Genomic DNA, 72,089 nt, shown 5'->3' on the forward strand with positions numbered 1-72,089 from the left:
ACACACACACACACACACACACACACACACACACACACACACACACACACACACACACACACACACACACACACACACACACACACACACACACACACACACACACACACACACACACACACACACACACACACACACTTCAGAAACAAACATAGTATCAATGAGAGCATCAATAATACACCTGAGTGATGTCTAGTAAAAAAAAAAAAAAAAAAAAAAAAAAACTTTTTTTTGGGCCCCCCCCCCCAGTGCTGGGCCCTTGGAATCATCCTAAGCTACCCCCCCCCCCCCCAGCTACGCCCCTGGAGCACGGGGAGAACATGCAAACTCCACACAGAAAGACCCAGGAGATACCCCACCTGGGTACCTGGCAACCCGGCAATCTGGTCCCCAAGTGGAAATTGAACCCAGAACCTTCTAGCTGTCAGGCGACAGTGTTAACCACTGGCCAGAAATCGCAAAAACCGTCACTACACCATTGTGCCAGGCAAGCGGTTTTTGCGGTTTCTGGCCAAATACAGTTGTGGTCCTCAGGGATGAATCCATAGGGGAAATGTTTAGATCCAGAGACTGAAGACGCTGTACAACATACAGTCTGTTTAGGTCTGACTGTAGACGTGTGCGGTTATGAATGGTGCATAGACTTGAAAATGAATACGTTCACTTTTATTGTCGCTCGTCTCTGAGGAACCACTGTGGAATGCAGTTACTTGTCAACACGACACACAGGTGCATTGATTATTCATGTATTGTGACACAACTTCTGTGTTTGAAGATATACTGATTAGAGGTTGACACTAGATACAAGTGTGTGCGACTTCTTCGTTTAAAAGAGCAAGAGCACCATGCTAGAAACAATCAACACACCTTTGTCATATTGACATGGAGCTGTAGTGTAGTCTTACTTAATATGCTGGGAATAAAAGTGAGCAAGTTGCATGTTGAGAAGTTGCCCGGCTATATTCATAACCTCAGACATCTGGAGAGCATGACAGATCGTATGTACAGTACGTTGCATGGTGTGGCTTAATTTGATTAATTGCAGACTGTATTCAACCAGGGACTGAAAACTTGTAACATATAGTATTTGTATGTATATTGTTTAGTTTCAGCAGCACGAGGTCCGTGCTCCAGGCACCGTGGTTTTAATGACTTGACCCTTGACCCGCTGGATCAACACCCTCATAAGGACGAGGAAATAGCGCAAAACACAAAAGTTGACTAAGCAAAGATCTGAAAGGAAACAAAGTAATGAAATCAATGAGGAATTGATATCCAATGCAATCAATGGATAGTAAGCTACTCCAAGTATCCGACGATGCAGAGTGTAGCTTTAGTGAACAGCAGAAATGCACTACACCTGAGCTTTGGCAGGGATACTTAATGTGAACGCAAATCTTTTGATCTACAAAGAGCATCAGATGATCCCGATGACTGTTTCTTTAATTAACGTATAATTATATTATTATAAATATTGCAGATAATAGGATAGCTTGCTGATTCTTGATGCAGCTGTCAAACTACACATTTGCAAATGATAAAAAGGCTTTGCTTTGCAAGACCACAATGTTGTGAATTATAATACTAAAACTACAGTTTTCAGCGTCCCTATATAAAACTATGCCTATGTGATAAGTGAACAGGACATGCATCTTGCTACATTTTCCCTCAACTAAAGTTGACGTGTTGTTCTTGTGGTCCACTATTATACACAAATATGCTATTATTATTATTATTATTATTATTATTATTATTATTATTATTATTATTATTATTATTATTATTATTATTATTATTATTATTATTATTATTATTATTATTATTATTATTATTATTATTATTATTATTATTATTATTATTATTATTATCATTATCATTATCATTATCATTATCATTATCATTATCATTATCATTATTATTATTATTATTATTATTATTATTATTATTATTATTATTATTATTATTATTATTATTATTATTATTATTATTATTATTATTATTATTATTATTATTATTATTATTATTATTATTATTATTATTATTATTATTATTATTATTATTATTATTATTATTATTATTATTATTATTATTATTAATATTATTATTATTATTATTACTGCAGCTCAGCAGGCAACGACAATCACGCCCTGTGTGTTTCAACAATGGGGAGTCAGTCAGTCAGTCAGTAAGGGACACTTGCTCTTGTAGGTCGGCCCTCCGGGTCTGGCAAAAAAAGAAGGCAGCAAAACAAGTGGCAATTAAAGTGAAGTGATTGGCTAATTGAGATCTTAAACAATCACCAATACACACGCAAACACACTGCACAAACACACACACAGGAAAGAAACGGGAGCCAGTGGAAGTGAGAGACACATACATGTGCACCAGCACACACGCCTGAGTACACATGCACGTGTGACACCCACACACACACACACACTATCCCCCTCCTCTATCTATTGGAACGAGGTCACCTCCAGCCCTGTCAAGCTTTGCAGGTGGGTCAGAGATCTGGATTTGATAACTGGAGGGGGTTTAAAGAGCAGCTACTTGACAAGCATGACAATGCTCTGACAGCCCTCATTGGGCCATGATTAATGACTGACAACCTCCGTCGCCCGCCTCATACGGAAATGCAAATGCAGCGCGGCCATGGAAATTACCCTAATAAAGCTGGTAATGGATGCGAGGAGTATCATTCAAACAGAGCTGGGGTACGACGAGGCTGGTTCGCTGCTGAAGCAAGGTACAGTCGTAGTAAGACACCTTCAGAGATGATGAGAAACGACTCCCAGCAGACTTATTTCATTGTGTACGGATGCTTTGACATTTAGAGAAGAACAGTCCAGGCATGAATTGAGTCTATATCGGTTTATATGCCATGCTGTATCTGACTTGTTGAGAAGCTAGGCCTCATGTAGTCTTCCTCTCACACCCTGCAATCATAATTTATTATTCTGCTGCGTGATTCATGGCGTCAACTTTCACCACTACTGAAGTAAATCGATAATATTTAATAAAAAGTTAAGCAGAAACTGTATAACGTGTCCCGCAACCATTTTTATTCCGCTGGCGTATGGTGTATAGCGTCTTATTTGGCATAAAACAAAGCAAAGTGCTGGATCTTCTCTTTGAGGTTCAACATTGAGCAGGTGCTGGTTTCAAACAGCTGGCGTCAGCTTATGATGAATATTCATTACAGGTACCATGTAGTGCATTCGTTTGTCATTGGAATCTCTTGACTGTGTTTCACCGCAAGTTGACTTTTGCCTGTCTTCTCAAGGACGTTTGAGTTCGATGCTCCTTTACCATGCAATGGATTTTTATTTGATCTTATTTTAATTGATACTTTATTTGATCACATTGAGATTTCCATCTCTTTTTCAAGTGGGCCCCGGTGGCCAAGAAGGCAGCATGCGGATCGTTTTGCATATAGAACATTAGAAACAAATACAAAAAACAAGATAGTGAAAGCACAGAAATAATTAGAAAGTAGAGAAAATGTCTTCGCATTTCAATGGAAAAGACTGAATTAAAAACATCAGCGCTCCATGGCAAGCAGCATTTTTTTCTTGAAAATGATCAATTCTAATGAGGGAATCTGCTTCAAAATGTTTTTGTACTTTGTACGTACGCACTGTGCACCTTAACTCTTTACATATACTAACCTGATGTTTACATGGTGTTACAAATATGGCAATAATGATAATGAACAACCCACGTACGTGACAGCGCCAAAAACGAGTATTCTCGTGTTTCAAATCCAACCGTTCAGCGCCAAAAACGATTTTTCTCGTTTTTAGATCCTTTGATATTTTTTCCGATTTCCCCATTCTAAACACCTGCCTGTGTCTCCCTGGCACTGCTGCCTATGTTAAAATTGCAATGACGATCGAATCCCACCAGGTGGATGAATGAATGAATGAATGAATGAATGAATGAATGAATGAATGAATGAATGAATGAATGAATGAATGAATGAATGAATGAATGAATGAATGAATGCATGAATGAATGAATGAATGAATGAATGAATGAATGAATGAATGAATGAATGAATGAATGAATGAATGAATAAATGAAAACCTTATTTAACAGATTGCAGAATGGGTACAATACAGTACGGCTCAATACACACAATCGTTAAGGGGATGCAGACCAGAGAAAGACGTTTGTCTTGTCTACATCAGGGTCCCCCATTTTCAATTAATAGTGACATTTATGACATACACAACATAAGATAAGATAAGATATTCCTTTATTAATCCCCTTGGGGAAATTCATGACACACACATACAGCTCAACGTCTCATAAATGATATTAACAACAACACAATCATTACATTTTTACAGTAACAATGGCACAGCATAAATTCAACAGACATGTACATTTGTTGACACATGTCAGCATTACAGGAGGCCTGAGACACTGTATGCGATAGTCGGCAGCCTACGTATGGCTGTGGCATACAGGTATATAGTACTGTTCCATTTGTGACATATATACGATATGCAAATATATAGAAAATATACAGAAAATATACCCATACGGTGGGGAGGAGACTGTTCTCAGGAGGGGGTGGGCGGGTGGGCGGGGTTTGGACATGTACGGTGGCCAGTTTTGAATTGCAGCCTCCCGTAGGTGCTTTTTGAGAGCGGTTTTGAATGTGGGTACTAGGTATTCACATTTTCTTACGGCTGTGGGTAGGGTGTTCCACATTGTTGTGGCATAATAGACCTATCTCAAACCCTGCCCTCTTTTCTTGATCCTCCAATCACAACGGTCTCTTGCCTCGGACAAGGATCAAGAAAAGAGGGCAGGGTTTGAGATAGGTCCATTGCGAAACGTGTTTAGTCCCTTTCCCTTGTTTGTGCCGAATCTGGGTTGCATATGATTTGTGGAACTCCCTCTGATGTTGTGGGCGTGGTATTCACTGACCTTTGGGAAGTATTTCGACATGTACATGGGTACCTGAGTGGTGTAGTGTATCTTGTAGACCAGGCCCATTGCAAGTTGCTGTACTCTGTCGTCTACTCTCAGCCAGTAGGTCTAACTTCAAGTCTAGGGGGGGACGTGCTTTTGCGGTCGCAGCCCCTGACCTCTGGAACAGCATCCCCATGTCCATTAAATCTGCCCCCTCCATCGAGTCTTTTAAATCAAAACTCAAAACCCACCTATATCGCCTGGCCTTCCCTGACTCACTTTGACTCTTGCCGTACTTGTTGACGTGTTGTTCTGTTTTTCCTTTGTCTATCCGTTGATTTTATTCTATTTTTCTGTTTATTTTATACTTTTCTTTGTTCTTTGTCATGTTTAAATGTGCTATATAAATAAATTTGATTGATTGAGCCATCCTAGGTAGTCAAAGTGGGCAGGGGTGAGGTGGGTTTTAGGAGTAAGGTCAAGCAGTAGTCTGACCAGTTTGTTTTGTGATGTTTGTAATCTTGTTTTTAGCACCTTTGAGGTGCTTTGGTACCATGAGGTGCATGCATAGTCGTAGGACCCTTGAATGAGTGCTCCTGCCAGAGTCTTCAGGGTATTCTTGTTTACCAGAGAGGAGATCCGGTACAAGAATCTAGTTCGTTGATTGACTTTTTTGATTACATTGGATGCCATTTTGTCACAAAAAAGATTTGCCTCTAGGATGGAACCCAGGTATGTAATTTCATCTAATAATAATAATAATTAATTTAATTTATATAGCGCTTCTCAATAACCCGAAGTCGCTGACAGTAGTCGGGAGCAGGAGTACAAACAAAGAAACGAAAGCAAAGAAACAAAAACAAAAACAACAAAGAAACAAAAACAAAAGGATCATGAGACCATGGGGGGAACAGGGGAGACAGCCGGATAGCACAAAAAAAGACTGGAGACAGACATCAATCAGGTTGGAGGGGAGGGGGGGGTTTAGGGGTGGGGGGGATTGAAGGCAAGGGAGAACAGGTGGGTTTTGAGGCGAGCTTTGAAGGTGGAGAGTGTAGGGGAGTCTCTGATGGACTGGGGGAGTCCTTGTGACAATATTGTCACCCACTGTAACTGAGAAGCCGTCGGTCTTGCCGAGTTTGTTATTTGATCCGAAGAGAATGGACTCTGTTTTACCCAGGTGTAATGATAGTTTGTTATCAGCAAGCCAGGTGCAGATTCTGCCGAGTTCCGAGCTGAGGGTTTTTTCAACCTGTAACTTGTTCTTGTCAGAGACCAGCAGGGCTGAGTCGTCCGTGAACAAGAACAAGCTGACGACATGTCATTTGCATAAATTAGGAACAGTAACGGTCCTAGTATGCTTCCTTGTGGAACACCACAGCTCACTGGGAGGGGGGGGGGGGGGGGTAGAGTACCATTTACCTCCACCATCTGCATCCAGCTCACTGATAGACTATCAAAACCAATTGCTTTTAGCTTGTCAATCAGAATGGAGTGATTAACAGTGTTGAATACCTTTTGTAGGTCCAGCATGACCATGCAGTATCAATCAATCAATCAATCAATCAATCAATCAATCAATCAATCAATCAATCAATCAATCAATCAATCAATCAATCAATCAATCAATCAAATGTATAGCACATTTAGACATGACACTTGTCAACCAAAGTGCTTCACAGTAAGTCGCATAGCTAAAAACAAAGAAAAGTGCTAAAGTATATAATAAACAGACAGACAAAGAAACAAAACAACACGTCAACTACGGCTGAACCCTATTAATCGATTAGTCGACTAATCGGTCGAAAGGAGCCGTAGTCGACTGGCCAACCTCTTAGTCGAATATAATTTAATTTTTTTTAAATATATATATATTTTTTTATCATTCTTTCCAAAAGAAAAGAGGCATAGAAGCGTGGCTAACGCGAATGGCACACATACCAGAGGCTAACTGCCTACGAAAACAGGCACAAAGGCACTGAAAGAGGATTTCACCCATCTAATGAACACACTAGACTAGACAAATATCAAGATGTATCCATCAGTGGACCAATTGCATGCTTTTGCAGAGGACAAGAAGCCTTCAGTCGACTCCTTCAGACATTAAGCACCCCCCACAGCCCAAATGGAATGATACAAAAAAAAAGTTTAAAAATATTATACTTTTTTTTTTTTTTTTTTTTTTTAAGTCGACCAATAGTCAACTAACGGCAAATTTTGGCCAATCCTAGTCGACCATCCAAATCCTTAGTCGGGGACAGCCCTAACGTCAACAAGCAAGGCAAGAGTCAGAGTGAGTCAGGGAAGGCCAGGGAGTATAGATGGGTTTTGAGTTTAGATTTAAAAGACTCGATGGAGGGGGCAGATTTGATGGACATGGGGATGCTGTTCCAGAGGTCAGGGACTGCGAAATTTGCGAAACTTGAAATTTTACCTAAGGATAGTTAGGAGATCCTTTTCAGCCGATCTGAGGGCCCTGACGTTGGTATAGGGGGTGAGGAGGTCTGCTAGGTAAACAGGGGCCTTACCATTTAGGGCTTTATAAACTAATAGGAGAACCTTGAATTCTATTCTGTAGCACACCAGGAGCCAGTGAAGGGAGGCAAGAACAGGGGTGATGTGAGCTCTCTTCTGGGTACTTGTGAGCAGTCTAGCAGCAGCGTTTTGGGGTAGTTGTAGGCGGGCTATGGTTGACTTATTAAGCACCAGGTACAGGGAGTTACAATAATCTAATCGTGAGGATATGAATGACTCTTTCAAATTGTCTCATTCAATCTCATTCAAATTGTTAATACAATTTTAAATCAATCAATCAACATTAAAATACCAATGATGTAACCCTGATGAAGGCATGTTGCTAAAACGCGTTGGTTTTATTAATTGTATGCATGAATACAGATCATTATTTTTAAGAACACCCATCGGCCTCCAAAGAGTTGCTAAACCATCTAGCCATGACATAGTTTGATATAGCCATGAATACAACTTGTATCTATCATGTCAACGCAGTCGGGGGTTGTGACCACTGACCAATGTACAGTTTCTACGTCAAATGTATATACTCTCTTTTCTGGACTCTTTTTGTATCACAACCAGTACTGTATTTGCAAATCTGGTATGTCATAAATGTATAGATGTAGCAGTACTGTATGTCGTGTGTCTTATATGTTATGATGAATTGAAAATGGGGACCCTGATGTAAACAAGACGAAAGTCTTTCTCTGGTCTGCATCCCCTTAACAATTGTATGTATTGAGCTGTACTGTACCCATTCTGCAATCTGTTAATAAAGTTTTCAATCAATCAATTCAATCAATTCAATCAATCAATCAAAGTCTGAGGGGGAGAGAATGGCCTTGATCCTAGCTATGGACCGGAGCTGGAAGAAACACCCCTTCACCACGAGTTTACCTGCCTATTGAAAGTAAACTCGGGCTCAAAGAGCACGCCCAAAGGGCTGGACTAGGGCAGACAGGTTACCCAGGCTGCTGGCGATGACACTGGTTTAGTTTGGGGGGCCGAAAAGGAGGATTTCACATTTTGACTGGTTAAGCTGTAGGAAAGTGTGTGCCATCCAGCATTTTATGTCATCTAGACAGGATCGGAGACTCTCAAGATTGGTTTTAGTGTTAGGTTCCATGGGGAGATAGACCTGAGTGTCATCTGCATAAAAATGGAAAGAGATATTGTGTTTTTAATGATCAGACCAAGGGGCAGCATATATAGGGAAAATAGAATAGGGCCAAGAATGGACCCTTGTGGAACCCCGCAGGAGAGAGAGGCAGAGGGGGAGGAGCAGTTTCCGATGTTAACAGAGAAGCTTCTATCACTGAGGTAGGAGGTTATTTATTTAACCAGGATAGGGCTGTGCCACTGACACCAATTGCCTGGTGGAGACGATCAATGAGGATAACATGGTCTATTGTGTCGAAAGCTGCACTAAGGTATAAAAGCATAAGGACAGCACAGTCGCGGTTGTCGGTGGTGAGAAGCAGGTCATTGGTGACCTTAAGCAGGCCAGATTCTGTGCTGTGACTGGCTCTGAAACCTGACTGAAATGTGTCCAAGATGTTGTTCAAGTGCAGGTAGGGAGACAGCTGGGAGAGAATAGCCTTTTCAAGGACCTTTGATAGAAATGGGAGCTTGGAGATTGGCCTGTAGTTATTGAGCTGGGTGGAGTCTACTGGGTGGTGGTTTTTTCAGAAGGGGCTGGACCACTGCATGTTTGAAGCAGGTTTGAACAGTACCAGTGACTAGGGAGGTGTAGAGAGGATGCTAGGGCCAGTTGTGTGAAATACTTCTTTGAGAAGAACAGAGGGAACTATGTCAAGAGGGGAGATGGTTGGTTTCATGGCTGAGACTATATCTGTGAGAGTAGAGAGGGTGACCGACGGCTTCTCAGTTACAGTGGGTGACAATATTGTCACAAGGAAAGACGAAATTACCTACCTGGGTTCCATCCTAGAGGCAAATCTTTCCTGTGACAAAATGGCATCCAATGTAATAAAAAAAGTCAACCAACGAACTAGATTCTTGTACCAGATCTCCTCTCTGGTAAACAAGAATACCCTGAAGACTCTGGCAGGAGCACTCATTCAAGGGTACTACGACTATGCGTGCACCTCATGGTACCAAAGCACCTCAAAGGCGCTTAAAACAAAATTACAAACATCACAAAACAAACTGGTCAGACTACTACTTGACCTGAACCCCAGAACCCACCTCACCCCTGCCCACTTTGACAACCTAGGATGGCTTAGAGTAGACGACAGAGTACAGCAACTTGCAATGGGCCTGGTCTACAAGATACACTATACGACTAAGGTACCCATGTACATGTCAAAATACTTCCCAAAGGTCATTGAATACCACAACCACGACACCAGAGGAAGCTCAACAAATCATGTTAAAACCCAGATTTGGCTCAAACAAGGGACTAAACATGTTTCGCAATTATGCCACATCAATGTGGAACGCCCTACCCAAAGCTGTAAAGGAATGTGAATCCCTACCCACATTCAAAACCGCTCTTAAAGAGCACCTACGGGAGGCTGCAATTCGAAACTGGCCACCGTAAATGCCCAAAACCCCCACCACCTCCTAATAGACAGTCTCCTCCCCACCGCATGTATATATTCCCTCCCGCCGTATCTATATTTCTCTCCGACCCACCCACCCCCTCCTAATGTACAGTCCCCTCCCCATCATATGTATATACTCTGTCAGGATCTAGGGGTAACAGTACTGTATATGTGAATACCATTTATGTCACAAATGAATCAGTACCAGTGTTGGGCAAGTTACTTTTAAAAAGTCACTAGTTACAGTTACTAGTTACTTCTTCCAAAAAGTAACTAAATTACTTACTCAGTTACAAATTATAAAAGTAACTAGTTACTTCAGAAAGTAACTATTGCGTTACTTTCAATATATATATTTCTTTACATAAACAACATACACAAATCTAAACTATTTTAATGTTGCTGTGGGACAAAGTGAGACTAGCCTCCAATCAAATGCCATGTATGTAGATATTATAATTACTATGTTTATATATTAGTGGATCATACAAATACAATAGATGTTTTGGAACTTTTGATATGTATTGCCCCTCAACAGGCCACAACTGGGCAACATTAAATTATGCTTGTTAAGCACTATACCAAAAATAAATAACAAATATATACTGATTGATTGAACATTTTAATTAACAGATTGCAAAATGGGTACAGCACTACGGCTCAATACACATAATTGTTAAGGGGATGCAGATCAGAGAAAGACTTTCGTCTTGTTTACATCAGGGTCCCCCATTTTCAATTCATGACATACACAACTAACACATAACATATGTAGTAAATTCCCACAGACTTCCTACAATAATTTGAGGTTATTGTAGTACAATACAATGAGATTGATTATCTGGAAGGAGGAGGAAAGATTCATACTTGATAGAATGGTTGGTCTCCTCATCTGGCTTAATGCAGATGAAGAATAAAACGTGTACGCCAGACAAACCAGAATTGTAGTTCAACTCAGCTGATTTATTTGATCAGAGCCAGGAGTCCAAGGTGAATAGAAGGTTGACTTCTACATACAACAGATGATCAGAGAATATTTAACAGCTGTCTGTTGTACAGAAATATCACAATCAGGTTTGCATCTCAAACCTAAATACTGCACATCAAACAGTCACTTGGTTAACATAATTTGAACATACATGGTTTACTGTACACATTATACATGAGTAAATCTGGTTTACAGATCAGGGATCTGTACAACATTACTCTAATCTATAAACAACCATTTGGTGTTTCCCATGATTTTACTCACGTAAAATGCAATCAGCTCACAGTTGTTTCTGGGTGGTTTCGAAGCGGTGGGGGAGCCCCCAGACCCCCTTTTGGTGGTTCCGGCCTGAGAGCTCCTGAATAACCCTATGTAGGGCCTTATATCCTATCATTTCTAGCCAATAATACATATGGCTGGTCCAATCCTAGCGTCTTCTTGTGGGGGTTGATCTCTTGTGGGGGGTGTCCTTGTGGGCGCTGGCAGCCCCCCCCCCTTGGGGTTGTGGGGACGTGATGGGACAGACAGAAGGGGCCCATCGGTGGCCCACGTCCGTGTGATCTTTTGCTGAGATGAAGGGACCTGGCTTGTCTCACAAGGGGGGGTGTGACATGATCGCTTTAACCCTTTGGTATGGCTATAGATGTCTAATATCATCCAAGTACAGTCAGTGCTTTCTAAGACTGATACCAGACATCATATGAGACCTTTTGATACTAAACAGTTGATTAATAGATTACTTTGTCTGTGAGTTAGTGTCCATGCTTCAACAAGTCTAAACTGGTCTGCCCTGTGGTCAACCCAGCTCTCTCTGATCAGCATTTACATACAGTCAGTTCGAGAAGGTGTCGTTTGTTCTCTAATTTAGTCATTGCTTGAGTGGGGGTTGAAATAACTGTTGCAGCTGTTATCTGATGCAGCTGTCTCAACTGACAGTTGAGACTGTTTAGCCACTGAGTCCACTCTGCTATTGAAAGGTACATCTGGCTTTATATTTATGGTTCTCCAATTTATTCACACATATTAATTATGAAATTCCAAGGCAATATTACCACATTTCCCCACTTTGACAATTCTCATTGTCACATACTGTATATTGACTTGATTTTCTATACATACTAACCATACAATATAATAATAAAAATCATTTTTTTTTCAAATTTCTCAATTTTTTCTTTTTTCTCACATTTCTTTTTCCATTATTCTTTGGTACATATCATCAATGAGTTTTTTCTTGTCTTCTTCTTTTCTCCCCCACATTCCCCTGACTATGGCCCCCTCCCGGGGAATCCTGGTGACCCATTCATCCAGCTCCCCAATTAACATATTCTGCCTTAATGAAACAGTGTTTACCACCTACTATCATCAGGCTTTGTTCCTCTGGGCTCACAGCCAGAGGCTTATTTGTTGAAAACAATTAAAACAATGTAATCTAAACATTACACATTAAAGTAAAACACAATTTTTTTTAATTATGGTATCCGTTGACATGATCTGTGGAGACACAGAGATTATTCTTCATTCTTTCATACATTTTGCTTCTCCTCTCCTGTTAATTCTTTTTCCAAGTCAGCCCAATCACATTTTGCACAATCAACTCAGTTGGTCTTCTCACCTCTCCCCCCTTTTATGAACATCCCTATGGACATAAACCTTACCACCTCCGCGCACAGACGGACAGGGAGGGAGGAGCATCACGCAAGGGAAAAAAAATTTCACCATATCGGCCATAACCTACACCTTACTTTTTACTCTACCTATGTGTATGTGTTTAGTTTAGTACTCTTGCGTTGTGTCATAATCTATACCAGTTGTTACCGTTCAGTCACTTCCCGTCCAACACACCAATCAATCACACAGAGGCCCTTGTTCAACGCTTTGGTTGCACAGTCTCCGACCGTTTTCGCCCCCCCCCTCCACCCCATGTCGGCCAGCCTCAGCTGAAGCCACTGTTTTTAGGCCTGGACCTCGTCATATTCTGTCCCATGACTGTATTTCCATGGATCTACAGACGAACGACTCCGTCAGTCTGGAGGTATGTCTCAACCTCCGGCCTTTGTATTCGGGGCTTATATTGAAGGAGGGGTAGAGTCCCAAGCGACCTCTCTTCATAATCCAACAATCTCCCACAGGAACTGACTGAACGGGTCACACCATCGTGTCATAATCTAATGAAATGTATTCCTACACATTTTCCCCATGATCCCCCCACTTGTGATGGTCCATCCTCCCTCTCCGACTGAACTGCAAGGGAACAAAAACACAGAACAAATTTTCCTTATACAATATGTCAAATATTTCTCAAGAGACGCCAAATGGTTAATCATTATGCAAAACGTAATGGGACCACTTAACTGCCATTGATCTGATCCAATGTATCTCACGCTCCAACCGTCCTCTCCCCAGATCATAGAGAAACAACAAACAAAACGCAAATAATCAAAAAAACACTCCAACAGATGTCACATGTAGACCACCTCAATGGTTATTAAAAAAGAAAAGAAAAGAAATTTAAAACCTTTCAAGCCAGCACAGTCACCCTCTACAGGCTCCATTCACACCCATTCAGGCCACACAATCATAGATAAAAATAGAAAAGAAATCCAAAAATTTAAATTCAATACCTCATCCCTACAAAACATTCAACAGAAATCAAATCAAATGCAGTAAAACAAATGATATGAAACAAATGATAATGGTATAACCCAAGTGGTTCGATACACTCCTTACCTAAGCACATTTTGTTATTTTTAAGACTAGTCTCACCTTAAGTGAAAGCTAAGTTGCGTGTGTGCATGCATGTGTGACCAAATTGTGTGAATGTGTGTCTGTGTGTGTCTGTGTGTGTGTGTGTGTGTCTGTGTGTGTGCGTGTGTGTGTGTGTGTGTGCGTGTCTGTGTGTGTGTGTGTGTGTGTGTGTGTGAATGTGAATGGGTGTGTGTGTGTGTGCCTGTGTGTGAATGGGTAGACAAAGCCTCCTTGCCCCCATCCCCCGCTCAATCATTCACTAAAGGACATCTCAATCTCACACATACATACAAAAATTAAATTTAAATAAAAAATACCATCTGTACCAGCTCAACCAAAATTACGAGCTCCAGTAATCATTCATATTATAAACATATATCTCTCTCATACACTCGTTAATCAACCACAGACCGACAATGGGTTAGTTCCCCTGCGCTCATCTCTTCTACTCTCTCATCCGGCTACACTCATCCCTGGCTAATACAATTCACACTTAATTTCTACACTCCTACCTACTGCCAGAGAGAGTCTAGGAACTCTCCCTCAACGACAGAACCTCAAAGCAGTCCTAGTACCCTGAGAGTCTACCGCTATTCCCCCTAACCAAAAAGCTAGCCCTCCAAAAGTCATAATCCCATTGAACGACTACCTCCCTGATTGTCTCACTCACTCACCCAGCTGTGTTCTGTATTAGCGCTCTTCCTGTCTCAACATTTCCCTCGTCATAAAAATAACTGCCAACTGTTCTCTCACTCTACAACTGTCTCCTTCATCTTCACCTCTGACCCTCTCCTGCTGCATCTAATCTCACTCCATCCTGTCATAAAAGAACTAACAGCCATTGTAAACAACCGCTGTATGCACGACCCCCCTCGGGCCCTCCTGTAAACACCAAAAAGGGTAACACTCACACATTTCATTCCCCAGGGGCAGCTGTCCCCTAGAGTCTAAACGTAGTACACCATCATACAGTCATCAAAATAGCATATAAACCAAACGTAGTTACCATACAATATACAATACTGTGCAGTGTACTAATATACAATACTATATAGTGCAAGGCATAACAAGCATCAGTAAATTATCCTGCTCCACAACCGGGCTTGTATCAAATTTCACTATAAAACATTTAGCAACTAATATAAACATTATCCTATTTAAATCAATGGTGTCATCAAAGCTATATCAAGTATTAACATCTGACATTTCAACATCCATGCATTCTATACAAGCATCTTAATTCAAGCTACATAAAACACAACATTATTATCCTCAAGCTTTCCATTGTACACGTTACACAAATTAAAAAACTGGAAATACGCTATCAACTACAGAACATTTTACATGTAAGCATGTTTCATCTCAGCATAACATTTATAGTGGTTAGTCCTAAACTGATTTTACTGCAAGCAACATGTAACTCTAGTGTAGAGCCATTTTCCAAATTCAGCCCATAGCCACTCTCAATTTTAACACGGGTGACTGAATTTGCAAATCTGGTATGTAGTTGTAGCAGTACTGACTGACTATCTGATGAATTGAAACTGGGGGACCCTGATGTAAACAAGACAAAAGTCTTCCTCTGGTCTGCATCCCCTCAACAATTGTGTGTATTGAGCTGTACATATTTCTAATCAATCCCTATACATGTTACCGCTTCCCCTGCTTACACAAAAATACAATGCACAATATACAAACACCGCCATATTACAAAATGCAGAATACCCTCTTACCCGTTTCTATCCCCTGAGCGAACTATTCCGAATGCACGAGACCCCATCCACGTTGTACCGCGCATGCGCAGTGGCAACCGAAGCGGCTGTTAACGTTGCTATGACAACCAAGGTCTGCCACGACAACATAATAACATGCCCCGATATTCATAATCTGCCACGACATTTATCACGTTTCTTTACCCCTTCCCCAACATATTTCTCAAAACTCGAAACGTAACATATGCCGCCCCCCAAACGCCACAAAACAACGGCATGCAAGCTAACTAGCCTTAGCCAGCTCTAATGCGACGTTCAAGGCCCTCACGGGAGCCGCGCCTTTCAAGATCCGTTCATCCACGCAATTCGCTCAGTACCATCCAAAGCATAAACAACTCACACAAGCCTAAAACAGCCAACCACTCTAACAGAAAATAATTTTTAAAACATTTACACCAACCAACGCCGCACACATAGTTCAACACGAACCCTTTCTCCTACCTTCTCCGCCTCACTCCATAGCACCGCGAACGTTACATACTCTCCACAACACCATGACGTCACCAAGCAGCGAATCCTTAATATCATTTACCACGTTACCGCATTAATAATACCCCTCAAAACGGCCACAATTTTGCCACCCTGCGTCTCAACCGCCTCTTACTTGTAATCGCCGCCACAGTGTTTAATCAATTCTCTCATAACGCCATCGTAACGTCCCCAGCTTCACAGCGGACTTTTCCACAGAGCTAGCCAGCTAGCCCCAACCAACAGCAGGGACTCGCCTCAAACATAATATGTCCGTTGGTCATTAAAATATCATAACAAAACCATTAAGTACTTATCAGTCAGTTCGACCGAATCGTTTTTGTATCACAGCGAACGTAATTAATCAACAGGCCGGTTTCGCTCAAGCTTAAAAAGGATACTATGCCTAAGGACGGCAAATATATCTACATTTAATTTGTGCTATAATCCTACCATAGAACGTACTACGCACCCTGAACACGCCGGCACCCTACATTTCCATCAACTACTACGTTTTAATCCTGCAATCGCACAGACCCCTGCGCTGATCATGCCAGGGCCTAACAATCTTTCACCATACTTGACTTTACATGTTCTGAAATAGTAACAGAACCCTTAGCCCGATGCATTTATGCCCATACTGACCCACTCACGGTCCCCGTCCCGCCTAGTCTGTGGCTACAAGCAGGGACACAATGCACCTTGGACCCAGCTCCCCTTCCATTTCAGAACAGTCAAATCTCCTCGTCTTACCTGCGCCCTCTTCCTGAGAATAATTTTAGGGCAATTACATACTCAGAACGCGCCCCTGTCGTACACAACAGAATAACCGTGCTTCCTAGCAAGAAAAGCCTTTTACCTGCCGTCATGCGACGCTATCTTCCTTTACAACATGACCAGATAGTCTGTGCGCCACCACCCCTCTTGGTGCAACTCCCCCGTATAGTTCATAAAGTATATTCCATACGAGTTAACCAACCCCTGTGGCCCGCTGGGCCGAGACCGGCCTCCTGTGTCTGAATGAACACACAAACACAAAAAGCCTACGTTTGCATGTTCACTGCACAACAAGCGCGATCGTCATACCTCCGGACACACAAGCTAAGACACCGCAACCCCCAACCCTGCATGCAGACGCCATATTCACCGCGGGCCCCAAACAGTGGCGTACACAACCAACCTCCATCCTGCTCCTCTCCCTCATCCATTCAGACAACAAGCCCATCGTTAATCACTTCAAACGCAGCAACACCCCAGCTCTTCGCCCCGTGTCCCCAACACACAGCAAGATCCAGATATGATACATATTACAAGACCCTACCGCACCTTTCCAGGGGGAGACACGAAGGGTAGGGCAGCACGGCACCATTTCTGTAGTAAATTCCCACAGACTTCCTACAATAATTTGAGGTTATTGTAGTACAATACAATGAGATTGATTATCTGGAAGGAGGAGGAAAGATTCATACTTGATAGAATGGTTGGTCTCCTCATCTGGCTTAATGCAGATGAAGAATAAAACGTGTACGCCAGACAAACCAGAATTGTAGTTCAACTCAGCTGATTTATTTGATCAGAGCCAGGAGTCCAAGGTGAATAGAAGGTTGACTTCTACATACAACAGATGATCAGAGAATATTTAACAGCTGTCTGTTGTACAGAAATATCACAATCAGGTTTGCATCTCAAACCTAAATACTGCACATCAAACAGTCACTTGGTTAACATAATTTGAACATACATGGTTTACTGTACACATTATACATGAGTAAATCTGGTTTACAGATCAGGGATCTGTACAACATTACTCTAATCTATAAACAACCATTTGGTGTTTCCCATGATTTTACTCACGTAAAATGCAATCAGCTCACAGTTGTTTCTGGGTGGTTTCGAAGCGGTGGGGGAGCCCCCAGACCCCCTTTTGGTGGTTCCGGCCTGAGAGCTCCTGAATAACCCTATGTAGGGCCTTATATCCTATCATTTCTAGCCAATAATACATATGGCTGGTCCAATCCTAGCGTCTTCTTGTGGGGGTTGATCTCTTGTGGGGGGTGTCCTTGTGGGCGCTGGCAGCCCCCCCCCCCCTTGGGGTTGTGGGGACGTGATGGGACAGACAGAAGGGGCCCATCGGTGGCCCACGTCCGTGTGATCTTTTGCTGAGATGAAGGGACCTGGCTTGTCTCACAAGGGGGGGTGTGACATGATCGCTTTAACCCTTTGGTATGGCTATAGATGTCTAATATCATCCAAGTACAGTCAGTGCTTTCTAAGACTGATACCAGACATCATATGAGACCTTTTGATACTAAACAGTTGATTAATAGATTACTTTGTCTGTGAGTTAGTGTCCATGCTTCAACAAGTCTAAACTGGTCTGCCCTGTGGTCAACCCAGCTCTCTCTGATCAGCATTTACATACAGTCAGTTCGAGAAGGTGTCGTTTGTTCTCTAATTTAGTCATTGCTTGAGTGGGGGTTGAAATAACTGTTGCAGCTGTTATCTGATGCAGCTGTCTCAACTGACAGTTGAGACTGTTTAGCCACTGAGTCCACTCTGCTATTGAAAGGTACATCTGGCTTTATATTTATGGTTCTCCAATTTATTCACACATATTAATTATGAAATTCCAAGGCAATATTACCACACATACTAAGTGTCATAGTATTGTTAACTGACTACAAGAGGAGTTACAGTAAGGGGGAGTGGCGCGAGAGGCAGGGATTGTTGGGATTGAGGAACCACCTGAGGTAGTAATAAAGCGTCTTGTTTACCAACCAACTGTTCCGTTGTCCGTTAATATCCAAGATATTACATGGTGTCAGAAGTGGTCGAGGATGGCAAAGTTTCAACCACCAGAGAGTTTTTGTTTCGAGAAACCCGCCGAATGGTCAGACTGGAAGAAGCGGTTTACACGGTACAGGATAGCTACTAAGTTGGACAAAGAAGAAGGTCCAGTTCAAGTAAGCACGCTGGTGTATGCGCTCGGGAAGGAAGCAGAGAACATTCTCAGCTCTTTTACCTACGGGGAAGAGGAAGATGACTCGCAGTATGATGTTGTACTGGCAAAATTTGATGCATATTTCATCCCGAGACGCAACGTTATACATGAACGGGCGTGTTTCAACCAGAGAGTGCAGCGTGCGGGAGAGCGCGCAGAGACATTCATCCGCGCACTATATGAGCTGTCGGAACATTGCAACTTCGGAACGGCTCGTGAGGAAAACATAAGAGACAGAATCGTGGTGGGGATTCTAGATAAGGGTCTGTCTCAGAGGCTACAGCTGATCCCTAACCTCACTCTGGAGATGACTGTACAAGAGACGCGTCAATCAGAGGAGGTAAAAGCTCAAGTTAACCAGCAGGGGGAGCAGGCTTATGCCGTGCAAGAAGTAGCACAACGGCATAACAGAGGTGCAACACAGAAGTGGCGGCACCCACAGAGAGAGAGGCGCCAGGAGAGAGAGAGTGAGAATGACCACAGGAAGTGCTGGCGGTGCGGCAAAATGCCACACAGTCAGCAGGATGACTGTCCAGCAAGGAGGTCTAACTGCAATAATTGTGGGAAGAGTGGACACTGGGGAAGGGTGTGCAAAAGCAAGCAGGTGAGATAAGTGACTGAGGGTGAGTGTGACGTACGTGGGTTGGTCATTATCATTATTACTGTATTTGGAAGACCATGTGAACATCAGATTAGTATCATGAGTATGGGTGATGTTATTCTTGGTTGTGTGATGTGTCATCTTTTAATTCTGTTTCTTTTCTCTTTTCCCAGATACCACTCATCCTCCTGATTGAGCTGATTGCACCTGCTTGATTACACCTGTGGGCAGTTAGTTGGATGAGTGGATATAACCTGGAAGATGGCACACACACGTGGCCCTCTTTGGAAGTCACTGCCACGTCTCAGAGTGGTGTGAGGAGGCTGCCTTCCCTCTTAGCTGTTGCGTTTGGAAATTATATAGTGTTGGCTATAAGCCTGCTCCCCCTGCTGGTTAACTTGAGCTTTTACCTCCTCTGATTGATGCGTCTCTTGCGTCTATTCAGCAGCTGTCTATTGGAATAGTCTGCCCAGTGAACTGAAAACCATAGACAGTGCTGTTAGATTCAAGTCCAGCCTGAAGACATGGCTCAAAAGGGACTATACCTAGACACTTAGCTTAAGGCACCCTTGCATGTTGTATGAGTCTGTATGTATATAAATGTTAAATGGTATATGTGATGTGTTGTGATGTCACGTTTTGTATGATGCATGTTTTAAGCATCACATTCCCCCACCCCCCTACAAGGACCACAATGGAAATAAGCTCTGAGCTTTTTTGTGTTTCATCCTTGGCAGTATATCCCGACTGTGCTCTTCTGTCACATGTTTATTTTTTATATTGTCAAATAAAGTCATTCATTCATTCATTCATTCAGTCATTCATTCATTCATTGGCGGTATTAGTGACCACCGGGGTGTGGATCGATCCTAAATGGTGGTGGAGTTCTATATACCCCGTTTCCCCATTCAAGTTTTGTTGGATCGTTTTGATATTTCTGTTGCATTCGCCGTTCCTGCTGCCTGCTGTTGTTTCCCTGTGCTTTGCCTCCAGGATATTCAAGAAGCATTCCTCTTGGACACCCTTTCCCCGAGGCGATGCGCTCGCTCCATTCTGTTCCAACGCTCTTTACGCACAACGCCTGGGTGAGTTTTTTATGACTGTCTTTGATCCAATTCCGTTTTTCGTGTGTTTATATAACACTGAAGATTTCCAGCTTTTTATCAGACAGTCACTCACCCAGCGTTTAGCCTTTTTTGGATTGTTTCATTGGGATAATATTTTGGCCTAACATCTCCCACTGTGTGTTTACACACCGAAGATATTATCACATTGGATTTGTATTTTGGGACTTCGCTCACAGTGTTTATTTTGCACCGAAGATATCTATCACTTGGGATTGTGTTTGGAATGTTACTCACAGTGTGTATTTACACCGAAGATTCAGTCACTTGGATAACTCTGTTTTCGGGTACAAGTCACCTCTCCTGTTCACCTGCTCTGTTCCACCTGCACTCTGAGTTAACTCGCTCCCTCTCTCTCTCTCGGTCCCGCAACCACCTCGGAGATTCTGCCGAGAGAAGTCTGCAGAGCGGCTCTGACGTCAGCGTCTGCTTCCCCTGACTACCATCCCGGGAGAAGCTGCAGAGCAGCAACATTCATCCTTGCTTGTATTCCAGTCTTTGTTTGAACTCTATTCAGTCTGTGCTGTTTATTTAGTCTTAATAAACAAGCCCTTGTTTTTGGCAACTCTGAATCCTACTCTCTTGTGTCGTTGCGTTTGGGGTCGGTGTCAAACCATAACATTACGATCCAACCCGAATGACGACCCCAGCCGACACAGAGAGGGTCAGAACCGCACTTGCTATTCAAGTCGAGTTGACCAAGGATCACAGCCACCAACTAGAGAGGGCTGCGGCTGCGGTGCAGGATCTCAGGGAACAGGTCCTGCCTATTCAAGGGTCACTGGCCGCTCTGGCGGGACAACAATCTGGTATTCTCGTTCAGCTTCACTCGCTGAGCGACACCGTTAATGCTTTACTTCCCTCACATCCTTCAGGAGCATTCCCCGCAGCCCCAGCAGATCCCGCACCTCGGGAACCCCGTCTCTCCGTCCCACGGCTGTTCGACGGCAATCCCGAGGAGTGTGCCACATTCATCATGCAATGTGAGTTGGTTTTCCGTCATCAACCAAGCCGTTTTACTGCTAGAGGGTCCCAAGTGGCCTATATGACGAACTTGCTTTCAGGCCATGCTGCCCAGTGGGTCACTTCCTCCTGGGCAATGGATGCAGATTTTGTTTTCTCCTATCCAGACTTCGTGGCGGAACTCCGCAGAGTGTTCCACCATCCAGCCCGAGGTCTGGACCCTGGAGCCCGGTTGGGGACCTTCCGACAGGGGAGCGGCAGGGTAATTGACTACGTCCTGGAGTTTCGACTGGCGGCGGTGGAGAGTGGATGGAACGACCCTGCACTTCGCCTAACCTTCTTGAGGGGGCTCAGTGACGCAGTCCGGGACCAGCTCGCTACCCGGGAGGTGCCCGACTCCCTCGAGGACCTGTTTAGCCTCGTCATCCGCATCGACGGACGCCTCCAGGAGAGAAGGCGCGAGAGGACCCGACTGTTACCTCCTGAGGTACCCCGGATTCCCCGGACGCATGACGTCACTCCTGGACGCCCTGTCCTCAACACAACTGGTGGTAGCGGGTCCTCCCGTTCGGTTCGCGAGGAGGAACCCATGCAGCTGGGACGCTCTCATCTGAGCCAGGCGGAGCGTGAGGCAAGGCTCAGGTCCGGTCTCTGCCTCTACTGCGGAAGGGAGGGACACCGAATCGCCGACTGCCCCACCCGGCCAAAAGATCAGGCTCGCCGAGACCCCGGGAAATCCTGGTGAGCCGTTTTTCCCATTCCCAGAGCCGCGCACCACCTAACCATCTGATGAGCGTCACCCTGGCCTGGGGGGACCAACGAGCCACGGTGGAGGCCCTCATCGACTCTGGGGCAGACGAGAATTTCCTCGACTTCGAGTTTGCTTCCCGAGCCAACATTCCACTTGACGACCTTGTGAGGCCCTTGGAGATCTTTTCGTTGGACCAACACCGTCTGGCCGACATCTCTCAACGCACCGGCCCAGTCGTGCTGACCATCGCTGGGAACCACGTCGAGAGAATCCAGTTCCTCATCACCCAATCCCCCCTTGTCCCGGTGGTCCTGGGTAGGCCCTGGCTCGCGCTGCACGAGCCCCACATCGCCTGGTCCTCCGGTACCATCAAGGGCTGGAGCTCCTCCTGTCACGCCCTGTGTCTGCAGGCGGCGTCCTGTCCCCCGCCCCGGAGGCCCGCTGGTGAGTCGCCTCCGGACCTCTCGTCCATACCTCCCGAGTACCACGACCTCTTGGAGGTTTTCAGTAAATCCAGGGCTCAGGCCCTTCCACCTCACCGCCCCTATGACTGCGCCATCGACCTCCGCCAAGGGGCTCCCCTTCCCGGCAGCCGCCTCTACAGTCTGACCGTTCCAGAGAAGAAGGTGATGGATCTCTACATCTCTGAGTCATTGGAAGCAGGACTCATTCGGCCTTCCTCCTCCCCGGTGGCGGCCGGTTTCTTCTTTGTTGGTAAGAAGGATGGGGACCTGCGACCCTGCATCGACTATCGCCAGCTCAACGAGATCACCATCAAGAACAAGTACCCTCTACCTCTCATGAACTCCACCTTCGAGCCACTGACCCAGGCCTCCGTCTTCACCAAGCTGGACCTCCGGAGTGCCTACCATCTTGTCCGTATCCGTGAGGGCGATGAATGGAAGACCGCCTTCAAGACCCCCAGGGGCCACTACGAGTACCTAGTGATGCCGTTCGGCCTCACCAACGCCCCGGCGGTATTCCAGGCACTCATGAACGACGTCCTTCGTGACATGCTGGAGGTGTTTGTGGTGGTGTACCTGGATGACATCCTCATCTTCTCCAGGACCCTCGAGGAACACATCCAGCATGTCCGCCGTGTGCTGGAGCGCCTCCTCCACAATCGGCTCTTCGTCAAGGCGGAGAAGTGCCGTTTCCACTCCGACTCCGTCGACTACCTGGGCTTCATCGTTGAGAAGGGCTTGACCCGAGCGGATCCTCGCAAGATCCAAGCGGTGGAGGATTGGCCTGAACCCACCACTCGGAAGGAGTTACAGAGTTTCCTCGGGTTCGCCAACTTCTACCGAAGGTTCATCCGGAACTACAGTCAAGTGGCGGAGCCACTTACCAAGCTGACCTCCCCCGCTCTGCCGTTCGACTGGTCCCCAGCGGCATGTGCTGCGTTCCGCTCCCTCAAGAAGAGGTTCACTTCCGCCCCTATCCTGCTCCACCCTGACCCCAAGAGACAGTTCATTGTGGAGGTGGACGCCTCGGATACAGGACTGGGCGCTGTCCTATCCCAACGTTCTCTTTCGGACCAGAAGGTACATCCTTGCGCCTTCTACTCGCGTCGTTTCCTCCCTGCCGAGAGGAACTACGACACCGGTAATCGGGAGCTGCTGGCGGTCGTGGCTGCGTTGGAGGAGTGGCGTCATTGGCTAGAGGGGGCCGAGGAGCCTTTTACCATCTGGACGGACCACAAGAACCTGACGTTCATCCGCGCTTCCAGGCGCCTCAACGGTCGGCAGGCGAGATGGGCCAGTTTCCTCAGTCGGTTCGACTTCTCGCTGACCTTCCGCCCCGGTTCCCGCAACACGAAGGCCGACTCCCTGTCCCGGTTACACTCCAAGGGGGCTCCACCCTCTGAGGACCCTACTCCCATCCTCCCGGAGGCCCGAGTGGTTGGAGCCATCACCTTGGGCATCGAGGGTGTGGTTAGACGTGCCCTACGCTTCCAGCGTGCTCCAAGCAACGTTCCGATTCATCGTCTCTTCGTCCCCGACTCTGTCCGGTCCCGGGTGCTGCTTTGGGGCCATACCAGCCGGTTCGCCTGCCACCCTGGCGTCCATCGCACGTTCTCCTTCCTGGCTCATCGTTTCTGGTGGCCCACCATGCGGAACGACGTCAAGGAGTTCGTATTGGCCTGCGCGGTCTGTGCCCGCAGCAAGGCCTCACACCAGGCACCCTCCGGGCTCTTACAGCCACTTCCCGTTCCAAGCCGTCCCTGGTCACATGTGGCGCTAGACTTCGTCACAGGTCTTCCCTCCTCCCAGGGGAACACTTGCCTTCTGACCGTGGTGGATCGATTCAGCAAGGGGGTTCACCTCGTGGCCCTTTCCAAGCTTCCCACCGCGGCCGAGACGGCGGACCTCCTGACTCACCACGTGTTCCGCCTTCATGGGTTTCCCCAGGACATCGTCTCTGACCGGGGGCCCCAGTTCACCTCCCAGGTATGGCGGGCCTTTTGCAAGGGATTGGGGGCGACGGTCAGTCTTTCCTCTGGTTATCATCCCCAGACTAACGGACAGACGGAGAGGATGAACCAGAGCGTGGAGTCTGCTCTTCGGTGTGTGGCAGCCGAGAGACCGGCATCCTGGAGCCGTTTCCTTCCCTGGGTTGAATACTCCATCAATTCAATGGTCAGTTCCGCCACCGGCCTCTCACCATTTGAGGTTTCCCTGGGCTACCAACCCCCTCTTTTCCCCGCACAGGAGGCGGAAGTGGCAGTTCCCTCCGTGCAGGACCACCTCGACCGCTGCCGACGAGTTTGGGAGATCACCAGGACCGCGCTGCTCCGGACATCTGAGCGCGCCTGTCGTGGTGCCGACCGGCGCCGGGTTCCTGCGCCGACTTACCTCCCTGGGCAGAGGGTGTGGCTCTCCGCAAGGGACCTCCCGCTTCGGTCCTCGGCCAAGAAGCTCAACCCCCGTTTCGTCGGACCTTTCGAGGTCCTGAAGGTACTCAGTCCGGCGGCCCTGCGCCTGAAACTTCCTGCGTCCATGCACATTCACCCTGTGTTCCATGTCTCCCGGGTTAAGCCCGTCTCCCTCAGTCCCCTTGTGCCTCCAGCTCCTGATCCTCCGCCTCCTGTGTTGGTGGATGGTCACCCCCAGTGGCAGGTCCGCCGGTTGATGGGCGTTCGTCGGCGGGGCCGGGGGTTCCAATACCTGGTGGACTGGGAGGGTTACGGCCCTGAGGAGCGTAGCTGGGTCTCCCGGCAGCTCATCGTGGATCCCGGCTTGATCACTGACTTCCATCGTGCCCATCCTGACGAGCCGGGTCGGCCTGGTCGCCGGGTGGCTCCCGTGGAGGGGGGGGTACTGTGAGGTTTTGTCCTTTGCTCACTTACTCGCTCTGTTCCTTTAAGCCTACTCGCTCTTTTCCATTTGTTTTCTGTTAATCATTTCATTCCCCTTTTCACACGCTTCTTCCCAGAGACGTCGTTGATTGGTTCTCCCCCGTCCACACGCTTATCAATCACATCCCTCAGCTGTCACTGCTTGTCAATTAAGCATTCCCGTATTATTTATACCCCGTTTCCCCATTCAAGTTTTGTTGGATCGTTTTGATATTTCTGTTGCATTCGCCGCTCCTGCTGCCTGCTGTTGTTTCCCTGTGCTTTGCCTCCAGGATATTCAAGAAGCATTCCTCTTGGACACCCTTTCCCCGAGGCGACGCGCTCGCTCCATTCTGTTCCAACGCTCTTTACGCACAACGCCTGGGTGAGTTTTTTATGACTGTCTTTGATCCAATTCCGTTTTTCGTGTGTTTATATAACACTGAAGATTTCCAGCTTTTTATCAGACAGTCACTCACCCAGCGTTTAGCCTTTTTTGGATTGTTTCATTGGGATAATATTTTGGCCTAACATCTCCCACTGTGTGTTTACACACCGAAGATATTATCACATTGGATTTGTATTTTGGGACTTCGCTCACAGTGTTTATTTTGCACCGAAGATATCTATCACTTGGGATTGTGTTTGGAACGTTACTCACAGTGTGTATTTACACCGAAGATTCAGTCACTTGGATAACTCTGTTTTCGGGTACAAGTCACCTCTCCTGTTCACCTGCTCTGTTCCACCTGCACTCTGAGTTAACTCGCTCCCTCTCTCTCTCTCGGTCCCGCAACCACCTCGGAGATTCTGCCGAGAGAAGTCTGCAGAGCGGCTCTGACGTCAGCGTCTGCTTCCCCTGACTACCATCCCGGGAGAAGCTGCAGAGCAGCAACATTCATCCTTGCTTGTATTCCAGTCTTTGTTTGAACTCTTCTCAGTCTGTGCTGTTTATTTAGTCTTAATAAACAAGCCCTTGTTTTTGGCAACTCTGAATCCTACTCTCTTGTGTCGTTGCGTTTGGGGTCGGTGTCAAACCATAGCAGGTAATATAACATGGTGACTTGTCGATTGGAGCATGTCAGGTAAAATAAGATAGCGTTTTCTCATTGGTAAGTTAGTGTGTTTCCATTGTCCGTGCTACACAGTTTGATTGATGTAAACCATTGGTGTATGTGATGCTCTTGAACTAATCTGTTTTTTCTGCCACATAGGTAACAGGGGGATCGCCTACTTGGTTAGCGGGTGGGGGGCACGCGTCGTAATTACGGTGGAGCGCGCAATGAAATCGGTAAGCGACTGAAGATATGTGTAGACCTCATCCCGCCAGGGGAGTAGTTTAGCTGGGGTATGCTAGAGTGACGTAGGTGATCCTAGTTAGATGGTTAGACCAGCATTTATTGTTTTCATGAATGGTAGATGTGGGCATTAAATCAGAGTGGTTGAATTGTATACTGCGGAATGTAATGATTAAATGTGTTACGCACGGATATTGTGGAGTAGGTGAGGGGCTATTTTCTTGGCACCTGTGATTCGTTTATTATTATTGTACTATATATACGTAGGTTATTTGTAGCGTAGTCATATTCTGTAAGGACTATGGCTGGGACGGCTTTTACTTTGGATTTTTTTGTGGCGGATCCTACGAGGGATCAGATTGATGTCTGCACGAAAGCTGAATTGTGTGGGGTCGCCAAGCATTATGGCATTACGGTCCAAAGTTCAAGGAGTAAAGAGGAGGTAAAAGCAATTGTGCTCGCTGGGTTAGTAGATAAGGAAATATTCAGTTTGCCCATAGCCGAGGGAAATGACTCGGAGGACGTCATGCATGGCGAGGCGTCTGGTGAGTCTAGTGAGGGAACCGGTGGTGCTATACAGGAACGGAGGGGTAGCAGTGCCAAGGCTGAGGAGATTGACAGTGATAATTCTGTACACTCAGGACGTGCCTCTGTTTCAGAGGAGAGAGCTGCTATGCGAGACAGGGAAGAGAGAAGGGAGGAGAGAGACAGAGAGGAGAGAAAAGAGGAGAGAGACAGGCTGGAGAGAAAGGAGGAGAGAGGCAGAGAGGAGAGAGAGAGAAATGAGGAGAGAGACAGTCTGGAAAGAGAGAGAAGGGAGGAGAGAGTGCTCCAGGGGGAAAAAGAGGAGAATGAGAGAGTGCTCCAGGGGGAAAAAGAGTAGAAGGATAGAGTGCTCCAGATTACAATAAGGAGGATGGAATTGGAGAGTGGTGGCTCTTCTTCTCCCTCATCTGAAGGTTACCAGGGCATTTTCAATATTGGGCAGCATATTTCTGTGGTTCCCCTTTTTCGGGAGTCTGAGGTGGAAACATATCTTTCTACTTTTGAGCTGATAGCGTGGGCTTTGCAGTGGCCGAAGGACCAGTGGGCACTATTATTGCGATATAGACTCACGGGTAGGGCTCAGGAGGCATGCCAGTCATTATCGAATGAGGACAGCGTGGTATATGAGAAAGTAAAGAGTGCTCCCTCTCAAACACATGTGGCATTTTCCCATGAACAACAGAGGATGTTTACTCGTTGGTGTGAAGCATGTAAAGTGGATGGGGTCGAGGCTTTGAGCGAGTTAATCCTCATTGAACAATTTAAAAAATGTGTGCCCGAACACATGATAATACAGTTGGAGGAGCGAAAGGTTTCTACCCTCCAGGAAGCTGCAGTTTTGTGTGACGAGTTGGCAATGATCCACAAAAATGTTTCTGCATCACATGTTTCTGTGCGAAATGATGTGTATGTAGGAGGCGACGAGCGATCATTTCGACCACACTCGCCTCCGTCTGAAAAGAGACATTGTAATTATTGTAGCAAGCCAGGTCATTTGGCGGCGGACTGTTATGCATTTGTGCGCGATCGGCAAAATACTGACAGGCCAGCTCAGGAACCAAAGGTGGTGGGGTTGGTTAGCACTGTCTCACGCCCTGGGCGGGGGAAACCGGACAGTTGTTTTGATCCTTTTATATCTTCTGGTTTTGTGTCACTGTCGGGTAAGGTCTGTGACCAGCGCGAGGTGAGGATCCTTCGTGATACAGGTGGTTCACAGTCCTTTATGCTGGCGGATGTATTGCCGTTAAGTGTGGAGTCGTCTTGTAATACAAGTGCTATTGTGTGCGGGATAGAGATGGGCTACACGCCCGCTCCGTTACATATGATACATGTGAGGTCAAAACTAGTCACAGGTTGTTTTCCCGTGGCGGTTCGTTCCTCTTTTCCGGTAGCCGGAATTGATTTTATCATGGGAAATGATATAGCTGGGGGGAAAGTTCTGTGCGATGCGTTGATTGAGTCAGCAATCCGGCCACGCTCGCCGCCATCTAGGAGACCGGTGGTGTGCAATTATTGTAAAGAGACAGGCCATGTGGTAAAAGGATGTTGTACGCTGAGGAAGCGACAGGACAAAATCACGAAGTCAGCCCAGAAACCAAAAGGTGTGAGGGTTGATTTTGTCATGGGGAACAAGTTCGCTGGGGAGAGTGTGATTCCTGTAGTGGAGGTTGAAAAGGCTCCATTGACTGACTTGTGTTGTGATGAATTGCTTGATAATCACCCCAATGTGTTTTCTGCTTGTGTTGTCACCAAGGCACAGGGCGGGGAGCAAACTCAAGTTTTGACGTTGAGTGAATATATCGGGGGCGAGGCTCTCGCCGAGGACAAGGGGCCATCTGTTGGCGAGATGGAAGAGGTTGCTGTATGTAGCGTTCAGGGGCAGCTGGTAATTCCCAAACCATCTATTGGAGAGATGATGATGAAAGACATATCACCTGGATCGTATCCACCTCATTTTTACATTCGTGAAGCAGTGTCGCCCGAGCAATTGCTCGCTCTAAAGCGGTGGAGGCTGGGTGTGTAGCTGACCATGTGCGTTTGACATGATTATTTGTGAGTTAGATCTCACCACGTTTTGAGACCGGTTTGCATACGGTAGCCGGTGTGTGCTACATGCACTGACGTCACAGTTTTCACATGCGCGTCTATTTTGCATACATGCATTGTTGTGCGTAGTGTTGTACGTGTGCGTGAGTCAATTGTTATGTTGTCTAGGCCTGTGTGGTGCTGGTGTGCCCATTGGTGGGTGATTGTGGGAGGAGATTTTTTTTTTTGGTGTTTCTGTTTTCCCTGGTGTGTGGTACTAATCGGATGTTGGGTAATAAGTAATAATGTTTTGCTAACCCTACAGGTTCGCTCTTATGGGGGGAGGTGTGACGTACCTGGGTACGTGGGTTGGTCATTACCATTATTACTGTATTTATGACACCTTCTGAACATCAGGTTAGTATATTTAATGTGTTATGTTTTGTATATGATGTGTGTGTGTTGAACATGAGAGTTAATGCTGTCTCTTCTCTCCCTGTCAGGTGCTGCCCATCCCTACTGAAGAGTGCTGATTGCCTAATGAATAACAGCTGATGGCAATCACATCAAGAGGGATGGGTAGCCAAATACCTGACAGCACACACACGTCTCGGCGCGTCATGGTGTCATTTTGCCAGTGACCAAGTGGAGTGAGGTGGCCTCTGGTTGCCACTGTTTGTGTAGTGATTATTACTTTGCTGGTTTATGCCAATTGCCATGGTATGTGGACTTTTGATTATGTGCTGCCTGCGTGGACCAAACCCTGTGGGGGGTAGGTATATTGTTGGCCATATTAGATTCGTCCTACACTGTGAACTGCATGGTTAGAGTGGTGTTCCTTCGGTCCCAGATTGCCAACCACGTGGCATGTGGTTGTGTGGTTCGGGTTTGCCTTGCTTATTATTGTTCTTCACCTTGTTTGTTCTCCCCTTACCCTTTTCCTTTGTGTGTGTTGTGGGTTGAAATCCCCACTGACAACATCCCTTTTCCCTTTGGGAAAAGGCCATGGGTTGAAACCCCCACATTGCAATAAAACCTAATTTACCATTTGAAAACGTCTTTGTTTACTATCTGCCTACCCGGGACTGTTTGAGAAGCATTTTTCTACTGAGGGGGTTGTTTCTGCTCATGTACCACCTGCCCAGTTACTATCTTGTATGGTCGATAGACCTCTGTACATGACACCCACACATCCCTGCTAACCAGGGGGGTCCCAGACCTCAGAACCGCCTGGGAGACAGAACCCCCACTCATGTCCATGAGGTAAAACCTAACGAAAGGACCCGGGGAGGACCAGGAGGCCGCAGCACAGATGTCCTCCACCGAGGCCCCCCCTAACAAGGCGGCAGAGGCCGCCACTCCACGAGTGGAGTGCGCCCTGACACCCCCAGGGGGGGCCAGCCCAGCCAATGTGTAGCAAAGGGCAATGCCCTCGCACAACCAATGTGACAGGCGCTGTTTCGACAGTGCCTCACCAGCGCAAGAGCCACCGTAACAAACAAAGAGCTGATCTGTAGCCCTGAGGTCCTGAGTCCGGCTGAGGTAAACCCCCAAAGCTGGGACTGGACATGACAGGTGAAGGCTCGCCTCTAACTCACCAGCGTGAGGAGGCTGATGAAACGCCTGAACCATAATATCCCTGGAGTGAAAATAGATCCGGATATTTTTTGGCACGAAGACTGGATTAGGCCTCAGAGTCGCACCGCTATTGACACGAATAGACAAGCACTCAGGCAGCACCGAGAGAGCACAGAGCTCACCCACGCGCTTAACGGAGGTGATGGCCAGCAGGAATGCAGTCTTGAAGACAGCTGTTCCAAAGACGCCTGCTCAAGAGGCTCAAACGGGGCCTCGGACAACCGGCCGAGGACCAGTTGGAGGTCCCAACTCGGAGACAGAGAACGTTCCACCGGCTTAAGGCGCCGAGCGCCAAGCAGGAAACGATTCACAAGAGGGTGGCTGAACAACGTAACGCCCTCAAAACCTCTCATGACAAGAGGGTATAGCCGCGGCATATACCCTCACCGTCAAAGCCGACAGTCTATCCAAAATAGACTGAAGGAAGGAAAGGACAGCGTCCAGGGGGCAGGACACCGGTTCCCAGCCCCCCACCTTACACCACTCTTGGAAAATACGCCATAACCCGCGATAGTGGAGGGAGCATGCACGTTCCGAATGGTGTCGACCACAAAAGGGTCCATCCTCTCCAGACTCACCCTCTCACCAGCCAAACCATCAGAGGCTGGCCCAGCACAGGGAACTGACACAGAGACCCGTGCGCCTGAGAGAGGGCCCGTGATGACCAAGGAACAGGCCACGTCGGGGCTAACAAGAGCTGGATCAGGACCGGGAACCACACAGCTGTGCCCCAGTCCGGCGCGAACAGGACCAAGGTCCTGCGCTCCCGACGTATCCGCACCAACAACTGACCTATCAGATGTATGGGGGGAAAAACGTACAGAATCCCAGGCGGCCACGGCATCGGTCCCAGACCTGCCCGACTATGTCCGGACGTAATCCCCACTCGTCAGGGTGAGGACCGCCCTGCGACATCACACCTGTACCCACATTCACCCTGCCGGGGATGTGGAGAGCCCTCAGGCTGCGCAGATGGAGAACGCCCATAGCCAACCGACCGCCGCCCGGTGCAGAAGGGGGGAGCGTACTCCTCCCTGTCTGTCGATATACGACGCTGACGTCGTATTGTCCGTCCTGACCAAAACACCGTTTGAGGACCAGAAGGACCGCCTTCAATACCAACACATTGAACGTAGCGCAGACCGGGCAGCATGGTCTTGCCAGCTGCCCCCTACTGCGTTGGCCCGACGCGTCCCCAGTGAGGGAGGCGTCGGTGAAAACCGTGATGTGTGACAGCCTACTGCTCATGGGGACCCCCCTGGTGAGGGCCCCAGGCCCTCCCCAGAGGGCGAGGTCCCCCAGTACTGACACGGGAACACAGGAACCTTAGCCTTCCACTTGCCTCTCACCGGGTCTATTTCCATACTGGAAAACCACATCCGTATCCTCCTCATGAGGTGAAGAGGAGGCCAAGAGGGACCACGGAATGAGCAGATGCCAAGTCCTGCATACCATTCATAATATTCACAAAAAGCACACCAGCCCTAGGCCTCAGCCCATTCACCCATGAAAAAGGTAAACAAGCCCCCGTCAATACTCCCAACAGTAGACACCGATTGACCGTCAGCATGAATGGTTAAGAGGAGGGTAGACCTTTTAGAAAGACAGCCCTCAGCGGGGAATCAAAACAGAAACAGTAACCCAGCATATAGCATAGCGTTAGCCGCGCGCTCCAGGATAACCGGGAAAACAACAACGTTTACCCAGATATCCAGCCCCTTGTCTCCCGGGACAACTCGAGCAGCATCACTAACGCCAGCATTGTTATGCCTAGTGGCGCAGATCCTACCTGGGCACGAGTTAGCCCGATAGCTAAACATTGCATTCGCATGACGTCCCTCGATCTGCTGTCAAAAGATGAGGAAACCCCAGGACAGGCCCGACGCGCCGTTGGAACATGCCGAGAAGATTCCAGGGGCTGGCAAATCTCCGGCGAATACCAACATTGTTCAATTTCTCTCTGCATTTCATCAACAGCTAGTTGGGCGGCATGGCTCAGGGGTAGAGCGGGTTGTCCAATGATCGAATGGTTGGTGGTTCGAATCCCGCTCAAGCCCATGTCCATCCCACTGCCGTTGTGTCCTTGGGCAAGACACTTAACCTACTTGCCTTGTATGAATGTGTATGCATGTGAATGAATGTTGGTGGTGGTCGGAGGGGCCGTAGGCGATGATTATTCGCCACGCTTCCGTGAGTCTGCCTCAGGGCAGCTCTGGCTGCAATTGTAGCTTACCACCACCGGTATGACTGTGTATGAACGAATAATGGACTCTGTAAGCGCTCTGGGGTCTCTGGGGTGTCACGAAGAGCGCTATATAAATCGAATCCATTATTATTATTATTATAAAACGAAAAAGAGGAAGGGCGAGTGTGACCACGCCTGGTGCCTTATAGGGGGGCACTGGGGCGGGGGCTGGTCAAGTGCATGGGTGCTTTGTTTTCGTTAATGAAGTACAGTAGGTACTGGAGATGAGGTATATCTTGATATGGCGAAAGAGCGAGACGTGATTCGCCAGTACGACCATATAACATGATATATGAGATATCATGTTGTGATCTTAGATTGTAATGTCCACCTCTTTGGTTGAATGAGTAAAGTGCTTATGTAGCTGCCCCGGGATGGCTTTGTATACAAACAAATACCAATGTAAACTGTATTCTTATGGCCAGGGATGACTGGCCTGACAATTCAATCCAAGCAGACATGTGTACCAAGTTACATGCAGATTGGTGAAAATCTGTAGGAGTAGCATTTTAAGTGTTTTTCACAGGAAAATTACATCATTGAGGGCAGTGAATTTGGCTTGAGCCAAGGAATTCAACAGGACCTTGTTTTTAACAAATTTGACTTAACTCATTGAGCACCAAAAACTAGATATCTCGTTTTTGAAAGCCAGCGGTTGAGTGCCAAAAATTTGATTTCTCGTAGGCTATTTGTTTTCGTTTTTCGTTTTTTTGATTATTATTAAACAGTCACACGGACCTTGGTGTGTGTTCTAGGGACCTCCGAGTAACTTAGAATTGAAATGTCGATTGAATCCCGACAGGTGGCAGTATTGACCTACCTTTTGAACTGGGCTAGTTTAGTGTGGGGCCCCCCCACGCCGCAGCCGAGAGCACTAGAGAGCTGCGAGCAGCAGTGAGTAGAGAGGTATAATGGCGATCGCGACTTTTGGAGACTATTGTGAAGAGGACAAAACAATCACACTTATGGATGATAACATGCATTTTCACCAGACTACACCGGACTCAACACCTCTGGTAAATCATAAAAATACTATAGTGAAACCGCTGAGGAGGCAACATCATCTGTCGCAGAGTTGCGAGCCCCCCAGACTACAGCCAGCAATGGCGATCGCCTAGAGCGAACTATTGGAGATCATTATGAAGAGGACAAATGGTGACGATCCATCCATCGTAATTTTTGGTGGACCTGCTAACAAAGGTAACGTCTATTTTACCGAACCCCATCATAAAACATGCCTTTGTAATTATCCCAGCATCGGAAACGTGAACAGAAACATTCCATATATGGTTGTGTTTACCTTTGACCTGGAAATAATATAGGTTTCAGGCGAGCAACCTGCATGAATATGCGCATGCTGCACAAAACACGTCAGAAAACGAGACTGCATTATTTTGAAACGGGACGATTTTTTGCATGGGATAGCGCACGGACGAAGGCATGTAGAAATAAACGTTTTTTTCCCTGTTGGAGTATAAATAGTGCCTGTCAAATGAGCCATACTATTGTTGCCATGGCTATAATATAGAACAGTGGTTCTCAACCTTTTTACACCAAGTACCACCTGAGAACGTAGCTGGCTCTCCAAGTACCACCATATGACCGACGTTAAAATACAGTCTATTCAGCTATGCACAGTTCACGCAGGAGGCAAATGTATTCCTAATACCATTATTTATTGTTAACTTTTGTCAGACACAGCCACAATGTACAAAGGGATAGCAGTAGAACTAGCAAACCCTTCCACACAACTCATACAATGCAAGGGGCATTGAGAACATAATAACTAACATTCTCACATAGCAAGTGAGAAAATTAAGAACAACTGTATTTCAGCAAATGTACTTAATTCTCTCTCTCTCTCTCTTTTTACCCTTTAAATGCCAGTGTTTGTGATGGGCATCACAAATTATTCTAAAAAAAACAACACATTCAATACATTTTCGAATTGTAACCCTTTAAATGCCAGTTTGTGTGATGGCATCACAAATTATTGTTAAAAAAACACAAAAAGTCAAATATGTTCAATATATCAAATGCAAAGTAAATTTTTCTGGGGGGGATTATTACAGGCTAGGCATGTGTCGATGATTAGCAACAACACAGATTTTTATGGATTTTTTGGTTTTTGTAATGTCAGATTTAACAACAACTCTTTTCAGAAAAGTGGGAGTATTTCATTTTTTATCTGACATTACAAAAACATCTAAAAATAAAAACGGTTATGATCAGGGCTGAAGTTGAATAAAAGATTTATGACTGTTTTGACTGCATTAATCTCTGTCACAGTGATCTCCTGGTTGTTCCCCACTTAGGTTATCTAACTATCGCACCGCCGCAACTAGAAACACTGGCCTGCTTCTAAGTTCAGTGGCCTGACTGCACATTTTAAATTTTTTTATTATTATAATATATATATATATATATATATATATATATATATATATATATATATATATATATATTTTTTTTAAGTACCACCAGCAGTACCACCAAGTACCACTAGTGGTACCCGTACCACAGGTTGAGAACCACTGATATAGAATATACGATGGGTCTGCAAACATCGTGAAAATGGTCAAAAAAGCTGGTTCCAGGGAGTAAAGATGGAAAAACAGCATGGCAGTCAAAGTTAAGGGTCAAAAGTTGCATGCATGAACACATTGCCAACTTCGTCCCATTGGTGGCGCTAGAGTGCACGAGTTGTCAACATGCCACTTGCTGATCACGTGAGGGTCCCTAAACAGTCTGCCAAATGTGGTTTTGATACATTAAAGCATTTCTGAGACATGACTCAACTTCCTGTTTGGCGGCTTTGTATTGGCAAAAGAGAATGCATTGGAAAATCAAAAACATAAATCAAACGTCTGTAGATATTGGTCTACAGATTATGTGTACCACGTTTCGTGCAGATTGGGTAAAATCTGTAGGAGGAGTAGCATTTTAAGTGTTTTCACAGAATGCTAAATGGCGGCAATCCAATATGGCGGCAAATTACATTGAACTCGGCTTGAGCCAAGGATTCCAACGGTACCTTGTTTTTGAAAATCTGACTCACGCTTCAAAAGTTGTGTGCATAAACAATTAGCATTTGTTGTAGAATTAATGCTATACCAGTTTTTAGTAATCAGTGTTTATCTTCCAATAGAACTCAATAGATTGTCTTAAAACCCAATCACCAGGCTAACTTCACCAAGTGTCATTACTGAGGGAAGGTGTGCAGACATGACGACCATTGGAATGTCGCCACAGACACCAAATTTGCATATAGAATGACCAGGCTGATTGCATCTGTGGTCACACTTAACCAAAAGCCTGGTTACTGTAGCAACCAGTCATTATTCAAAGGTGCTTTTCCTGATTATACTGCAGTGCCGCCCAAACACCCACGGAAGCTTCAAAGCAAATTTATTGTTAGAATGGAATGTAGATCTAAGTAGCATGTAACTGGCAAAACAGCTGCAGGACTTTAGAACAATGGACCTCACCAAGAGATGATAAGATTGCTTCTGTGGGAAACAAACTAGGACTTTGGTCGCAGGTAAAAGGCAGAAGGAGGGCCTTAAACTATGTATATTAAAGACATTGGTAAAACGTTAGAATGTAATTTTCTATATGAAATATAACCCGAATTGAACTGCCATTATCACTGACATGATCTGCTCAAGAAGATGAACGTGATGATATAAGAGATGAGATGTTTATACCCAGAATCACAGGTCTAAGATGCAACACATAGATTTGGAAATTATTGCCAATAATAGAAATGGTTTAGAGTAATTAAACTGGTTAGAAATTATATGTTTTCAGCTAAAACCCAGAGAAATAGTGACTACAACCAAGGTTGGGTGACAATAAGTGTCTATTTGTGTTATAATATGGTACAAATTGTAATAAGTCATATTGAAATGTGCCCCCGAAGCAGACTTACAATAATATGTAAAGATTGTGCCAAACAAAAGGCTGGTTTAAGCTGATTTTGATATAAAACCAATTTGGAATTAGAGTCTGACTGATTAAGTCAAGGGCGGGTTTAGAACCGGCCACTATTTTGAATCTGACCCAAGTAAGCTACTGTAATGGGAATTATTAAAGGACAAACGATGAGCCGTTTACATTAATCATTCTGAGTCATTATTCATAATAATAAAAAGGTTTATTCAATAAAGAAAGGTTATGACAGCGTGGCCACGCTGCCAGACCAGTCACCCGCCAGAGGCAGACATGTTAACCCACTAGCGTCTGACAGGGGACTGACCCAGAGCCTTGGTCAGACATACAATTGAATACATGAAATGACGTAGAAGAAAACAAAATGGCTGGTTAGAGAAATTAATAATACGACTATGTTATGGATAAGCCTGGAAGGAAAACAGCTCCATCTTACAGTTCCCATGACCTTGGGTTATGGCTCTATGGCTGGGAGAAACAACAACTTCGTTATGACTGAGAGAATATCAGAGTAATCTTAAAGAGACATACACACATTAACCAGTAAATCTGGTCGGACTGAAACTCAAGCTGTATGACATGATAAAATAACAAAGACTCATAATGACATGATAATATATTCCACGACAGTTCCCTCCTCTTGATAATTATTAATCACAATCATTATCATTTCATAAAGACAACAAAAAATATTATCATTCAAACACAGATTATAATAACCCAGCAAAAACTATTTTTATTATCTAAAAAACAGTCACTAGAGGGAGAACGAAATCCACACATCAATGAATGATGACGGATGACAGGTAAACAGGTTGTCTCCAGCAAAACCCCTGTCTCGATGGTCGGGATTTCACAACACAGTGTCCCGGCTCTGGGCGCTCAAGGCCATACTTCACCCACCACCAAGCTGAAAAATTGAAATCACAAAAGAAAAAACAGGGCAGTACCTTGCAAGATAGACTGCGCTCACGAAATATAACACTGGGTGCATTACTAGAAGACAAAAAACATTCTCACAAAACTCATAGCGAAAACAGAATACACGTGACTGCATTCTCACAGAGGCCGGGAGATAGCCAAAACAAAACAAAACTACAATTTGCAAACAAACATCTCCATTCTTTAACAAAGTTCAGTACATTGTTACTCAATATTTCCGAGATAATGTAATGTGATGTGGGTCAGACTTGCCTCTTAATCAGTTGTTGAATCTCAGGCAGGTCCCCCCTCTCCTCGCACCAAACACCCCCGGGCCGACCTAGTCCGATGGTTCCCTCGTCGTTGCCGATGGTCTGTCCTCGCACTGCCCCTGGTTCGTTTTCACAACTGAAAACTGAAAACAGGCTAACTGTCTTGATGTAGAGGATAACATTTTGCTGCTTTGTCTGGACCCTGACCTCGATGCCCTTCCGTGTGTGAGGCCTCCCATACGTCAACCACCTGGACTATAAAAGCCTGTTGATGAATCGCAGTTAGGATTGAACTGTCTCTTAGTTCTTTATCTTCGACCAATGATTCGGCCAGTGCTGGCCCAGCTGTGGTCAGCTGTTGGGCAGTGTCTGATGTAGCTCATAGCTGCGTCGTCGTGTCCAGCTGCAGGCCAGAGCAGGCTGAGGCTGGTAGGCATATGCTTCTCCGGGAACAGCTTCCTCTCACTGAGGCAGTGGTCAGTAGGGCCCGGCGGTCATTTGTTTGGCACAGAGACGGAGGACCCCCCCCTGAGAAACTACAAAGGTGTACGTGGGAGAGAAGAGACAAAAGAGAGATATGAGTGGCTGGCTGTAATCTCCTTTTCTTTCCTCTTTTTTTTTTTTTTTTTTTCTCTCAGCCACACTTAAAAAATATTTGCCCGTTACCACACATTATAGACAGTTACACACTAAAACGGTAGAAAGGGTCCACTCCAGGCTTGAAGTTAGGACATTCTATAGTACCTCGATCAGCTCCAACGAGCAGGCAGATTCCCTAAGTCATGACAACAAAAACAACGTCTCTAAGAGTCTCGTCTGCAAACAGGCCATAATGATCTCTGCAGGTCACATGAAATTAGATGATCGCCGTCGCTAGCAGCTACTAAACATGCAAGTACTGAACAGGTACATTTCTCCAAGATTAAAGAGAGAGAAAGAAAAATTTAAATAAAAAAAAAATAAAAACCGTATTCTGAAGCTAGACGAAGATCATTCAATCACACTGTAAGACTGAACTGAACTTAAAGAGGAGACACTGCAGGTGAACTAATATATATATATATACCACAATGAAACTTCCCCAGTTGACTACTCACATTAAGACAATACCTTTTTTTTTTTTTATCACAATTGTATGTTCAAATATGCACATGAGGCCTAATCTACTTAAATATGCACTAATTTGCATATAATTCCAGGACAGAAATCTGAACCTTGGATAAAGCCCTTTTTCAAAATTATAGCTCCATTTTGTCATTGTTATGGCAAAATTCCATACTACGCTAAATCAGATATGAATAGAACTGGACAAACCAAACAAACAAAAAATAAAAGACAAAAAATAAAAACCCACTCTTGCTGGCAGTGTGCTAAACATTCTGCCTCTGAACCACTCCTTCTATCGCCCTTTGCTAAGGCAAACACATTTCGATCACCGTGTGTATTGAGCCCTACTGTACTTGTACTGCATAATGACAATACATTATATTAGATATATATTGGTCATATCTGAGTCCTGGTTGAAGAAATCTGATTCTGACTCCACAATAAATCTACATGATTTTAATATTGACAAAGAAGTCAGTGGTAAACCTCAGTCTTTCCCAGTTCATTACTGAGCCCACCAGACCAAACCTTAAAAATTACTCTAGGTCTGCCCTTATTGATTTGATTGTTTTTTCCCTTCTCAATAAATATGACAGGATCTCAGCTTGTGGGGTTTTCTACCTAGGCATAAGTGACCATTGCCCCACAGTTTTAAGGAGGAATTTTAAATCTTTTATTAACGAATAATTTTTTAGATGATCTTGCTCTTCCCGATACTTATTGTAACACTGAAATTGATGGTCAGTCCCCTGGACTCCTTTGTAAATACATTTAATTTACTAGTTGACAAACATACTCCTTCTAAAAAAAAATCTGCATTAAAGATAGAGTAATACCCTGGTTTTAAATGGAGGGGCAAGACAGTTAATACACACATATGACGTGGAAGGAGCTGCAATAACATCACCCTGAGGATTTGCTGAAATTACTATTATGGCTGCCCTACAAGGAAAACAGAACGGATCCCATAACCTTGTGACTTATGGCCTTATAGCAAGGATCAACATAGTTCATAACCATATTGTTTTGACTGGCTAATGTGTGCTTCTCTTAAAGATAAACGCACACATTACGTCGATATATGATGACAGCGTTGATCACTATTTACTTCTAAAGAAACTATCTAACATTGGGTTGGATTATAATGCTCTCTATCTGTACATACATCTGACCCACACCATTCAGTCAGGTTGTTGATACCTCCATTTTAACACGCTTATTTTCTTTTGACAGACAAAAATAAAACAAAACAAAAATAGTTGTTGACTTGTATAAGGGCCAACTTGTCTTGACAAAAATAATAAAACTATAAAGCCCTTGAGGAGGCTGTTACCGGCTAAAATCTATAGTTGTGCGTCTGTGGCCACTGTTGTATACCGTCTGGTGAAAGGAATGAATGTCCACAAGGTCCGTTCCACTAATACCCCAAATGGGTTTATTTACCACATAATTATGCACCAATTGCATGTGATACAAAGCAAATGCCAACGATACCTTCAAAAGAACAAACAAACACTATACACTACAAACAAAACGATAACCTGGTTGTATGTTGTCTGGGCGCACGTCCTCTGTGGGTGCACTGACAGTGTGCACCTCCTTTGTGTGCACATCCTCTGTGTGCCCTTCACCATGGCTAGTTTGGCTACTTGTAATTGCCATATTTTGTCTCGCTCATAATCCAATGGCTAAACAAAACAAAACAAAAAATAAATAAAACCCAGGAAAACAGAAACAACCAAAAAACTGTTTATTTCAGAGGACTCTTTATGTTTTTCATTTCTGTTGAGGGGACTTTATTTTAGGCAGCTGGCTGATGTCATAAATGACAGCAAAAAATATTGAAGGATTAAGACATCTAGCCTATACATGGATTAAAGAAGGCAGCGCCGTGTTCCTGTTTCAGAAGAAATGTGAGTAAAGAGAGCATGTCTTCACTATACAAAGAGAAAAGCATCACCGGTTGTTTTACCAGCTCGGTGCTGGCAACTTCTGGGAACTCTTGGCCTTAATGCAAACTAGCTCTCCATTGGTCTGACGTGTCTAGGGAATGCCATGCCAAAAACCTTTGACCCGTGTAAATGCAAAACACAGTACATATTATGTTAGGTAATGGCTTTAAAAAGGACTCTCGTTTATCGTGCCATCAATCATTGGAATAACTGCCCACTGAACATAAGTAAATTGAATAGTAAAGTGTCTTTCAAATACCACCTGAGAATGCACTACTTAAATATGTGTGCACAATATTCTTATATTGATAATGATGTCTACAATGTTTACCGTTTTTAGATTATCATTGTGATTGTCATAATCTCACGTTATGTTTATAAACCAAATATACATCGAAATAAACTCTCTTTCCCCCCCCCCCTATGATTCTAACAACCCCAGAATCATAAATCATATTTGGTTTCTTAATAGGCCCCCTCCTCTTGCTCCCATCAGCTGTCTCAATGACCACTGTATAGCAAACGGACCTTCTATCCATGATTGAATGAGTTTGAGCAAAATTAAACTGGACACATGCCCTCTGTCTGGCTCCTTGTCATTCTCGAAGACACTATGACGTCACGAGACCGCCGCCATCTTGGTATTGGGGAAACAAAAACGGATTTCTACCACCAAATGTATGCGTCGAGCTCCGTCTTTATTACCTATTTTATCACATTCCTGTTAATTTCATAACCCTTTCATATAATTTGTTTTGAAAATATTGAGGCCAACATGGCATATCACTATTTCGAAAGCCCTACTGGTGATTCTAAGTGCATGTCCCGTCCCCCCAAGCTGACAGAAAGTTAAAAAGACAGGAAGTTGACTTCGAGAATAACACAGCAGCTAATACACACACTTGGTCTGCTCCCCTCATGAACTTCCCATAACGTGTCTCGATACATCCATTTGATTAGATCCAGCACTGAATGCATTTAGTGATTATCACGACAGCCATCACTTTGTGTTTCCTTGACCATAACGGACCAGAGCCGCGAGCCAGCTCTGTAACGGAGATAGGACCCCGGAGTGACGTCACACGAATGCGACTGCCCAGTGGAAATGCGTTGGAAAACCTGTTGGTAAAAGCAATGACGCCTGCCGCGGACGTTAAGTTGGTAAAGTTCCTATAATAACTTTACGAAACGTGTGAAGACATTCTGATCGTTTTCATTTTTAGTTCATGTTATTAGATTTAGGCAATTATTGTATACACATGAAGCCCTAGACAGACCATTTGTTTAGTTAAATAGTCATTCTATATTCTTAAAGAAACATTCCCATCAGGCCTCTCGCGGAACCCCTGGCAGATCTCCGCTGTACTAGAGTACTCGTGGAGGACAACGCCGTGTTTTTAGACTTTTATTTTGCGCGAACCACTCGTCTCGTCCGGTTCTGTGTTTTTGAACCAATGATACGCTAATGATAAAACAAATGTTGCCATTGTTGGTAAACAACTAACTTTAGGTTCGATTTAACGTTAGCTCCTAACGTTAGATGCAGCTACTACAGGCAATCAACGATGAAAACACCAAGGAAGCGGCACCCCGTATATCCCAGAACAGTAGCCCTGTGGTGTGTAGGCAATCTACCCATTAAAGATTTCTATATAATATAACAGTGTACAGCGGTCAGCGTGCACCTGCCTGTGCTACAGTATGCACTTGTTTCTATTCTATGCTGCATTTAATAAAAATAATTACCCATATTTGTGCCTTTATGGCTGCTCTTTTTTTATGTTGATTCAAAGCAGGGTATATATTGAAATGTATTTAAATCGCAGTCTCAAAGGTATACCTAACCCTTATATAAGAAAGGTTGAGATCCAAGGCAGCTCTACAGTTTTTTAAAAAGCCCTTAATAAGTGGCTTACATTATTTAGAAAAATCTTTTAAAAGTCCAACATGTTTCGGCCTACATGGCCTTCTTCAGGGTTCACCTAACCCTATACACTTTATGATCACTTTGGAGCTACTAATACAAATTGGAGATGGTTATAGGACAGAGACTTGTATGGTTCCAATGAGCCAACCCTTTACATACCGTGCGTGCATGTGAGTGTGCGCTATACATTGCCTGCCATTATCCTGTCCCGAGCCTCAGGTCGATGTCTCCCCGCTGTGCGTCCAGTCAATGCGCTGAGGGCCCGTCCCGTCCTGCACCTCCGCACGCTCTTCAGCGTACACCCTCATCCAGCCTCATGTGTGGCCGCTGCGGCGGGTGGCATATAAGGCCTCTCCTCGCACCGGAGTTGATGGTCGCCGGCGAGACCAGCGGATAGGAGACGGGACGGCCGGTGACGCACACGGAAAAACACAGAGCCCAAAATCCAGCCCCGGGCACACCGTGGGAGAAAAAACAGAGAACAGCTTATTAGCTTCTCCCGTCACAACCCCACAGGCCCCCCTTTCTGGCCCCTCTAAACTGTCCACATTCTCCATTTTCTAGGTAAACACAAAACAAACAAAAACAAAACAAAACTAAATTATGTGGCCCCCAAAGATTTGGTTCCTCCTGAGCACTCAGAGATAAAAAGCTCTGTGAAACAGCGTATTTCACGCCCTATCCTATTTCCTTTCAGAAAAACTGCAGTTTGACCAGATAGGTGATAGAAATTAATCACGCACAACCCAGCACCTGTTCCCTCTTGGTATCCTCACGCACGGACCCTCTTCCCGCCTCTTTGTGATAACCCAAAAACAGTGCTTAAAAGATAACCCACGCTAAATAGTGAACCATCGCATGAACTCCTGTAATTCCCATCATATTCCACAGTACACCTTACACATGCAATTCTCGATAATTACCAGAACATACCCCTTAAATCCCAGTACTCAAGGAAACACAGGGGGGTTACACACATTAACCTATATTCTAATGTTTAGACACCCACTTCCCAGAACCCCAAAAATAACTTCAATACCCCACTCGCATAATTACTTTATAGATAAAAACAAAAAACGCTTTTAAACAGAATGGCTACTTTATAGATAACCGCTTTTAAACAGAATGCCTACTTTATAGATAACCGCTTCTAAACAGAATGCCCAGCTCACCGAATATCTCCCCCACGCGTTCCCATGGATCCTAGCCGTAGTTGGCAGCCAAACGGACGCTAGCAGGTGGTTTCTCACTCCCTTCCCATGTGCGGAGGAGTATTGAGATGAGAAAGCGCTTTCCCTGAAACCCAAGATTTCAACCTGCCCGCATAGCGCCTCGGCTCGCGGCCAACTCGACCCCCATCGCTTTAAAATATATATTAACCTAATTAAAAAAAATATATCCCATAATTCTTCTCGTCGCCAACTGTAATGGGAATTATTAAAGGACAAACGATGAGCCGTTTACATTAATCATTCTGAGTCATTATTCATAATAATAAAAAGGTTTATTCAATAAAGAAAGGTTATGACAGCGTGGCCACGCTGCCAGACCAGTCACCCGCCAGAGGCAGACATGTTAACCCACTAGCGTCTGACAGGGGACTGACCCAGAGCCTTGGTCAGACATACAATTGAATACATGAAATGACGTAGAAGAAAACAAAATGGCTTGTTAGAGAAATTAATAATACGACTATGTTATGGCTAAGCCTGGAAGGAAAACAGCTCCATCTTACAGTTCCCATGACCTTGGGTTATGGCTCTATGGCTGGGAGAAACAACAACTTCGTTATGACTGAGAGAATATCAGAGTAATCTTAAAGAGACATACACACATTAACCAGTAAATCTGGTCAGACTGAAACTCAAGCTGTATGACATGATAAAATAACAAAGACTCATAATGACATGATAATATATTCCACGACAGCTACTATTGGATTTGCGTGGTGACGTCACCCGGACCTCTAAATTCATTAATAAAAAGAGATGTTCTGGGAACTGAAGAAGAGAGAAAAAGATTGTGAAGAAGACGGCTTCAACTTCCTGTGAGACGTCAATGATGTAGAACTTTTTGATATCGAGTCAACATATTTAGGAGACAAAGCCTCACGCTGGTCTGGACATTTTTAGTACAACTACTTTCAGAATCTGTGAATCTTGTTTTAGTTTCAGTGACTCCCAGTGCAGGTGATTTATACCGCTTGTGCTTCTAAAGGGAACACCTATTTTTTGAGTGCGTATTTTGTAAACAGTTATTGATTACGACCTGTGTAGTTAATAAACCTGCTGCTTTTTACAATTGGAGCGAACGTTTGGTTTCCAAATCATTCTACAGCACCTCACCACTTTTTGGGACATCAGAAAACAACACAGAGTACACTTTAATTCATTTAAAGAGACGATACATTGTTTTTGGTGAAGTACCCCTTTAAAGAGACCGGTGATGTACCGTATACAATGTATGGAGCCCTCCTCCCAATACCCTTGTGCTCAATCAACATGCTTTTTTAAGTTTTTATTCCTTTGTTTGTTGTTGTTCATTAGTGTAACCAAGCCCCATACCCTAATCATGAAGTCATTCAGCCATTGAATAACGCCCCCTCCTCTAAGTAATGAATATGTGCATCAATGAAAGGAGTATTATGAGCTTTTGTCACTTATGTGCGAGAACAATGTGTACAGTGTGCTTGTTTTGCAGTGAATGCCGCTCGCCGCGGTAATAATAATAATAACAAGCCGCTGTGTTTTTTTCTTCCTTCTACCCAAGATGCACAGTTTATCAGGTGACTTCCTACTGTATATTTGGTCCGCGTTTGGTCCGATGAAGCGAAACGAGACCTATGTTTTTTGGCGGACCAGAGTTTGCATGTTTGGTCCGCACTAGAGTTCGACTGCGCATTCACACAAACCCAAAAAAGCGGACTATCGAATTCTGGTCTGATAGTCCGGACCAAACAGCTCTGGTGTGAAAGCGACCTTACACGATTCCCCAGATAATAGTTTTTCTCCTCTTATGTCATCTCATCCAATCTCATATCATGTCATCTCATCTAATCTGATCTCATGCCATCTCATCTCATGTCATGTCATGTAATCTGATCTCATGTCATGTCATCTAATCTGATCTCATATCTCATCTCATGTCATCTAATCTGATCTCATGCATCTCATCTCATGTCATATAATCTGATCTCATGTCATGTCATCTAATCTGATCTCATGTCATGTCATCTAATCTGATCTCATGTCATGTCATCTAATCTGATCTCATGCCATCTCATAACATGTCATCTAATCTGATTTCATGTCATTTTATGTCATGTCATGTTATCTTACTTCATCGATCAAATTTCAGAAAGGTTCAAGAGGAAAACAGTTGCCAGGGTTATAATAGGACGCCTGCAGTAGGCCTACTGTCTGCATATACCAGACAGGGTTATAATAGGACGCCTGCAGTAGGCCTACTGTCTGCATAAACCAGACAGGGTTATAATAGGATGCCTGCAGTAGGCCTACTGTCTGCATAAACCAGACAGGGTTATAATAGGATGCCTGCAGTAGACCTACTGTCTGCATAAACCAGACAGGGTTATAATAGGACGCCTGCAGTACTCCTACTGTCTGCATAAACCAGACAGGGTTATAATAGGACGCCTGCAGTAGGCCTACTGTCTGCATCAACCAGACAGGGTTATAATAGGACGCCTGCAGTAGGCCTACTGTCTGCATGAACCAGACAGGGTTATAATAGGATGCCTGCAGTAGGCCTACTGTCTGCATAAACCAGACAGGGTTATAATAGGACGCCTGCAGTACTCCTACTGTCTGCATAAACCAGACAGGGTTATAATAGGACGCCTGCAGTAGTCCTACTGTCAGCATAAACCAGACAGGGTTATAATAGGATGCCTGCAGTAGGCCTACTGTCTGCATGAACCAGACTTCACTCAGTTCACCTAGAAAACAAGAACAAAATTGACACTAAACAAAAAATAGCTCAAAGTGAAAAATGGCAAAAAAAACAAAGGAGGCCAGAACAGACAAAACAGTATCAATGCAGACGTGCGTTTTGTCTTTGATTACTTTGTGATCAGAGCTCTAAACTACGAAAGGGAGTTAAAACAGCAAAGCGCGGTCACAAAGCCACATGTGGGGCGGGGGATCACAGTTAACTGACACGTTTAACTCTCTCTGGTGGGAATAAATGTCAAAGAAGATGATTGCTCTGCACAAGTCAGAGTACAACACAATGAAGTTGGCATCGAACCAGAGTGCAAAGTAGCAGTAAAGTGCATTGGAGTACACAGTGTAAAGTGTGAATATGTGGAGTATGACAAAGCTAAAGAGTAAATATGCTAAGCTGTTCTCTCAGTTTTATATTATATTTTAATCATTGCAAGAGCAAGTCCTTTCAAGTTCAAGTTATTTATTTGTCAAATACACAATACAGGGGGGCATTGCAGGTAATGACATTTTTGTGTTTCAAGCTCAGACTCAACAGTGCACAATTAAGAAACAACAATGAATGCAAGAATGGTAACAATAAGTAGTAGTAGTAGTAGTAGTAGTAGTCAGGGCCGCCTCAGGGGGTGTGCGAGCAGTGCGGTCGCACAGGGCCTCGCGGGAAGGGGGGCCTCGCACATTTTTTTTATTTTTATTTTTTTTTCGATGCCCCCCTTCCCGCGAGGCCCTTTTTAATCACAGACCTAAAATATAGTTTTGCTTATATGCTTATATATTTCACATTAGACATGTTTGTAGAATGTGTGTGACTTGTTCCTGGCTCTGCGGCTCTGCAGCAGACATACTCACTATTGGAGCTCTGGGGCTCTGCAGCAGACATACTATTGGTTTCAACGAAGGGAGGGGTTACATCATGTGTACGCCGGCGTGCGTCAGCTGCGTTTGACTATTTTGCGCGTGCAGCTTTGGAGGTTATGCTTAGTTATGCCAGCCAAGAGGAAGAGGACGGTCATTCGGCAGATGGACTGAAGATGAAAGTTGTTGCATGTTAGACAGTTCAGTCAGGCTAGCCATGTCGGCTTAGCTAAAGGCAGGGACAGCTAGTTAGCTTTAGCTACGTTATAATATCGAGTGCTAATGTGTGGTTCAGTCGGGATAGCCATGATGATGTCGGCTAGTAGCTAGCTTAGCTAAAGGCTAACTAGCGTTAGCTAACCTAGAGAGAGCGCGTGCAGCATTGTTATGCGAAGATGAAGAGGACGGTCAATCGGCAGATGAACTTCGTCAACTCCACACGGTTGTCTCCATCCTCTTGGACGTTTGGTGAGTTTTTAATGCACTCTATTCTATTCCCGCCGTGGATATATCTCTCTCTCTCTCTCGGGAGCCAAACGGGCCGGCTAGCTATTGTAGCTAATGTTATATTGAGCCAAAGCGGGCCGGCTAGCTAACGTTATATTGAGCCAAACGGGCCGGCTAGCTGTTGTAGTAGCTAACGGTGTGTGGCCTGGTGTCAGTACCTGGCTACTCTATTTGCAGTTAGCCTATTTAGCTGATGTCGGCCATTGGCTCCTTGCTACTTTGTTTTCTCTGGTATAGACCCTCTTCTATTTGGATTTAAGTGTTGATCTTTGTCCTTTTGGATCTATGTATATTCATGTTGCCTTTGTGAAGTTATCTTTTCCTTCTGTTTTGTTCTTCCATTAAAAGTTGAATATCCTTTAGGGGCTCATCTTTGCTTATGCTCTCTCTCTAACACACACACACACACACACACAGACATGCTCTCTCTCTCTAACACACAAACACACATGCTCTCTCTCTCTCTTTCTCTCTCTCTCTCTCTCTCTCTCTCTCTCTCTCTTTCTTTCTAACACACACAGACATGCTCTATATCTCTCTCTAACACACAAAATGACATGCTCTCTCTCTCTCTATATTTATCTCTCTTTCTAACACACATATACATGCTCTCTCTCTAACACACACACACAAACAGACATGCACTCTCTCTATCTCTCTCTTTCTAACACACACAGACATGCTCTATCTATCTCTCTCTCTTCAATTCAAATGGGCTTTATTTCACATTCTTGTATTTCTCCCAGTAGGTATGGGAGTTTTGAGTTATTGTCGATGTTGGGTGTTTGCAATTTGTGGGAAGTATGTCTTGGTATAGTGGGCAGGTTGTTAAGAAGTGGAGCTCGGTTTCCACCTCATCTTGTGTGCAGTGGGTCTGTCTTCGCTTAGGAGCCAGGTCTGCCTATGGCGGCCTTTCTTGATGGCTAGGCTGTGCTCGCTGAGTCTGTACCTAGTCAAGGATCTTCTTAGTATTGGGTCAGTCACAGTGCTCAGGTATTCTGCCACTGTGTACTCTCTGTTTAGGGCCAAATAGCATTTCAATTTGCTCTGGTTTTGGGTTGTTTCTTTCCAATGTGTATCTCTCTCTCTCTCTCTCTCTGGCCTTGCTCTGGTGGAGGGTCAGGGGCATTGCCGGGTCTGTGCAGCGATAACACTGTATATTGACTGTGGAACGGGAGCTCTCTCTCTTGCTATATGTTGACTGTATCATGCCTAGCCTCGGGCAGCGCTATTATTTAAGAATATGTTGACTGTATGAAAAAAAAAATCTTTTAAATCTTGCACAGGGCCTCGCATTTCTCCCAGGCGGCCCTGGTAGTAGTAGTAGTAGTAGTAGTAGTAGTCATAGACGCCTGCGCAATAGAGCAGACGATGCACATGCTCTCCCACTATTGAACTTGGGGGAGCAAGGATATGATCTTGCTCCACCACTTTTTGATCATATGAAAAATATGATATACCCCCCCCCCCCAATATATAAATCTAAGCATAACTACGTAATTTCAATCAAATTAATAATACGCAATGACACTTAATAACACGTTTTTAAGTTTCCAAAGATTGCGAACCCCCCCCCCCCCCCCCCCTGCCCCATTATGGTTTGATCCAGTTCCTCCTATCTCCAGCACGTAGAGCTTGGCTCACTGCCTCACAGCGCTGCAGTCTGGCTGCAGGCAGGAGTCAGTGTAAATATCAAAGCCCACATAGTGTGTCATAATATTGGTGGCAGGCAGTGAGGCAGGCAGGCTTTTCCAGTAAGTTGTTCAAATAAAAGGATTATGTTAGACATAAGTTACTATTGAGTGGTAGTAGAACTTCTACGGTTCTACCACGCAATACATAAAAGTGTTTCACGGTCCCCGAATTGCGATCTGGTTAATCATACGGTTTCCTCGAATAAATAATAATAACGTTTCCCTCTCTGGTTGGCGTTAGCTTTAGTGCTAGCCGCTAGCTAACGTTATCTAGATATGTGGTGTGAGCTCAGCTGGATGACGTTGACTTCATTTCCAAACGTTAACGCTATCGCTATCTATATGGCAGACGAGCAGGGCCGGATTAACGACGGCCGCGGCCCGTGGCCTATAGTGACGAGGGGCCTCAATTTTAGCTTTTTTTCCTTTTTTTTTTTTTTTTTTTTTGAGATCGATGTCATGATTGTGCACTGCAGACTCAGGGAGGAGGCAGAGAAGGAGAGAAAGAGACACAAGATTTACAGGTAATGGAAATATATCTTTTTTCTCTTTCTTATTAAAAACTTGGCCTATTTGAAAGGAGATTGATTTAATAAAAATGAATGAGCGAAAAATCAATATACAGTGTATATACAGTATAATATATTATTATTATAGTAATTGGCTATCATACTGCAATATAAACTGAGTTTTATAGTGAAAAGAGCAGCTTTATTGGTCAAGATTGAAGGCTCTATATTGCAGGAAATTGCACGTACAGGTTCATTACATTTAAAAAAAAATCTGCCATGGAGGGGTCGTGCCGGACCCCCTCCAAACCACCCCTTGCCTGTCAAAAAAAAAAAAAAAAAAAAAAATAATAATAATAATAATAAAAAAAATTTTTTTTTATAAAAATAATATTCTTGCACCCCCCACTTTCAACTATAACTAGGCGGCCATGGACTAGTAGTAGTAGTAGTAGTAGTAGTAGTAGTAGTAGTAGTAGTAGTAGTAGTAGTAGTAGTAGTAGTAGTAGTAGTAGTAGTAGTAGTAGTAGTAGTAGTAGTAGTAGTAGTAGTAGTAGTAGTAGTAGTAGTAGTAGTAGTAAGATGAAATTAAATATAAGATGAGGTAAGATAAAATAAAATGTTTACCGAAAGTGTCTTGCATAAAAGTGTATGTGCATATTAAGGTGCAATGCAGGGTGTGTGTGTGTGTGTGTGTGTGTGTGTGTGTGTGTGTGTGTGTGTGTGTGTGTGTGTGTGTGTGTGTGTATGTGTGTGTGTGTGTGTGTGTGTGTGTGTGTGTGTGTGTGTGTGTGTGTGTGTTGTGTGTGTGTGTGTGGGTGGGTGTGTGTGTGTGTGTGTGTGTGTGTGTGTGTGTGTGTGTGTGTGTGTGTGTGTGTGTGTGTGTGTGTGTGTGTGTGTGTTTTAATAGGGCTTGTATCTCCTGTTCTTGTCCTTGTTCAGGAGTCAGGAAAATGCTGGTGTGATGAGACCAGGAGAGGCCCTCGCTGATGTTGACCCCGAGGTCCCTGAAGCTGCTGACTCTCTCCACAGTTGACCCGCCGATGTGAATGGGGGCGTGCTCTCCCCCTGGGACTTCCTGTAGGTTTTACACAACTCTGCCCTGGCTAGTTCCAGTGGGCAGGAGTCCTGGCCCGGTGTCATATTCACAGCAGGGGTGTTAGAAGGCGTTAACACATCCAGCGCCGGAAACGCTTTCCAGCGTTATTGCCCGCCATGTGTTGAGCGTCAGACCTCGCTGTACAGCGTTATTGAGATCAATATATATTTTTTTCACCATGGCATTCATAATTCATATATACACCCGCGACGCTGCAGCTGGACCCAATAGGTGACGGCAACGACGGCTCAATACCGCCGCCTGGTGGATGGTCGGGCGAGTTACACTCGCCTACAGGATGTGGCCGATGAAAATCATCCGGCCGTCACATATCGTTGCGGGACTCCCGACAGACATTATGTACATAATGGATCGCTTTCTAAACGTAATAATCAATATGATTTCGGCGTTTATTGCGACATACAAACCGGAAATGGACCTAGGCGATCGGCGTCGTGTACTTAGGATATTTCAACGCCAGTCTCATTGACCCACGGTAAGAGGAATACAACGTTATTTTCAACCCGATTGTGAGTTTCCTTGTGAGCAATCCGATCTGATCAATATATCACCCAACCTACATAAAACATTTACTGATGATCGGGGAATTATAAACGACCCCCCCACCCTTTCCTTCACGCATGATGAAGCATAACGTATACCGATCATATACATTTGAATTTTTTAATATAGCGTGTATAGGGAAGAAACGCCAATCGATAATCTATCATTATGCGTTTAGGCCTATAACTCACGTTCTAGGAATTACTGCAGAAAACGATATAAAACATACTTATATTCTAGAAGGTATTTTTGTATGAATGTATGAATGAAAAAGTATAACCTTCCCACATCCTGAACGATAATCGATGTTGAATGGGCCATAGTAATGTCAATATATAGCAATACAATTTAAAAAGTTATAGCCCTGCAAAGAAGGTAAACATCTCCATAGGCTTACAGCGCTGGCAGAGAGGGGCATTATATGGGCATAACCCCCGGCGGGCAATGTGTTAAGCTCCTCTGGGGCGAGAGGTCAGAGGTAATCTAAAATTAACTATGTTCTTAGGAATGTTTTAATGGTCCCCTGTCTTATAAATTGCCTTTTCCAGTGTTTAGCACTGTTTTCTAGCAATCTGGGGTTGTATTTATCTAATTCTCATATTAGCGCACTCCTCCAGTTCAGATCTCAGGAGATGCTGCTACACTGAACTAAGCCATTCGAATTTGACTGTTTTGCTGACGTAGAAAGAATTCTCATCTGCATAGTAACGCCCCCTCTATGTTTGTAACCACCCACTCAACCATTATTTATTGCAGTACACAAGCAAATGCGTGGAATTGAAGTTTAACAGTTAGTTAGCATTGGGTTAGCATTTAAAAACGTTATGAGCAAAACGGGCAAGATATGGTGTGCTGTTCCTGACTGCCAAGAATACGTCTTTGCATTAATTTCCTGATGACTTGGCCCAGCAATGGGCCAAGTTTGTTTTGTTTTTGGAGACCCGCCGAATGTGTACCACACATTTTTGCAAGGAGGACATTGAGAATCAAGGACTTTATAATGCTGGGATGATTTCCATAGGATGATTTCCAGGATGTTATTAAAGAAGGGAGCTGTACTGAGTAATCGAGTATTCGGGATCAGAAAAGAAAATATAGAATCAGTAAGTACAAATGTCGCAATTAGTCATTGATTCACGGTCGGGGTTATATTTATTATGGACAGAAGTTGTCAAATCATTACCCAGCAACTGTCTGCACACCATGTGTCAATAGTGTATTAACGTTACTATTTTACTGTAGTGTTTCTGCGTTTTGCGATTTTCCTCTTTGTTATACAGTAGGAAGGGGGAAGAACGTGGGTGTTCCTATGACTTGTATTCAGCTTACAGCTTCTAAACTCCACTTATTTAGTTTTTACAATGTCAAAGCCTTTTAAACATAATCAAAACGTTCCCGCATTTCTGTCTGCTTTATCGTTTTATGACAGAAATCTGATCACAAGGGGGAGTCGGATTCTGGCAGGGAGTCCGAATTTGGCACAACACCGGCCGAGGCATTATTTGTTGCCGAGTTGAGAGCTCCCCACAGACTACAGCTGGGCGATCGCATACAATGGTGATTGCCTAGAGCAAACTATTGAATATTATTATGAAGAGGAAGAGGACAAACGGTGATGATCCATCCATAACATAAGCTGCGTTTTCACCAGACTATGTTGGATTCTAGTATTTTCAAACAGGCTGGATGTAACGTTGGTTGGTGACTCAAAGCGCTTTGCGAGTATGGGCGGAGCCATGCCCAAAACAGCTTGAAATCTTGAAGTGGAAAAATGCTGCTTTAGAGTACTTGTTAGAAATGCAAAACAATGCATTTTGGGGGGGGGGGGGGGGGGGGGGGGATTACAGATGTGTTCCATAGACTCACAGGAATTGTGTCAAATTGCCCAAATAGTGAAAGGAATAGCAAAACATGGGACATTTAACCCGACACTAGAGCAAGAGAGACAATTGATTCTAGTTGTCTCTACAGGGAGGAAAGTATCAGGCTACATTACTAATGAAATAGGGATACAGATTCTATAACACTATGGTGATTCCAATCGCCTCAATGTATTAATTATTATATGAGTCATTCCACCAATCCAGTCCGATTTGGACTTTGGGATATTTTTTTTTACCAAGGGGTATTACTTTTCTGAACACCCCTCAAGATGAATGACATATTTAACTTCCAGACAAATATATTTTTCCATCTCAGGCATGAAATCTCTATTATTTTTGATCATTATTTGTATGATATGGACACCATTTTTCTTCAACCCCGTTACGGACACTCTGGAAGCTCTCTGAATAAGATTAAACATGTATTTGTGCTAAAGTCAACATTTCTATAATAATTAGATGTCCTTTACACCATTTCTATAATTGCTCGTCTAAAAATTACGTAAAATCCTACACTTTTGCTATTCTGAACCCTGAAATTTGCCTTTTTTTTGACAGCGGCCGCAAGCTTTTTCATCAGAAATGTGATTTGACTTCAGATTTTTTACTAAAATCGATATTCTTATTGTAACTGAGGGGTACAATTCCCTGACTGTATTGAGAGTATGGTATTATTAAACCACTACTTAGTTATGTACTTTAATTACTGGCCATACAGTACATGAATATATATGGTGAACACCCACACAAGAATACGGCAATGACACATAAAGTTCTATTTAGAGGGTTTTATTATTATCAGAGCAAGCAACGTTAAGTTACAGATTGAGAATTATACTCGCGCTTGTAAGGTGAAGAACACACATAAAGTAGGTCAAGAGCGTAAGTCAATGAGAATAGTAAGATGGGTCTAAACTGACGCAACCTGTAGCATAGCAATTACATAAGGCACACTAGTACCAGCTGGAGACACTGGGGGGTTCCCTCCGGGTGTAAGCCGGCAGGGTAGAGGAATGTTCGGGTGCAAAGTCTGGGTCAATGAGGAATAACGAGGTTCCAGATACAGGAACCAGTGCAGTACTCCCTTGATCGGTAGACAAAGCAACAGCTATAATCCAGTATGCCCGACAGCATGGATGAAAGCTAGCCAGCCTCCTCCTAGAGGCGGGCTCGAGGGATGCTCCTCACTGGGGTAGATCCCACACGATAGTGGGGTAGACGGTTCTCTGCTCCAGCAGTCACGGTACCAAAGCAATATAATCCAACCAGAAAAGGTTCTGCAGTCGCCGGGGTAGGTTCTCCGGTGTACATATCCAACGGTTCTCGTCTAGGACTCCTCGGGTGGTGGCACGAGTTTAGGCCGCCCAGCCTGGATGAGTGCACTAGCTATATACACGACTAACCGGTGGTAATGCTGGTCACTGAAGAACGGTAGCCGCACGATACACTATAAATGATAGACTATTACTTCACATTAGAATAAGTCGAACTCAACGATACTGCGTTAAACTCTGACACTTTAGCAATCTATTCGCACGCGGTTCTCAAGGCTCTATTCAGAGGCAAAGTTGCCCACTTCACGGCACGTTGTCTCGTGGTGAAGGCATCAACGTTTTAGTGCTAAGTGCTGCTGTATCCACCTGCGCCGTATTTATATGTAAGGTGAATTATCTAGTGCCAACCTCAGTTCTGTCTCGTATTACTGCGCAAACCTGGACATGTTGAGACATGCCTTGGCGTTGCCTTTAAACCTGCCATTGGGGGTATGGTCGTTGGCGCCTAGGGGTCGCTGTCCAAGAGGAGAACGAATATTATGGTCTGGTCTGTACCCAGGTAAAGGGATATTCTGTGTATATATACAAAGAATATACAAGGGATATCAAACGATATACAAATATTATACAAGGGATCTCAAGCAATAAATATATATATTCGGTTTAATCTGACCCTTTGTAACAGCCGCCTCCTAATTAGTCCGCACCTAATTAGATAAAGCAGAGACAGATTAACCGTCTTGTCAACTACTCAATGTCTGTTGTGGGGAGTAGGGCAATTCACAAAGTCAGTGGGTCATGATCGTCATCAAGGGAGTCAGGGAGCCTTGGCAATTCTATCAGCCTCGCCACGGGTCGGGTGTATGTCCGTCCCTGGACAAGAACTTCTGCCGCCCTGACCTTTCCGTCGGCACCAGTGATCACTTTGCTTACGCGGCCGGCCGGCCACATAGCTCGGGGTAGTGATTGGTCCACGATCATGACGACTGTGTCCTCCGTCAAGTTGTCTCTATCTTTTACCCATTTCTGGCGGGTTTGTAGAGACGGTAGGTAGTGGAGGAGGAAACTGTTCCAAAACTTGTCAGCCAATACTTGACTGTACCTCCACATTCTTCGGCCGTTCGCTTCTTCAGGTCTGTACACTGTCTGTGGGAGCGCGGGGTCCAGCCGCCCCATCAAGAGAGTGTTGGGGGTGACTGGGTCGACATCAGCTACATCACTTGAGACGTAACCGAGGGGCTTTGAGTTCAATACTCCCTCGATCTCTGTGAGGACTGTCGTGAGGACTTCTTCAGCCACGGTCTGGGCCCCAAGCACGGCGTACAGGGCTGTCTTTATTGAACGTACTTCTCGTTCCCAGGTTCCCCTGAAGTGAGGGGCGTTCGGGGGGTTAAACTGGAAGTCGATCTGAGAGGGAGCGAGGTGGGTCTTAAGTTCTGGGCCCATGGCTTGGAAGCTCTCTCTCAGCTCTCTTTCTCCGCCTTTGAAGTTTGTCCCGTGATCAGACAATAATATAGACGGTTTTCCCTTTCGCGCTGTGAATCTCCGGAAGGCCATAAGGAATGAGTCCGTACTCATGGTCGGAAGGAGTTCTATGTGTATTGCTCGGGTGGTCATGCATTTGAATACAATGCCCCACCTCTTCTCCATCCCTCTTCCTTTCTTCACGTACAGCGGGCCGAAGCAGTCCATGCCGGTGGAGTGAAAGGACTTGTCGCCAAGTCGGAGGCGACAGGGAGGCAGGTCAGCCATCCTGGGTATACTGGGCTGTGCTCGCCACTTGCGACAGTCTAGACAGGTCCGCTGGAAGCGTCGTACTGCTTCTCTTCCATTCAGTATCCAATAGCGACGTCGGATCTCAGCGAAGACTCTCTCTGCCCCAGCGTGGTGCACATCCTCGTCATATTTCTTTATGATGAGCTCGGTGACCTTGTGTCGGCTGTTGAGGACTATAGGGAACTTGACGTCATCCGTTAAGTCCGGGGCTCGTCTCAGACGACCACCCACTCTGATGAGGTCATGGGCGTCGCGCTCAGGAGCCAAGTGGAGCAGTCTGCTGTCTGACGGGACTGGCTTTGATCCCTGCAGACAGTCTAGCTCGTCGGGGAACGAGTCTCTTTGGGCTCGCTGTAGGAGAAGGAGTTCTGCTTCTTCGTAGTTAGCTGCATTAATGTCAGTAGTGGAGGGAACCTCAGGGTGGTGCCACAGGAATGTCTTTAACTGCGCACTCTCAAGGGTGGGGCAGTCGTCTATGTTAGGGTTGGTGGGGACTGGTGTGTGCGTCAACCCACAGAACATAGATTTCTTCATCTCTGCCTCCTCTTGACTAGCCTCCCGTGGGGTGGGGTTAGGCCACTCTTCTTCCGGGAGCTTGAGGAACTCGGGACCGTCACTGTAGATATTGTGACGTGTGAGGTCATCTAGGGACATCCCCCGTGTGATGACATCTGCTGGGTTCTGTTTCGTGTCCACATACCTCCAGCATGCTGATTCTGTTAAGTCTTGGATCTCTGTGATTCTGACTCCCACGAAGACCTTGTATCTACACGAATCGGACTGGATCCATGTGAGTACGGTCATGGAGTCTGACCACAGGATTGTTCTTTGCACCGGGATGGTGAGTTCACGTTGGATTAACGTGGCGAGTTGCGCGCCTACCAGGGCTGCGCAGAGCTCTAGACGCGGGATCGATTGTTGCTTGCGGGGGGCTATCCTTGAGCGAGCCAGGATGAAGGCTGTGTGTATTTCTCCTCGCTCCTCTCGGGCCCGCAAGTAGGCCACCGATCCGTAGGCTACTTCTGAGGCGTCGCTGAAGACGTGCAGGTCCATCTGGCACGTCTCCAGCCGCACTGTGGGTGGGAAGTAGCTGCGGCGTATGTTCACATTTGGGAGCGAGTTGAGTTCTTTTTCCCACTCTCTCCAGGTGGAAGCGAGGTGGTCGGGTATGGGGTCGTCCCAGCCCTGTTGGAAGTCGACCTTCCCTGCTCCGTGGTCAGGGGTGTGTATCTGTAATGGAGCGAGTCTGTTTTGAAGCGCCAGACTAGTCCTAATGTCATTTCTTGGGCTTCACCTGGGATGGTCGCCATCCAGGTCTCGCTGCTTGCTGCCTTGTTCTCTGGGGAGAGGCTGCGAAGTACTTGAGGGTCGCTGCTGGCCCACTGCCGGAGATCAAAGCCGCCTTTGATCAGGGAGGCGCGGAGCTTGAGTAGGAGGGCTTCGGCTTCTTCTGGCGTCGAGACGCTTTGCAGACAGTTGTCCACGTAGAAACTCCTCTCTACACTTTGTCTGACCTCCTCGTCAGCTGCTGGGTCCTCTGCGACATGTTTTTGCAGTGCGAACGTAGCACAGCATGGGCTGCATGTGGTTCCGAAAGGGAGGACCTCCCATTGGTAGATGGATGGTTGCTCATCCCCGATCCTCTCTCTCCATAAGAACCGCAGCAGGGGCTTGTCCTCTTCCACTAGTCGCACCTGCAGGAACATCCCTTTGATGTCGCCGCTGATGGCCACCTTGTCTTGGCGGAAACGTAGCAACACGCCTAGTAGAGAGGGGCCGAGTGTTGGGCCGGGCAAGAGTTCTTTATTCAGATTCTGTAGTCCGATCTGGTAGCTGCAGTTGAACACAATACGATCCTTGCCGTTGTGGTGGACCTTGTGGTGGGGCACGTACCATGATTCGGTCGTCTGGTCGGCCTCTTGAATGTCAATTTTCTTTATGTGTCCCGCTGTGATTAGCTTGTCAATCTCAGCGCGGTACACAGTGGCTTGAGTGGGGTCTTTGGCTAGACGCCGCTCGGTGTTCAGTAGATATCGCTCGGTCGCTTCTTTTGAGGCGTGGAAGGTGGGCATACCCTCTCGCCTCAAGAGTGGAGTTGCGTATCTCATCACTCCATTGACCTCGACTCTCTTTGTCCTCTGCTCGAGGAGGGTTATGGCATAAGTGTCTTCCTTTGATCGAACAAGTTTCTTTTCATTCTTAAAGGGCATTGCGTCTAATGTCCATAGCCTCTCGACGTGCTGTAAGAGGGTGGTGTCTTCTTCTTTTATTCTTGAGTGGAGGCAGCGAGTGGCTGCTGGTCGGTTGGGAGACCTGGAGAGGGGGCCTTGTAGTGTCCATCCTAGGCGGGTCTCGACTGCTGCTGGACAGCCTCTGGGCCCGATGTGGACCCGGTCCGTTGGGACGATGAGGTGTGCGTGGTCGGATCCTATGAGCAGGGTCGGGGTGGCGCCGTCGATGAGCGGTATAGGTAGTTGACGTAGGTGCACGTATTTTTCCATCAGCTTGGGGATGGGGTAGGTGTACTGTGACAGGCCTATGTCTTGGCTGGTGAAGGCGTTAGTAATCCTATACTGCTTCTCGGGCTGCCCGACTGCTGCGATAGTGAAGGAGACATTTTCACCCTTTATGGTCTTCAGGTCTCTTCTTATAGTACGGATTGTCATTGTTTCTTCGCTCCCCCGCAGACCCAGCCGGGCTGCGGCGGATGCGAGGAGGAGAGTCTTTTCTGACCCATCGTCCAGGACGGCGTAAGTGTCCATGACCTTGTCCTCGTAGCTTAATATCACTCGGACCACTTTCAAGAGCACTCGGGAGCTCCCGCTGCTGGTGGGGTCAATATACATGACGTTTACTCTCGAGCTACTTGGGGGTGCGAGTTTCTTCTTGTTGCTGTCATGCAAGACATCCAAGTGGGCGCCGTCACACTTGCTGCATTTCTTCTTTAAACGGCACTCGGCTGCCATATGGCTGCGCGCGCAGCGGAAGCAGCGGCGGTTGGCCTTGATCCATTGACTCACCTCGTCAGCGGTCATCTTCTTGAAAGTGTCACATTGAGACAGCCAATGTTCTTTCTCACAGTACTGGCATACAATCTTCCACTTCTCTTTCGTCGAGGGGGTGTTGTGGTTCTTGTGCTGCGGTACTGATTCGGCTTGGTGCATAACGGTCACCGACCGGCGGTTATCATTAGATCTCCGAGGTCCATCTCTTGGGCTTGGTCCACTCCACACGAACGTATCCAGTCGTAGGCTGCTGACTTCTCTCGCGAGGAAGTCGGCCAGGTCTAGGAGGGATGGCTCGGGACCGTCGGGATCACGGTGGTCTCTCTGCCGCCGAAAGCGCTCTTGGCGGGCTGGAGGGAGCTTCTCTAGTATTCGTTCTACATTAGAGTTCAAGTTTCTTTAATAGTTGTCATACAGAAGTACAGAATACTTTCATACAAAATGCTTCTTACTGTTACGCTCCAGAGACTGTGCTAGACAAGATAGTATCAAATAACATAGTATAGCATGTAATTTAGAAGAAGAAATGAGGTCACAGTGTTCGGTATAGACATATGTACAATGTTCTGAGTTACCATATAATATACAATACTATGCAGTGTACTAATGTACAGTACTATCTAGTGCAAAGCAGAAATGGGATGAGGTACAATTTAGGTACAATTTACAGTAAGGTGTACGAGTTGTAGTGCAATCCTTCATCAATAAATATAAAGTGTGGGGAGTGGGTGCTACAGTGTGTTTGTTTAAAGTGGGTGTGTGCTATAAAGTGTGTGGAGTGGGTGCTACAGTGTGTTTGTTTAAAGTGAGTGTGTGCGTGTGGATGTGTGTGCTATGTGCGTTTGGTGGTTGTTGTTGTGTAGTGTTCATTCATTGTTCGTTTAGCAGCCTGATGGCCTGGGGATAGAAGCTTCTTCTGAGTCTTTCTGTGCTCGCCTTGAGACTCCGGTATCGCTTGCCTGACCGCAGCAGTTCAAAGAGGCAGTTGTTCGGGAGACTGGAGTCTTTAATGATTATCTTAGCCTTGCCCTTGCAACGCTTGTTGTAAATGTTCTGGAGGGTGGGGAGCCCCCCTCCAATTGTGCGTTCGGCTGAACGTGTCACTCTTTGTAGTCTGCTTCGGTCTTGTGCAGTGCTATTCCCAAACCAGGAGGTGATGTTGCCGGTCAAGATGCTCTCTATTGTACATGAGTAGAAGTTCTTAAGGATCTTCTGACTGACTTGGAACTTCCTTAGGCGCCTGAGGAAGTAGAGGCGTTGTCGTGCCTTCTTCACAACACTGTCAATGTGTGTGGTCCATGTCAAGTCCTCGGATATGTAGGCTCCGAGGTACTTAAAGCTGTTGACTCTCTCAACCGGTGCCCCGTCGATGCTGAGGGGGCTGTAGTCCTTGACCCCCGACCTCCTGAAGTCCACAATCGTCTCCTTTGTTTTGCTGACGTTCAGGGAGAGGCTGTTTTCCTGGCACCATCCCGCCAGGACCTTGACCTCTTCCAGGTAGGCCCTCTCGTCGTTGGCAGAGATCAGGCCCACCACCACTGTGTCGTCAGCAAATTTGATGATTGTATTGCTACTCCGCTGAGCCACACAGTCGTGTGTGTACAGGGAGTAGAGGAGGGGACTCAGAACACAGCCCTGGGGGGCCCCTATGTTGAGGGTGATGGATGAGGAGGTGCAGTTGCCTGCTCTCACCACCTGGGGTCTGCCAGTCAGGAAGTCCAAGACCCACTGGCAGAGGTCATAGTTCAAGCCCAGGTCCCTGAGCTTGGCTATGAGTATGGAGGGGACTATGGTATTGAATGCCGAGCTGTAGTCGATGAATAGCATTCTCACATAGTTCCCCTGCCTCTTGTCCAGGTGTGATGCTGCTGTGTGCAGCACATGGGCTATGGCGTCCTCCGTGGACCTGTTGGGGCGGTATGCAAATTGCAGGGGGTCCATGTTGATGGGGAGGGAGGAGCAGATGTAGCCCTTTACTAGCTTCTCAAAGCACTTCATGGCTATGGAGGTGAGAGCTACAGGGCGGTAGTCGTTGAGGCAAGCAGGCTTGGATTTTTTGGGTACAGGGATAATAGTGGACTTCTTCAGGCAGGTGGGGATGACAGCCTGTTCTAAGGACAGGTTAAAGAGTTAGCATATAGTTCATGTCTCCCTTTTTCCCTTTGGGACCCCAGCATCCCTACCAGGGATTGTACCTTGATAGAGAGGTCATCCAATGCTCTATTGTCTTTGGCTGGGGGGAGACGGTCAATATTCCTTATTTCTTGTATCACGTAGTCCCATATGCGTCCATAACGCTGGTCGAGGGCCACTAGAGCCGCGGAGTATGGGGTGCTTGAGTTGGAATATGCCAGCGCTATATTATGCGCTCTGGGCACCTTGAGATGCTTGAGGAGGATGGCATATTTGTACGACTCATCAGGGACGTCGGACATCATAGTCTCTAAGCACATCCGTAATTCCGTGTACTGTGCTCTGTCCTCGTGCGTAAAGTCTGGGAACGTCGGTGTGCCAAGGTACGATGCCATGGATGGCTGGCACATCGGTGAGCGTTGGGGAAGAGGCCTCCTGGGCGAGTCTCCCCGTACGTGTTGTCGTGGGCTGGTACTTGGTGGGTACCAGAGGCCGGGTACCCAGGTGCTGTTCCTCGGTGCTGACTGTGCGTCAAACTCACCCGTGAGTTGAGTCGGGGGTTTGTAGCGCAGTGACTCGGGGGTGAAGTCTGGGCTGTACTGGGCCTCCTGGTCCTGAGCACGTTGCTGCTGGTGGGCCTGACCTTCCTCCTCTTCCTCTTCCTCTTCTAGGTCTTCTAGGTCTTGAAGTCTTCTATTCAGTCTCTCGGCGGCGTAGGCCGGTTCTTCCCGGTTGCTGGGTCTCGTATGGACCGGTCGGGGAGGGGGTTCGGAGACGTAGATAGAATCCTTCTGTTGGCCGGGTTCCGGGTAACTTGGTCGGGTAGGGGAAGGTGCCCTAGACCCTTGTCGTGATGATGTCCTGGAGCTCCGTGCGGAGAGAGGGGGTGTCGCCCTGGCAATCAATTGTTCTATTATCTGCGCCTGCAGCCGGTCGCGCTCTGCTTCGCGCTGGGCGTGGGCTGCGTCGCGCTCTGCTTCGCACTGGGCATGGGCTGCGTCGCGCTGTGCATTGGCGGCGGCGTGCTGTGCATCGGCGCGGTCTCTTTCAATGTTCTCTTCCGTCTGGAGGCGTCTGGTCTCCAGTCGTATGCGGTCGTCTTCACTCCTTTGTTGCGCCTGGAAGCGCTCTCGCTGGGTTGCAGAGTGTTCGCGTTCACTAAGGGCTTGCGCTTGGAGTTGCGCGTGACCGCGCTCTTGTTGGTCTGCAGATTGTTCGCGCTCGCTCGTCTGTTGAGCCTGAAGGCGTTCTCTTTCCATGGTAGAGTGTTCGCGCTCACTTAGTTGTTGCGCCCAGAGGCGCTCTTGTTCCATGGAAGAATGTTCGCGCTCACTAAGCGTCTGTGCTTGGAGTCGATCGCGTTCAGTGGAGGCTGCCAGGGTGGCGATGAATGCCTGCGCCAGTATCTGGTCCGCTTCGCTGGGGGATGACACTGACGGAGGTGATCGGCTGCTGACAGTGCTCGTTGGAGATCTGTTCTCTTGGCGCGCCCCGAGGTCCATCTCCTGGGCGCGCTTCTCTTCTGGTCGTGTGTCGGGTTCTGTCCCTGGAGCGCTTTCTTTATCCTGGAGCTCTCCGGGAACCATCCCGTTGACGTTGTCTGGGGGTATAGTCATGTCATGTCCCCCCTGGTCCCCCCTGTGAGCTTGGTCAGTTTCGTTAGAACCCACTAGGGTCTCTACTGGCAGGGTCGCCTGGTCGGTAGGATTTGACATGCTTTGACTATCCGCTTTATCCGCATTTTACGTCTGTTTAAAGCTAGGTATTAGACTGACAGCGTATTCCTCTAGATAGGGAGGTGGCTGACGTCTGCGCTGCAGGCGTTCTAGCTTGGGAGAGCCGCTTGGGGAGTGTTCACCGCTGGCCATGGTTAATATCAATATTATATTAGATATTACACTGATAATCTCCGGCTCGAAGGACCAATTGTAACTGAGGGGTACAATTCCCTGACTGTATTGAGAGTATGGTATTATTAAACCACTACTTAGTTATGTACTTTAATTACTGGCCATACAGTACATGAATATATATGGTGAACACCCACACAAGAATACGGCAATGACACATAAAGTTCTATTTAGAGAGTTTTATTATTATCAGAGCAAGCAACGTTAAGTTACAGATTGAGAATTATACTTGCGCTTGTAAGGCGAAGAACACATGTAAAGTAGGTCAAGAGCGTAAGTCAATGAGAATAGTAAGATGGGTCTAAACTGACGCCACCTGTAGCATAGCAATTACATAAGGCACACTAGTACCAGCTGGAGACACTGGGGGGTTCCCTCCGGGTGTAAGCCGGCAGGGTAGAGGAATGTTCGGGTGCAAAGTCTGGGTCAACGAGGAATAACGAGGTTCCAGATACAGGAACCAGTGCAGTACTCCCTTGATCGGTAGACAAAGCAACAGCTATAATCCAGTATGCCCGACAGCATGGATGAAAGCTAGCCAGCCTCCTCCTAGAGGCGGGCTCGAGGGATGCTCCTCACTGGGGTAGATCCCACACGATAGTGGGGTAGACGGTTCTCTGCTCCAGCAGTCACGGTACCAAAGCAATATAATCCAACCAGAAAAGGTTCTGCAGTCGCCGGGGTAGGTTTTCCGGTGTACATATCCAACGGTTCTCGTCTAGGACTCCTCGGGTGGTGGCACGAGTTTAGGCCGCCCAGCCTGGATGAGTGCACTAGCTATATACACGACTAACCGGTGGTAATGCTGGTCACTGAAGAACGGTAGCTGCACGATACACTATAAATGATAGACTATTACTTCACATTAGAATAAGTCGAACTCAACGATACTGCGTTAAACTCTGACACTTTAGCAATCTATTCGCACGCGGTTCTCAAGGCTCTATTCAGAGGCAAAGTTGCCCACTTCACGGCACGTTGTCTCGTGGTGAAGGCATCAACGTTTTAGTGCTACAGTAAGTGCTGCTGTATCCACCTGCGCCGTATTTATACGTAAGGTGAATTATCTAGTGCCAACCTCAGTTCTGTCTCGTATTACTGCGCAAACCTGGACATGTTGAGACATGCCTTGGCGTTGCCTTTAAACTTGCCATTGGGGGTATGGTCGTTGGCGCCTAGGGGTCGCTGTCCAATAGGAGAACGAATATTATGGTCTGGTCTGTACCCAGGTAAAGGGATATTCCGTGTATATATACAAAGAATATACAAGGGATATCAAACGATATACAAATATTATACAAGGGATCTCAAGCAATAAATATATATATTCGGTTTAATCTGACCCTTTGTAACACTTATGTTTGCTCTAAACGTTTCAGACAAAATTATTCAAAAGTTGAATTTGTTTTTCATAAACTTGAAGAAATAATTAATAAACATGTAGCTGTAACAGGGTTGAGTCTAGGGTAACGTGTGAGCACACACACACAGCAACATGCACATTACAATTAATATGTATGTGGCATAAGCATGTTGAAAAAGCTCAATAATTAATTGAACTATTATTGTATAACTTCAAAATCAGTGTTAAAATCACAACCCGTTACAATATCACAACCCTGTTACATTCAAACGTTACATTCAAACGTAACAGGGTTGAGTGTAACAGGGTTGTGATTTTTTGCACAAAATGGTTGCTACTCCACATGTGGTGAATACCAGGAGAGCACATGGCATGCATGATATTAAGAAAGCATCAAACATTTTTTAATAACAAAGATCATATTCACAAGTAATAGTTTGCTATATTTTTTTCAAGAGACAGTGTTGAGTAATTATGCTTGACTACCATAATATTACATGATAAATGACTGAAAACATAGTACAATGAGGTAGCTACTTGCCTGTTCCTGGTGTTGTGTTTTCCAAAATACTTCAAAGTTGTCACTTCCTGTTTCACATGTTTCTATGGATTGAACCATTATTTTTGTGGGGGGGAGAATGCTCAGTGTAACAGGGTTGAGGGTTACTGAGGGACAGACTGAATAATGTTATTTTAATGAATAATTATTCATTTATTTTGAAATAAAACATGACCAGCATTAACAGCACAGATGGATGTGTATGTTCATGGAAAAAAGTATGGACTTTTTACAAATTTTCTTGGTCATATCCCAAATACATTTTCATGAAATGCCACAAGGGACATGTCAAAATACATGGTGTCAACTGAAATAATAACATAATGCATAATAAAAAAAAATACATTAATGCAATGTTTTTACACTTTATTAAAGAGGACATTGCAACTGAAATAAATAGCATTTCAAAGCACATTTTGGTAACTGATTAGATAAAAGACACTTAAAAACATCAGAGGGACTCAAATCGGACCGGATTGGTGGAATGACTCATATACAGTGGTATAAGTACACTGTAAATAATGTGACTAGTGTTTACTTAAAAAAATTAAGGCAACAAAGGGACACGTCATATAATTGAATAGATTTTAATCACATACATTTGATTAAAATTGATTGAATAAGTGAACTAAATTTAAACCAAAAACTTAAGTGCATGTTAATAATAATAACAGTTAAAATGTGTTGGATTTAGTAATAACATGCCAAATCATGAGTTAATATAGCCCAACATTTTAAGTACATTTAAATCAATTTCCCTTGTGAAATTGAGTTGTACTTGCAAAAAAAAAATTGGGCTATTAACTCATGATTTGGCATGTTATTACTAAATCCAACACATTTTAACGTTAGGTTATGACTATAACCAAGTTCTGTTAGTATGGTGACGCTCGGCGTCACTCTCTGCACTGTCCTCGCACACGTGCACGCGCACTGAATAAAGACCACAGTGTACCTTTAATCCCAATATTTGTCTGACCACACCCCTATCAGCTTACCCATATAAGCAGGGGTGGGGCCACCCACTCGCCTCCTTCCCAAGCTTTCACTACAAGGCGAGATCAAGGGCTGCATCGGCGTCGGACGCCGAGCGTCACCATACTAACAGAACTTGGTTATAGTCATAACCTAACGTTCTGTATCGTATGGCTCTCGCTCGGCGTCACTCTCTGCACAAGGGAGGCCGAGCGAGAGCCATCGGCCGACAAATACACCCCGCTGAAAGCCCCCCACAACCATCAGAACAGGGAGGGCCGAGCCCCCCCGACCCACCCTAATGGAGGGCACCCCTATTGGACGGGAGGGCGACGGACCCGACCGTGCGAAGAGGCACTCAAGCAACTCAACGCACAGGGTGAGCAGACCGTGGCTTGACCCCACGACTACACACACGCACAACCCGCATGCCACCCGGGAACGAACGGAGGGAACAACCTCGTTACTGCCCCCAGAATCACGGGGTCAAGGGCAAACCCAACCCCGTGGCAAGGCCGTAGCAGCGGAGCGCGAAGGAAGACCCAGACCCACCAAAGGGACTGGACCCCCACCACATCGCCAGCGTATTCGGACAAAGGCCCCTCAGCCGAGCGGGCCCTGTCCCCCCAATAGTACACCGCCTGGCACACTGACCCTGCAGAACAGGCAGTCAGCATGGCCGTAAGCACACAAAAAAAGGTTAACCAACGGAAGCAGGCAGCGCACCGGGGAAAAACCAGGCAACAGGCTGTTAACCCTAGCCTGGAGACTGCGGACGAGACAGGCGCCAGAGGGGACAGCTGAACACAGCCGCCCCGGCGGAAGGGGCGTAAGCTGGCGTTGTTGCATGACCAAGCCTCCATTTAAAAAGCCCCCACCCAGAGGGGTTGAGGCAGAGAAAGGCTGACACAATTGGCAGACGTCATGAACGTGCAGGGGCACCCTCAACCGGTGAACCCGGGAGTTGACACTGCTCCAACACACCAGGGAATCAACCACCTTGGTGTTACCCAATGCGGTGGTTGTTCCTATAACCCCTCAAGAAAAAAACTCCAAAACACACTTGCGGGTATACACCGGCTATACCGCAGTACAAGTGTTTCAGTTTTCAAAAAAGGGTTAACCCAGGCCTACGGGTCGATGAAACATGACTTCGGACTGGGCCCGGCGATACGGGAAGCACAGGGTCACCAGAGGAGGTCAAAGACCACCCCAACAGGCCCCTCTTCGCCATGCGTGAGAGAGGAGCGAAAAAGAATGGAGAACCAGCCCCAAGCACACCGTACTTGGTATTCCCAGGCGGTCTCCCAACCAAGTACTAACCAGGACCAACCTGTGTAGCGGCCGAGATCCGACGAGATCGAGCGTGTACAGGTTGGCATGGCCGTAAGCCATTACGACAGTGCTGAGTAAAAAATTTACCCAACCAGGGTCTCCATAGCGCTTAACCCTGTGACACCCGGACCGACCTGGCATTTTTCCCCCTGAAAAAAGCCCAAGTCCCTCAGGTTACCAGAACAGCAGATCTGCATCCCCGGCGGACAACGGGTTCAACTTATCCGGACCAGCGTGACCAGAACCAGTCCCGTGACCTAACCACACCGACATGCCTACTCCAGGAGAAGGGGCAGATATGCGTGTTGATGTTAAACATGAAAAGAAGGCGCCACCCAGACGTTCGGGCGAACCGCGCCCGGTGGCCGACCCCCAGGGCGTGAGACCCCTCTACATATGTTCAGATCCATTCCGTCATCATCCCCCAGATATGAACGAGAATCCGTCGATAACCAAACCAGGTCGTCGGATTTGGTCGTCGGAAGAGGAAAAACCTCCATCCCAGTTGCTTTATAAAAACGCCGTTTTAACCTCAAGCAACCAAGGCGTGCCAGTCAGTCGCCTGTTTACAGAACACCCCGAGCTAGCACTATACGTGCGTCGGGACACACCCACATCAATGAACAGGCTATTTAGACCTGTCATTGAATCCCCAAGGCGCCCAGGGGAACGACAAGAGGGGTGTGATACTTCCTAACTCCAACTCTTTTTAGTAGAAAAGAAGGAAGCACCAACAGTATGTATCCCAGTCTACACAGCCGGGGGTAAATTTTTTTCACATTTTTACATCCCACCACCCTCCCATAGGAAGGAGACGGGAATCCCCAGAGAGACTTCCCACGCGAGCTGTACAGATTGAAAAGAATATATTGCACCTTGAGCCATGTAAAAAATTGGTTTTAGGGCTCTCCGGGGAGGAGGCACTGAACCATACACACTCAATAATCGAATTGAATCGAATACATACACAATAGAGTAGGACTCCTTCTAGAGGGTCCACTCACCTTGACAATCTGAGGAGGAGGCTCTGTACTCTGAAGGAGGCTCCCTCCTCACGGAAGGAGTCCCAACTCACAGAAGGCCCGAATAGGAGCTTGGTGAGGAGGAGCCCTGACCACCCCCCGAAACAGATCCATCACATGGACCTGAACAGCACACGGAAGTCCTACCAACAGAGTGACGTACTCTATGGCGGGGGAATTTCTGCGGTGCACACGCCCAATATTCCACTCCCTCCCCCCCCCCCATCACCTTGTAACGTGCCGAACCGCAACGTGACAGGAACCTTGAAGGACAGGTGAGTTTACCCCTGACCAACAGAAAAAAGGGGGAGGAAAGGTTACCAGTTCACCCCTTTACGACCCCACACCCATGATACGATGTAATGACAAAAAGAGAGTATGGCACAGTCATAGTCAGCTCCATGAAGCGTCCAACAGCTTCACACAGTGCATGAGCTAACCTGCTATCTGATTTTTACTAAGGAAAAAACCCAGAATAGAGAGGGCTCTCCAAGAGCCCCGGTACCAAACTTACACATGTGCTTCTGTGGCCAGTCCAACCCAGTTGTAGGTCACATGACACACACAACCCATCATCACCTAAAAAAAATGGCAAAAACACTCTACAGAGGAACGCCGTTTTTCATAATGAGAGAATACATAGTTCTCGATTAGTATCGGCCACAGGCCTTGCTAAGCACACACGAAAGCGACTAAACAATCTTTTCTTTTAGGAAAATAAAGTTTCTCCAGCAGTTTTAGCACAACCTCAGCAATCAAGCTAAGGGTTACATCGCATCCCTACCACACAGTGACACAATGTAGTGCACGTCCCGGCGGACAACGGGTTCAACTGATCCGGACCAGCGTGACCAGAACCAGTCCCGTGACCTAACCACACCGACATGCCTACTCCAGGAGAAGGGGCAGATACGCGTGTTGATGTTAAACATGAAAAGAAGGCGCCATCCAGACGTTCGGGCGAACCGCGCCCGGTGGCCCACCCCCAGGGCGTGAGACCCCTCTACATATGTTCAGATCCATTCCGTCATCATCCCCCAGATATGAACGAGAATCCGTCGATAACCAAACCAGGTCGTCGGATTTGGTCGTCGGAAGAGGAAAAACCTCCATCCCAGTTGCTTTATAAAAACGCCGTTTTAACCTCAAGCAACCAAGGCGTGCCAGTCAGTCGCCTGTTTACAGAACACCCCGAGCTAGCACTATACGTGCGTCGGGACACACCCACATCAATGAACAGGCTATTTAGACCTGTCATTGAATCCCCAAGGCGCCCAGGGGAACGACAAGAGGGGTGTGATACTTCCTAACTCCAACTCTTTTTAGTAGAAAAGAAGGAAGCACCAACAGTATGTATCCCAGTCTACACAGCCGGGGGTAAATTTTTTTCACATTTTTACATCCCACCACCCTCCCATAGGAAGGAGACGGGAATCCCCAGAGAGACTTCCCACGCGAGCTGTACAGATTGAAACGAATATATTGCACCTTGAGCCATGTAAAAAATTGGTTTTAGGGCTCTGCGGGGAGGAGGCACTGAACCATACACACTCAATAATCGAATTGAATCGAATACATACACAATAGAGTAGGACTCCTTCTAGAGGGTCCACTCACCTTGACAATCTGAGGAGGAGGCTCTGTACTCTGAAGGAGGCTCCCTCCTCACGGAAGGAGTCCCAACTCACAGAAGGCCCGAATAGGAGCTTGGTGAGGAGGAGCCCTGACCACCCCCCGAAACAGATCCATCACATGGACCTGAACAGCACACGGAAGTCCTACCAACAGAGTGACGTACTCTATGGCGGGGGAATTTCTGCGGTGCACACGCCCAATATTCCACTCCCTCCTCCCCCCCCCCCCCCCCCTCACCTTGTAACGTGCCGAACCGCAACGTGACAGGAACCTTGAAGGACAGGTGAGTTGTTTACCCCTGACCAACAGAAAAAAGGGGGAGGAAAGGTTACCAGTTCACCCCTTTACGACCCCACACCCATGATACGATGTAATGACAAAAAGAGA

Source organism: Notolepis coatsorum (genome assembly GCF_963971535.1).
Source record: "Notolepis coatsorum genome assembly, chromosome: 16".
Taxonomy (NCBI): domain Eukaryota; kingdom Metazoa; phylum Chordata; class Actinopteri; order Aulopiformes; family Paralepididae; genus Notolepis; species Notolepis coatsorum.